General features: G+C 48.6%; 2 protein-coding genes and 2 long non-coding RNA genes across 10 annotated transcripts in view; 2 read left to right on the top strand and 2 right to left on the bottom strand.

The window, feature by feature from the left end:
* LOC309853466 (5-hydroxyisourate hydrolase-like) overlaps window positions 1–14,542 on the bottom strand; it is a 15,512-nt gene extending 970 nt beyond the window's left edge. Inside the window, exons 1-12 of one of the 5 annotated variants that reach the window (XM_082711483.1) lie at window positions 14,423–14,542; window positions 12,855–12,956; window positions 12,636–12,779; window positions 12,374–12,529; window positions 11,385–11,529; window positions 9,373–9,548; window positions 8,141–8,269; window positions 6,483–6,665; window positions 4,875–5,119; window positions 4,550–4,686; window positions 3,608–3,723; window positions 1,047–1,186 (exon numbers count right to left, since the gene is read on the bottom strand). In XM_082711483.1, coding sequence (XP_082567609.1) covers window positions 1,047–1,186; window positions 3,608–3,723; window positions 4,550–4,686; window positions 4,875–5,119; window positions 6,483–6,665; window positions 8,141–8,269; window positions 9,373–9,548; window positions 11,385–11,529; window positions 12,374–12,529; window positions 12,636–12,779; window positions 12,855–12,956; window positions 14,423–14,467 — 1,718 coding nt within the window. In that variant the 5' untranslated portion in view covers window positions 14,468–14,542. Of the gene's footprint in view, window positions 1–1,046; window positions 1,290–1,634; window positions 2,046–3,607; window positions 3,724–4,549; window positions 4,687–4,874; window positions 5,120–6,482; window positions 6,666–8,140; window positions 8,270–9,372; window positions 9,549–11,384; window positions 11,530–12,373; window positions 12,530–12,635; window positions 12,780–12,854; window positions 12,957–14,422 lie in introns of those variants that run through there. The other 4 variants (XM_082711486.1, XM_082711485.1, XM_082711484.1 and 1 more) reach the window with 4 other exon arrangements.
* Window positions 2,241–6,476, top strand: LOC309853501. Of its 2 annotated transcripts, XR_014305759.1 has the most exons (4): window positions 2,241–2,374; window positions 3,636–3,809; window positions 3,920–4,413; window positions 5,476–6,476. It is a non-coding gene; the product is annotated as an uncharacterized lncRNA (long non-coding RNA). The 2 variants fall into 2 exon arrangements; XR_014305760.1 differs by having other exon boundaries at window positions 3,636–4,413.
* LOC309853504 lies at window positions 6,672–11,490 on the top strand. Of its 2 annotated transcripts, XR_014305763.1 has the most exons (5): window positions 6,672–7,270; window positions 7,981–8,113; window positions 9,027–9,172; window positions 10,351–10,869; window positions 11,393–11,490. It is a non-coding gene; the product is annotated as an uncharacterized lncRNA (long non-coding RNA). The 2 variants fall into 2 exon arrangements; XR_014305762.1 differs by lacking the exon at window positions 9,027–9,172.
* Window positions 14,543–20,536: 5,994 nt separating the features above from the next.
* On the bottom strand, window positions 20,537–34,914 carry PRDM7 (PR/SET domain 7). Its single transcript, XM_082711367.1, has 10 exons — window positions 34,187–34,914; window positions 32,787–32,940; window positions 32,262–32,385; window positions 31,741–31,848; window positions 25,926–25,975; window positions 23,764–23,920; window positions 23,027–23,128; window positions 22,541–22,812; window positions 22,071–22,138; window positions 20,537–20,951 (listed from the first exon to the last, which is right to left on the bottom strand). The coding sequence occupies exons 2-10, from the start codon at window positions 32,910–32,912 to the stop codon at window positions 20,663–20,665; spliced, it is 1,296 nt and encodes a 431-aa protein (XP_082567493.1). The 5' UTR covers window positions 32,913–32,940; window positions 34,187–34,914; the 3' UTR covers window positions 20,537–20,662.
* Between the last annotated feature and the right edge of the window lie 33,836 nt (window positions 34,915–68,750).

Genomic DNA, 68,750 nt, shown 5'->3' with positions numbered 1-68,750 from the left:
TGTCTTTTTAGACAGAGCTCCAATACAGAGAAGCAGAAAAGTAAAAAACCAAACCAAACCTATTTTATAAGCAACAATCCCTTTATATTGGCATGTATTTTTTTTCTGGAATTTCTCTACACATAACTATGCTTATTTGTAAACTTGCAAAAATACCCTAAAATGGATTGTATTTTACATATTGTTTGATAACTTGTACTTTTCATTTAATACAGTGTGTATGGCTTTTCTGGACCAGTAACTACAGCCAGACCCCAGCCGCACGGTGGCCTGTTTGTACTGCACAGAGTGTCCAGTGGGGGGCTCTGAGGGCCCGTTGCTCTGCTTACTGATTTGTGCCCCCCCCATCACCTCTGGAGGGCTCTGGCACCGTTCCCACCAGCTGTGACTTCGAGTTTCCGTCCTGTGCCAGTTTGTTGGGGGTTGGGGATGGGTCTCTCGGACTCTCCAGGGGACTCCAAGGATTCTTTAAGGACCTGAGCGGGCCTCTCAGATGGGACCTGGACGCCCAGTGTTGGTGAAGGGCGGGGGATGGGCTGTATGCCCTCAGGCTCTGACCCTCTGGGGCCACCCACTCCCACCAGCAGTGGGAGCCTGCCTCCTACCAGAGGCTCACAGGGGCAGTCCCAGCGTGACCAGGCCGCCCCCGCAGAACCTGAGCCTGGGGCTGTCGCCCAGGGCTGCCAGGCGAGGCATGGGATGCCGGTGTTTACTTGCCTCTTGCTGCCTCAGTTTCCCCATCTATAAAAGGGGTAGTTATAGGGCCTGTCCTGGGGCAGGAGTGAGAATAAGAAGAGAAGTAAAGAGCCCAGCGTGTGGCCTGGCTCAAGGTTATCTGTTAACCACGGTGACAAGGAGGCCCTTGGGTTACACCTTGGGCCTGAGCCAGGCCTGCCCTCAGGGAGAGGCGCTGGGTGTGTGAGGCCGAGGGGACCATAGCCCAGTGGTCAGCAACACCATCTGACCTCAGTGCCCACACTCACTGGCTGGCTGCGTTCTTCTTGTCCCCTGGCTGGACTCAGGTCCTGCCCAGACCTCAAGCCTACCTTTTCCTCAGGTCGGTCCAGTGCTGGCCCTGGTCCTCAAGCCTGGACAGACAGAGGCAGAGGCCCTGGGCCGGAAGCCCTGAGGTGGTGTCCAGTACGTGTGTGGTCAGTGGGCTGCTGCTCGGCTCCATACCTCTGCCCTGTGCCACAAGAGAGGGACAGGAGTAGGCACGTAGGGTCCAGCCTTGTGTCCACAGTGGCCTGGAGACAGCAGGCCTAGAGTCAACAGCCGGCTGCTGGACCCTGGAGGTGGGGTGGGGGGCGGTGCCCAGGAGCCGCTGAGTCAGCGGCGGAAGGCTGTACGGCGGACACACTGGAAAACTGATAAACAAGGCCGGCCAGCCCCTCACCGCCCCACACTCCTACCGGGGCCCCTCCCCTCCACCCAGGCAATGAAGGGCGTCTCCGCACAGAGGGCCTCCTTCCAGCGGGTCCCAGCAGTGGGTGGCCGGCCCCGGGGTGCTCGTTCTCCCGGGGGCCAGCTCTCTGACCGCCCCCCAGCTCCAGGGCCACCCGGGACCTTAGCCCCCGGCCGCTGCTGACGAGCCAGGAGCCCCGCGTCCGGGCCTGCCCCCTACCTCCCCGTACCTCCGAGGAGCCCAGGTGTCGCAGGAGCGCCCGCAGTCTCGGAGCGGCCCGCATCTGTCCCCCCACCCCGAGCGGGAGCTGGTCCCGGGGCGCAGACACCTCCCCGCGCCCGCCCTTGGCCGGCGCCTGGCCCCTCCCAGGGCCGAAGAGCCACGTGTCCGACCAGAACCGGGTTGGGGGGCGCGTCCCTCTGGCGGGGAGGGCGGCTCCACCTCGGGGTCCTCCTGCGGTGTCTCAAGGGCTTCGCTGCAGGATGGGGTTGGGGGCGACAGGGGCGCGCACACCTGCGGGGGCCGCGGAGGCTCCTCCCAGGGCCGGAAGTGGAGTTGAGGGCACCTGTGGGGGGTGGGGCTTGGGGCGGGGCTGGGCGGTCCGTGGGGGGCGGGGTCGGTCGGGGCCGCGGGCGCAGGGCCCGGAGGTCGCCTGCGCGCGGGAGTCCGACTGCCCACCGCGACTCCCAGAGCTCCGTTTTGTGTTTTGTTTGCTCCTCCCCTTCCCCGGGGCAGTTAGGGTTTCCACGGAAGCCCCGCCTAGGGCCGGGTGGGCTTTGCCGGTCTGGCTGCCCCGAGAGACCAGGCCGTGGTGCCTCGGTGACCTCTCCTCCCCCGCTGAGATGCGGGTCCGCGCTCGCCCCCAGCCCAGGGAGGCTCTGCGCGCCGCCGGGTTCGGGCCTGGACGACGGCGTCGGGAGGACAGGGGCTGCCGAGCACCCAGAGTACAGGTGGGACCTTTTAGGTAAGGTAAGTGGTGAAGGGCAGCTGTTCCGCCTAAAATCTGGGAAGGTCTTGGTCGGCCGGTGATGCTGCTCCGGGGTTGGGAGCTGTTTTCTTCCTGTCCAAGTGCATTTTCTGACTCCTGGGTAGTGAGCAGGGACCACGTGGAGGTCACGCCACAGACCCCTCCGAGGCAGGGAAGGGGACCCTCGCAGCAAAGGTGGAAGTGTGCAGGCCTCGCCTACTCTGGAGGTGATTAAGAAACACCTATTTGAGATTTACAGGCATGTGATGTGTGGGTGGGATTACCTTTATAGGAGAGAACCGGGAACAGACGCTCACCCCTGTGTTTGCAAACACCCACGGGTACAGGAGACAAGAAAACCAGACTGTCTGCCCTGGGGACAATTAAGTCAATGAGCCCTTGTCAAGGACCAGCATGTCCTGCAGTCCATGAAAAAGACTGAGGCCCATCTGTGTGTAAAGCGAACAGTGTCCTGGGGTGGTGAGGAGGCGGAGACGAATGTGGCGGCCTGGGTGCCCGCAGTGTGTCCCTGTGTGTGCGCAGCTTCTACTACATTACAAAGATTTGCTCCCTTATTCCTCACGACGGCTTCATGACGTCACTGGTATTATCCCCATTTTATAGAGGGGGCACAGGGAAGCTCTGTGTTAGGGTATTTTCTAGAATGATGCACAGAAGACTACACTAGTGGCCACCTCTGGGATGAGCACTTGTGAACAGGCTTAGCTCTTGCCCCTGTAACTCCCTTTCTAGAGACATGACAGTCTCTTGCCCAGGAGAGAACTCAGCGGTTGGGAGAGAGGGTGGGAGAGGGAATTGTCACAGTTTCTTCCAGGGCCTCTCTCGGGCCTACCTCCCAATCCCGTACCCACGCAGACAGAACGGCAGTGTTTCGGGTCCCTGCCCCTTTCACAGGAGACTTGAGACCATCAGCCCTCTCTGAGGACCAGGAAGATCGCCAGGACCTTGCAGACTCTGGACACTTCTCTAATGAGATGACAAGGTTTCTTTTGGCAGCTATAGGCAAATTAGAATAAAGAGGAGCTTCTTCAAGACCCTTACCTACCAGAAGGTTATCACAAGAAGTATTTAAATAGCCCATCTTTGGGGTCAAAACGAAGTTACAGTAAAATATGAAAACACTTAAAAATAATAAGAACATTTGCAGTGTGAGTGTTAACACATCGAGTCAGTGCCCCATGTTTCAGTGGAAGGTCTTGGTGCCCTGTACTCACAGCTGGGAGCTCTGGTCCTCTCTGGCAGGTGGACAGGCAGTGCGAGTCTGCTGTTGGGCCGTCTGGGTCCGAGAAAGTGAGGAGAAGCGTCCCGGTGCCCGTGGCAGGAGGCTGCCCTATGGACGGAGCGAGATGGAAGAGGTCAGACACCACAGATGCGCGAGCTGCCGTGTTTCCTCCAGCTTAGATGCTGTCTCATGAGGTCAGTGTCCCTCTGGTGTCCCTCCCCATGGGCCTCTCACTGGCTCGCTGAGCCACCCGGGAGAGAGTCCGCTTATCTTACATTGACCTCTAATCTACCCACAAACACAGCTTCTCCACCGAACCCCAAGTCCTCCCCGGGTCCTCAGGTCCTCTGGGTCTGGCACCGTCTGCCAGGAGCTGGTGGTCCCAGGTAAGGTCATCTGAGCACGGTGTTCTGAGAGTGCGTATGTGAGTGTGACAATGCGTGTGAGTGTGTATGACTGAGTGTGTGTGTATGTGTGAGCCTGTGTGCTCTGTGTGAATGGGAGCGTCGCCTGTGGGCATGGAAATGGACATCTGTCCGAGGGGCGAGCATGTGAGACAGCACCACATGTGTGTACTTTGTCCTCTAGGGTGTCTGGGGGCAGACTTGCTCCTCTCCTTCCCGTGCTGATGGTGCTGTGGCCCCCGGTGCCCTTCACTGTGATGGAGCGACCAGGCTGGACCCCTGGAGTGATTCTGCTCTGAGGCGCAGACAGCCTTGCTCAAGTCCTTTCTCGCCCCCTGAGATGCTGGTTGGATCATTTCATGTCCTCAAGTCTGTGTTTTCATGGATGAAACAGGTGAGACAATATGGTGGCTCCTCCTGAGTTTCTGGTGGACATGAGTTGACACGATGTACACACAGCTTAGCCCCAACATGGAGCTTAGCACCGATCAGAGTGTTGTTGTGGTGGAGGGAAACCTTCAGGCCCTTACCATCGTCCACAGCTATGACAATGGCCAAAAATGTGTGGTTCTCCATGTCATCGTTGTGCAGACTGGCTTGAGTGGAAATGACACCTGTTTCTGAGTTGATGTCCAGCCAATGGCTTGGGCTGTCCCACATCTGGTACCTGAAATGCATAAACCGCCATTCCTAGAGGGCTGGGGCCATGTGTCCCTCAACCACCCTTCCGATCAGGTGCTGAGAAATTTAAGTCTTCCTCTGGCTCATTCTCCAGAGATGTGGCTGGATTTCAGCCCTGGTGCCTTGAGCAGCCCTGAGCGAGGGCAGCAGGCCATGTTGCACCCCTGGTCCTACCTGATTCTCTGACCCTGGAGGCTATCTGGGTCCCGGGCCCTGTATGATGTGATTTCCTGGCCCACAACCACATCCTTGGGCACTTCCACCATCTTTATCGGGGGCACAAAGACAGGGGCCTCGTTCATGTCCAGCACGTCCACAGTGACAGTTGCTGTGGCTGTAGGGAGAGATGGTGCCCAGGGTACGGTGTTTGCCGCTGTCACGTAGAGGATGTATCGCTGCGTGGCCTCAAAATCCAAGCCCTGAGGAACACAGCAGAGGGGGGTCAGGTTCTGGGGACTTGGCTGGCCTGCAGGAGAGCACAGGCCCTGGCCTGTGCCCCTGGCATGGTCAAGAGCCCTCCACGCTGAGCCGGCTCACAGGGACTTCACACTTAGCAGAGCCATGGCGAGGCAGACTCTGGTTGAGATCTCAGCTCTGCCATTGGCAGTGCAGCCCAAGCAGGTGACCTTGCTTCTCCATGCCTCAGTTTACCCACCATCAAATGTCTGTGATTGCAGCAACTTCCCTGCTGGAGCTGGTGTAAAAATTGAGCGTGAGGACATAAATGGCCTGCAGCACTTACTGAGACCTTGTGGTTGCTGTTTTTTATCCTCAGACTTGCGAGGGGCTAGTGGGCCCTGAGCAGAATTCTCCGAGAGCATCCCCAGATGGCTGGGCCAGGGGTCAGCTGGAACTGGGCCCATCTGATGGAGGCCCCGGCCCCAGCCAGGCATGTGGTGACTCCCAGGGGTCCTCTCACTCCCCGGCACCAGGTAAGTTGCAGATGGGTATGTAAATGTCCTGGGATGTGCCCATGGTGGAATTCTTGAATTTTAGTCTTTCTGTCCCCCAGGCCAGTCTAAATGCTGCCTTTGGCCTTCTCCATGTTTATTCTAAGTGTCCCAGGATTCTGGGGCCAAAAAAGCCCATTTGGAACAAATAGCAGCCAAGTGCCTATGCTCCCCACCCCCAGCCTCCTGAGAAAAACCCCTCAGCCCAGCAGAGGTTCCTAAGGTCCTCAAGGTTCCCCTTCCCCCATGACTCCCTCCCTGCCAGCCGCCTTCTCGTTTCTCTCTCTCTGATCGTTCATCTTAGGTCTGCAGATGGTTCCAGGCCCCCCGCCCACTCTGAAGGGACCTGGCTTCCTGCCTCCAGGAGTCAGCCAGCAGCTTCCAGGCCAAGCGAAGGCAGACGTGCGTCTCAGATGAGACGATGCCAGGGCATTGCTCAGAAGGAGCCGGGGGCCTGAGCCTTTTGCTTGTGAGACCCCTGTTCTCTCCCCATTTCCCATCTCATCCGTGCCTCCTCAGCACCCCCAGGGTCCCTCCCACTTTGGGGGGAACCCAAGTGAAGACACATGTCCCAGTTAAGCTCTGTGGAATCATCCCCGGTTGGTATTTTTCTGGGAGAAAATAATCACTTAGGCAGCACTTTCTGAGGTTGGTCCGGAGCGATGGTGCAGCCAGGGGGACACAAGGACCAACAAGACCACAGAGGACCCCTGGTGCAGCAGGAAGCCCTCCCTGGGCAGCTGCTCTCCGGGGTGAAGAGCGTAGTGTGTGCTCCAGGCCTGTCCCAGAACTACGGGGTCACGGCAACCCCCTCCTTGGAACTCACACCCACCTTGGCTGTTTTCAAAAGGCCATCATTGGTCTTGGGGTCCGTGGTGACAGTGAAGAGGCCGGCTCTGTCATTCAGGATGGAGAACACCACCTTCCATGCGGGGGAGCCTGGGGTGTCTGCGTCCTTCACTTTTAGCCTCACTATCCCGGCACCCACCTTGTTCTCAAACACCTCGCCCACGTACTGCAAGGGAAAGATAGAGGCCCTCGTCCCTGGTGTCCCGTGTGGGGACTCGGGAGACCCACAGCCTGGGCCGGCCTCGCCGAGTCCACGGTTCTCCAGCAGGAGGGGCCACAGTGGAGGATCCCCTGTTCAGGCGGCATCTGTTGGCTAGAGCCAAGTGCCAGCAAAGGCCCCGCTTCGGGCTCCAGACGTAGGCAACGGGGCTCTGACAGCTGGGTGTCTGTCTTCACCCTGGAGTCAAGGGGCCGGAAAGCTGACTCTACAATGCCCAGGCTCCGGCAGCTCGGGTCCCAGGTGGGCATCAGCTGAGGGGCATGGGTGCCCGGGGCCAACGGCAGCCACCCCGGACTCTGTTCCCAGGGGCAGCCACAGTCGTGGGGCCTAGCAGGAAGTGGAGCCTGGAGCGGCTCCTCCCGCCTGTCCCCTGCCTCTCCCTGTCAGGTTCCTTCCGACTCTGTCTCCAGAAGGAGCAAGTGTCTCTACAGTTACGTCTGGCCTGTGTGACTGCCAGGGGAGCTCCCACTGAGACAGCTGCCAGGCTCCAGCGAGCCTCTGACCCCAGTCCCTCAGGAGCAAGGCCGGCTTCACTGATCACGACTGTTCAGGTGATGGCAGAATTCCTACAGCCGCTTCTCGTTTCAGCTGCAGGGGAGGCAGCCACATGACTCCACCTGGCACAGGACAGGGCTACAGGTGGCTGATAAGGAAATGTCCCGTGGAGGAAGGTGAGTGTGCAGGTAAGCCCAGGGAGACTGAGTCTGGCTGCAGAGGGAGAACTGAGGACAGGCAGAAAGTGGGACAGAGAGACAAGGTGGCCTGACTCCTAACAGTTTCCAGACCCTGCTTCCCATCCCTCGTATGGCTCAGTTGCACCCCCAAACCCTCCTGTTTCTTTCTTTTTTTTTTTTTTTTAAGATTTTATTTATTTATTTGACAGAGATCACAAGTAGGCAGAGAGGCAGGCAGAGAGAGAGGAGGAAGCAGGCTCCCCGCTGAGCAGAGAGCCCCATGCGGGGCTCGATCTGAGGACCCTGAGATCATGACTTGAGCCTAAGGCAGAGGCCTTAATCCACTGAGCCACCCAGGCGTCCCACCCATCCTATTTCTTTAAGACAAATCCCCTCTATCCTTGACTCATCTAAACGTGCTGTACCCCCTTTTCCTGAAGAATCCTTGAGTCGGTTCCTGCCCTCTGGGCCTAGGGGCTCTGCATTCTTACCCCATGAGATCCAGGGGGCTCCCAGCCAGAGACAGGGCCCCTTCCCCGGCTGCAGGGCAGTCCCATGCCGCCTGCGTCATGGACTCCGCCTTCCAGGTCGCTGCCGGCCGAGCGGGCTGCCCTTGGCCCAGGAGAGTGTGACCCGAAGATGGGGAGGGTTCTAAGCTGCTGCCAGGCTACGGTCTGAATCCTGACACTGCTGCTCACACAGTGACACACAGGTCACGAGGTATCCGCTGGCTCTGCCAGGACTCACCTGAGTGGGGCTGAAGATGGGAGGGCTGGGGTTGCTCTGGGTGACTATGATCACGGCTGTTGTTGTGGAGTGTAGGCCCTCCCCTTGGAGGTCGGCAGCCTGGACCGTCAGGGTGTACGCAGGCACGCTCTGTGGACAGGGACACGGCAGTCAGTCCTAGGGTTCTCAAGTCAGGTTTGGATCCACCCGGTGGCGCCTTGGGAGTCAATACGGGACAGCAGAGGCAGCGAATCTGGAGGGCCCTCCCTTCTAGGAAGTGACCGGCTTCCAGGTCACTCGAGAGAGACCAAAGTCCCTGCCTTCTCCTTGGCTCCCCATGCACAGAAGCTCACTGTGCGCGAGTCAGACCATTCCCTTCCAAAGCCGACCCAGGAGGAAGGTTTCCAGGACTGGGATCTGTCAATATAATCCCCAGCACTAGGCATTTATGGGGCTAGTGCTTATGGGGGCATGATGCCAGTACATTTTTATTTTCACCAGAGAATGTGGTCTAGGTTTGTGGGAAACAGAGTCATTTCGTTTCACTGGTTCCAGCAGGTGTCTTGTCGATCACATCTGTAATTTGCCCCAGTGACTACGCCAGGGCCCAAAGCCAGCCTGCCTGCACCAGCCCATGGACGCCTCTTCTTCTTTCTTTTCTTTTCCTCTTTTTTTTTTTTTTAATATTTTATTTATTTATTTGACAGAGAGATCACAAGCAGGCAGAGAGGCAGGCAGAGAGAGAGGAGGAAGCAGGCTCCCTGCTGAGCAGAGAGCCCGATGCGGGGCTCGATCCCAGGACCCTGGGATCATGACCTGAGCCGAAGGCAGAGGCTTAACCCCTGAGCCACCCAGGCGCCCCGTCTTTTCCTCTTTTTAAAAAAGATTTTATTTATTTATTTGACAGAGAGTGAGCACAAGCAGGGGAAGTGGCAGAGAGAGAAGGAGAAGCAGGTTCCCTGCTGAGCAGGGAGCCCGATGCGGGACTCAATCCCAGGACCCCTGGATCATGACCTGAGCTGAAGGCAGACGCTTCACCACGGAGCCCCCCAGGTGCCCCTGATAAATGCCTCTTCTGATTGGTTGGCTCATGTTCTAATTGGCCAGCCCTCAGTTCCGACTGGCTGGGAACGTGTTCTGGCTGGTGCGCTGGTGTTGGTTCTGACGGGCTGCTGCCCATGGCTTAGTGACTGGGGCTCCTGTACATGTAACTGCTGCCCCAGAGGCCCCCAAGGCCCCCGAGGCCGCCTGACCTGTTGGTCCAGCCCAGTAGTGAGCAGAGAGATGACTCCCGTGTCCCGGTTGATGGCGAACATGTTGGAGTGAGGCAGGGAGGGGTCCTGGCTGAGGATGGTGTAGGCAATGTCTGCGTTGTGTGTGCTCTCATGGTCGTCCGCGTCCGTTGCTGTGATCTGCATCACGGATGTTCCTGTGAGGACAGAGAGGAGGCGAGTGGGTAACCTCAGCAGGTAACTGTGTTGTATTGGCCGTTGTATCGGCAATACAAGTTCATATAGAAACCCAAAATTAAATGTGTTCCTTTTTTAGTCTCTTCACTAAACAGGTGATAAAACTCCTTATCAAGGGATATAAGTTCTAGTTCAAATAATTCACCAAATTATTATAATAAATTCCAGGTGGTTTGTTTACTTTTTCCATAAGTCCTTAGGGCATCTTTAAAAATTGTTGTATTTATTATTTTTGTTTTTAAACATTTATTTATTTATTTTTTTTCATAATGTCTACACCCAATGTGGGGCTTGACCTCATAACCCCGAGGCCCGAGGGTGACAGCTGCTTTGCTCCATGGGCTGAGGCAGCCAGGCACTCCTGGGCGTCTTTTGAACAATTTTTAAATTTCATTTAAGCTTTTATTTAAATTCCAGTTGGTTAACATATGGCGTAATATTAGTTTCAAGTTTACGAGGTCGTGATTCCTCACTGCCACCCTCACCTGATGCTCATCAGGACACACGCCCGTCTCCCTCCCCATCACTGGGTTCCCCAGTGCCCAGCCTCCCTCCCCTCCGGTGACCCTCTGGCTGTTCTCTTGAGTGAAGAGTCTGTTTCCTGGTTTGCCTCTTTCGGGCGTCTTCTGACATGGATGTCATCGTGGGACCCTTGTCCCCCAGGTGCTGCCATTCTGTCCAGTGCTTGAGGGGAGGAGGAGGGGCTGTTTCGTCTCATCTTTGCAGCTCTTCTCTTGCCTCCCTGTCCTCCCTCCTCCCCAGTCATGGTCAGGGAGTCCCTCCTGTCTGGACACTGGCCTCACGGCCGGAGCTGGAGCCAAGCACACGAGCCAGATGGAGAGAAGCATCAGGGGTGGACAAAGGTGTGTCCCCGTTGCTCGAGTGTGGTCTACTGTGGTCCCCTGAAACACATGTGTACCTCACGTGGATGATTGGGGGCAACTGGTGCTGGCGGGGGAGCTGGGGTTTGTTGGAGGGCAAGGCAGCACCAAGATAGAAAAGAAAGGGGGAAAGAGGAAGACGCTTTAGTGGCAGCTCCTGGTGGGCTGGGGGGGAGAAGAAAGCATCGATCACAATGTCCTTTCACGTGAAATCCCTGTGACTCTTGGGTTCGTTTATCTATAGTCCCAGAGACTGAGGACGTCAACATTCCCACAATGTCAGGTTGAAAGCCGTGGGCACAGGGGCTGTCGGCATCGCCTACAGTCATGTCTGGAGGTCTGACTCTTCAGTGGGCAGTAAGAGCCAGCTGGAGCCAGAGTGTCCCCTGGATCAAGTCAGGTTCTTGTTTGCAAGACCACGGGTTGGGAAATATGTGGGACAGTCCTCAGGGGGAAGTGGAAACTGACCCAGAAAGGGATGTAGAGGGAACTGTGAGGTGAGAACGGCCACACGGTGAGGGGGGCTCTGTCTGGGAAGCAGCTAGAGAGATGCAGAACCAGCAAAGGCAGACAGGACATAGAGACGGAAGTGAGGTGGCCGCTGGAGTCTCTTGGACTTCTGGGCCCCTCCTCTGAGGATGCTCTCCGCCTGTAGCCCTCCCCAGGTCCAGCTCTCATGAGGAAGCCTGAGAGCATCTCTGTTGTGCGAACATTACCCCCCCCCCCAAAAAAGTCTGGGCAGTCCTTGATCCGCCCGTTCTAATCTCCAAGTGGGGTCCTTCCTGCACGGGACCCCGGGGTGCGGGTCGCTGGGAAGGTGCCCTGGTCTTTGGGTACTTCGATTTCCCAGGTTCTTTACATTTGTCCTGTTATTATTGCCGTGTGTCACCAAACCCCTGCATTGTTCCAATTAACCTGGGTAGGCTCCTTCCATCACGGACCCCTCAAAGACCGCCTGGGTGAATTCCGGCCTGTTGTCGTTCTGGTCTCTCACTGTGATCACAGTCTCCATCGGGTCCTCCACAGCATTCCCAGTTGAAGACACAGCGTGAAGGAACAGCTGGAAAGCAATAGAGGTGCAGCAGAGGCACGTGGGAGCCACCCTGGCCAGTGGGCACCTGTCCCGCAGAAGGCCCATTGCAGGGACAGCCCCCTTTCTACCTTCGTCTTGCATTTCAGTGCACGAGTCTGGGAAAGCAGCTCGCTCTGCAGCCCCGGGGATGCCCCAGAAGGCTGCGTCTGTGTCTCCTCGGGATTTCCTCCTGGCGATGCTCAGGACCCAGTGCCGTCATCCCGCCCGCCCTCGCCCTTTCCCACTGAAGGTGCCTCAGGGGGGCCTCCCCTGCAGCTAGGTGGGGCCACGAGGACTCGGCATTTGACTTCTGCGGCCTGTGCCCACCCTCCCTTCCCGGCGCAGAAGGGGGCCTGCCTGGGAACTCACTCAGACCCCCAAAGAGGGCAGTGTCCTTTAGAGGAGAGCACCCTGCGGCTTTGTTTGGGCCTTGGTTTCCCTCCGAGGGGTGTGGTGGAGAGTCTTCTGGACCGAACACCCCAGAGAGCTGTGCTTAAAGGGTGCTCAGCTAACAGGTGCTGAGAATTCACCCAGAACTAGATACCGTTCAGAGGGCTTCACGCATGCTAACCCAACAGCACAGGGAGGCTGAGGGGGTCACGACCACACCCAGGCTACAGCAGAGCTCATTCTTCACTTTAAGTCCCTGATTCCTTCCCCTGCTCTGCCTGCCTCCCCACTCTTCACACTCCTGCACCTGGAATGTAACAGGGGCTCAAATATGGTCTCAGGTGTAACTTCAGAAATCCACGGGCTGTCTGAAACACCAGAGAATGAGAGGGCTGCCTTGCCGCCAGCTCCCCACCCCTGAGGCCACGTAGAAGACACTCACAACATAGTGGGATTCCTGCTCTCTGTCCAGGGGCCCCGTGACCTTGAGCCACCCTGTTTCTCTGTCCATGATGAACATGCCACATGGAGGCTCGTCCGCGCCCCTGCCCGTGATGCTATAGAAAACCTGGATTTCCTTGTTCTTGTTCGACTTGACCTGAAGACAACACAGAAGCAGAAGGGCCAAGAAGGACCCCAGACCAGTGCCAACCCCTCTCCATAGGGAACCCCAGAACAAAACCAGAGCTTTCCCTTTGCAATACCTGAGCCACCGTTTTGGGGTACGGGCCTCTGTCATTCTCTGGGATGGAGATGGGAGGGACAACCCAGTCTCTCTTTTGCCTCCTGGGACCAAAGTGGGCATGAGGGAACGTCAGCACCTTCATGTGGTGTCCAGAGTGGGTACCCTAGAAGGACAGGAGGTGAGGGACCCTAAAATGCTTGGACACAATGAAGCTGGCTCTTGTAAGCACCACACTGACCTGCTGGAGGGTCTTGTTGGCGTGCAGACCTTCCACCACCAACCCCAGCTTCTGAGGTATCTTGGGAGTCCCCTTACTGGAAGGTATCCCATGGGCAAAGAGCTGTCAAACCAATGGAAAGTAGGTTAAGAGCACAGGGGACAGACAGGCTTTAGGACAATGCCTGTGGTCCGGCTCAGATGTCAGCACTGTCCTGTTCTTCTCTGCCCCCAGAAAACAAAGGCCTCCACCTCTAGCATGGCCTCCAGGGTTTCCCATCACCTTCCTCTCTGGGGGGAGGCCGAGAGGGAGTGCTCTGTCACATCATGGGAAGGGTGAGGTTCTCCCTAAATCCCAGAGGCCAGAGAACTTTCTTGAGCCCTGAATGAAGTGTGTGTTTTAATCTATACCAAAGCCAGGCCCCAAAACTGGTCTACAAACACTTTCTGGAAACACCTTTTGTGTCCAGCAGCAGGGGGTTGGTTCAACCACAGCCCAGTCCTGCTCATGATGTAACAGTGAAGACTGCAAGGAAGGTGCTCAAGACACTTCGTCAAAGGAAAGAGGCCCGTGAGAGAGGAAGGGGCTCGGCTGCTTTCCAGGGAAAATGTGCAGTGCCGAAGTGTGCATGGTTATGTGCAATGGATGAAGGCTTTAGTGGGCTGTATTAATGGATGTTCCCCCAGACTGATAGAGTTTTTATACTGGGTGCTTTTTATTTTCTGGATTTTTTTAAGTGTTAGAAACTTAACAACTGGATATTATCAGAAAAACACCCCAGGAGAGTTGCCGTTAAGTATGAGAGATTGCGAAGTAAAGTATTAAAGTGCGTGTACCAGAATCGTACAGGCTTTTTCTCTGGGTTTGGAGATTAACAGCCTCTTACATTAAAAAAAAATTGGGGTGCCTGGGTGGCTCAGTGGGTTAAGCCTCTGCCTTCGGTTCAGATTATGATCTCAGCATCCTGGGATTGAGCCCCCGCATCGCTCTCTGCTCAGCAGGGAGCCTGCTTCCCTCTCTCTCTCTGCCTGCTTGTCATCTCTCTGTCAAATAAATAAAATCTTTAAAAAAATATTTTAAAAAACCCTGCCTTTAGTACTTTTAGTACTTTTTACTTTTAGTACTTCCAAACTCTGAGCAGTTTGAACTACTTTTTTTGTAAGTGGGCTGCACACCCATTATAGAGTGCGGTGCCGGGCATGAACTGCCAACCCTGAGATCAAGACCTGAGCTGAGATCAAGAGTCGGATGCTTAACTGAGCTGCCAGGTGCTCCAGGCAGTCTGGTCTTTGAAGACAGCCCCTGAGGGGGACACTCCTTCCTCAGGGTAGTTCTCTACCTTGGTTCAGAGGCTGGTTCTGATTCTGGCAGGGCTCACAGGACCGGGGCCAGACCTGTGGCCGGACAAGGCAGAGTCCCGGGAGCAAAGACACATTTATTCCATTTCAAACCAGTTGGCCATCATGTGCTGCTCAGGCCCTGGTTCGGCTTGTCCCCACCCCTGTCGTTGAGGGTGTTCTCACCATCCTGGTGAGTGACGCCCTCACCTGCCCATCTCTGGTCCCTGAGTAAGCCGGCAGCATCCTTACCTGGGTGGCAGACAAGCAGAGCAGAAAGCAGGTGGTGCCGGCCATAGCTGTGGTGGAGCGGTGTGTGGTGGAGGCCACTGCCACACTGCCCTGTAGTCTCAGCTGCTGACGTCCTGTGGGCCAAGGACTATCGACCTGCCTGTCCTTGGCAGTCACAGTGTCAGGGGAGGGGCTGGGAAGCTGGCAGGTGCAGAGGCCAGCCCTTCTCACAGGAGGAGGACCTTGGCCTCAGCTAAGGGCTTCTTGGCTGTCCACCAGGGCACGGAGACTCGGACTCCCGCCAGTGGCAGCCCTTCCTCTGAGTCTTCTCTTCACAATGAGGATGATGGCTACTAAGCCGATGATGCTTGGGCGGGGGTCTCAAGGTCTAGCGTCCGCACACGAGGTGACCTGAGGTCGTGTGAGGTCATGAGGGCAAGGCTGAAGTCACTGTTGGCATCGTTCACTGCCATTTTCTCAGCACAGCTCGGCCCTGTTCTCTGAAGGGGGAACTGTTCCAGGTGTGGCTGACAGGACGTGGGTTTGGGAGCCCTTCTTGGAGGCTGGTGGCCACCCTGGAAGTGGGGTTTGTGGCTGAAGGGGAGGAAGAAGGAACAGACAGGCTTCTCCTCACCTTGAACTGCTCAGCCTCCCAGGGGGAATTCTACGTCAGTTCCGGGGGAAATGGAGGCAGGAATCGCCTGGCACTGGGTGGGTTCTCCTCTCACTAGGTTCCAGGGCAGTTTCTCCGTTGGCATTACTGCGAACTCTGCCCCCTTGGCAAGGGCTCATGCAAAAGTCCCAGAACATGGAGGGTTGGGGGGTTTCTGAGCATATGCTGTGTTGGGAAGGGAATCTTCCCCTTTCCACTTCCCCCGCAGGGAATGAAAGACCCCAATATGCACCTTCTATACAAAAGCATACAGGACTAGAGGAAATAGTAATGAATATTTATTGTCAAAATCCAAACAGTTTATGTAGAGATTCTTGCAAAGCCCAGCACGGGGAGAGGGACAGAAGGGTCCCTGTTCCAGGTCTGGGGTTTGGTGCCCCCCACGTGGCCCGCACTCCTTTTGGTATCTCCTGGGAGGGTTGAGGTTTGGAATTCAGCGTCCACGAAGCCATTCTAGCAGGAGCTGGAATGAGCTCTTCTTCCTCAGAAGCAGGGAGGTCACTCCGGCAGGAGCGATGTGACAGTGGCCCTCATCTGTGTGCTTCCTAGAACAGCATCGCCTCCTCTTTGTATTGGAAGTGAGTTCTGGTTCTAAGAAAAGCTGTCAGCACCCTCGAGTGCCCAGTAGTGGATGCAACATACTTTGTGTTCACTTCCTGTCCCGTTACCTCCCACCTGTTGTGCCTGTGGGAATTCTATGATCCCGGGGCGCTGTGGACCGTATGTGTGAGTGGGAACAGCCAGGAATGGCCAATGCTGTGCATATCTGTTGTCCTTTCAGACTTTGCTTCCCATTCGTAAGTTTAAAGATAAAGTAATTGAGAATTTCAAGATTCCCTTAAACCATAGAGTTTGTGTTTATGCGCAAATGCATTAAGACAGCAAGGGCCCAGGTGTGAGGGAGGTGTGCTGCAGAAACTGAGCACAGGCTTTGTGGGCGCTGCTTGTGGATAGGGCAGGGAGGGGCTCAGGGACTCACGGGGTGTCCATTTCCTACAGATGCGGAGCCCAGAGTCTGTTCTCAGTAAGGGGTCAGTGAGATGTGGTTTCACAGGTTACTGTCTGTACTGCCTGCCTGTGTTGCAGGGTTCTGAGCTGCTCAGGCTGGGTGGGGAGGGCAGTGGCCTGGAGGGAAATGCATCCCTGACCTCACCCCTCCTTCTCAGGGTAGCTGAGTCTGTGCAGAGAAAGCAGTGGTACCTGACCGGCCCCTGATTCTGCCTCCCTGGCCTCTGGGCTCTCTCTGTCCTCCCCTGTGCAGCACTAAGGCCGTTGAACACATGGCCATTGAACGTTGCGTGAGAGCAACAAAGCGGGAGGGACTTGCATTCTCAGCATCTCTGTGCTGGGCTGTGTCCGTGCTTACTCAGCTTGGACCATCCAGCCTGACGGCTGGAGTTACCATCCCCATTCTTTAGGTGATGAAATGGGCACACAGAAGTAGAGGATCTTGCCCTAAGTCACACGGCTGGTGAGGGCAGAGCTGAGACTCGAACCCACCCCAGTGTGGTATGGTTTCTGTATGCTGTACACAGGCGATGCCAATCGCAAAGAGAGCGTGAGAAAGAGGAGGGGTCCCAGACGGAGCCAGGCACACAGATGTGCACATGCCCAGGTACGCATATGTACACATATGCCCATGTCTCCCCTTCATGTTCACCTTTGAGGCTGCAAAGGTGGGAGGAAACCTGGAGAGGAGTCTGCTGCCACCCTCCTCACCTGGCTTCTGCTGAGGGCAGGGGTCTATGAGGAGAAATCCACACATCCCAAGGGACCAGAGAATTCCCTTCCCTGATGAGTCCGTGTCAAATCCTTGATTTCTCTCCCTGGCCCAGAAATTGGTTCTTCAGTGCTCTAACTAGATTCACTCCTGAGTTACTCCTTTCCAGGGGTTGAATCTTCCTGTGGAGACGTGGACCAAAAATAGGAGTCATCTCGCCCTCCTGGAGCCTTCTGCTTTCAGTGATAAGAGGGGAACGAGGTGTATGATGTGGACTTCAGATTCATATAAACATGAAATTTATTAGAACAGGAGGGCAAAAAACCATGGAGGGGATTGGTGTCGACATCTCCAGAGCACTTAAGGAACCTTCCCCTGTTTGTATACCTCATCTGTTGTCCCGAAAGTAGAGAATTTCTTTAATCAGTTATATGTGCTCTCATTATATTCTTAGGGTGTAAGGCCTCAGTAGGCTTCCTCTGAACCTCCCTCAGAGCTGGGGTATGGAGTGTGTGGGGGCTACATTTTTCCTCTGGTCATGGAGATGCAATTTATTGGTAAAGCCTCTGTGTGTGTCCTCTGGTGTGTGATGAGATGTGACCTCCGTGTAAAGCCTCGCCCACACTCCCTGCAAATGTAGGGCTTCTCCCCTGTGTGTGTCCTCTGGTGTGTGATGAGATGTGACCTCAGTGTAAAGCCTCGCCCACACTCCCTGCAAACGTATGGCTTCTCCCCTGTGTGTGTCCTCTGGTGTCTGATGAGATCTGACCTCTGTGTAAAGCCTCGCTCACACTCCCTGCAAACATAGGGCTTCTCCCCTGTGTGTGTCCTCTGGTGTCTGATGAGATGTGACCTCAGTGTAAAGCCTCGCCCACACTCCCTGCAAACATAGGGCTTCTCCCCTGTGTGTGTCCTCTGGTGTCTGATGAGATGTGACCTCTGTGTAAAGCCTCGCTCACACTCCCTGCAAACATAGGGCTTCTCCCCTGTGTGTGTCCTCTGGTGTGTGATGAGATGTGACCTCTGTGTAAAGCCTCGCCCACACTCCCTGCAAATGTAGGGCTTCTCCCCTGTGTGTGTCCTCTGGTGTGTGATGAGATGTGACCTCAGTGTAAAGCCTCGCCCACACTCCCTGCAAACGTATGGCTTCTCCCCTGTGTGTGTCCTCTGGTGTCTGATGAGATCTGACCTCTGTGTAAAGCCTCGCTCACACTCCCTGCAAACATAGGGCTTCTCCCCTGTGTGTGTCCTCTGGTGTGTGATGAGATGTGACCTCAGTGTAAAGCCTCGCCCACACTCCCTGCAAACGTATGGCTTCTCCCCTGTGTGTGTCCTCTGGTGTCTGATGAGATGTGACCTCCGTGTAAAGCCTCGCCCACACTCCCTGCAAACGTAGGGCTTCTCCCCTGTGTGGGTCCTCTGGTGTGTAACAAGGACTGACTTATGAATGAACTCCCTCCTCGGCTCCTTGCCAACAGACGGCTTCTCCTCTTTGTGTGTTCTCTGGTGTCTGCTGAGATGTGACCTATCATCGAAGCCTTGCCCACTGCCTCTATATTTGACTCTTATAATTCTTGACATTCCTACCCCCATGAATAATTTTCCTGTCTCCTCTGGATTCAGTTTCTGGCCTGTGCTGGGCTCTTCCTCCACCATTCCCTCATACCCTGTTTGTCCTTCGCATGGGGTGGGAAAGGCTCTTGAATTTCTCCTCTGCCTTATACTTTCAAGCAAAGGTTTGAAACTTTCTTTGACCTCTTGACCTTTAGCTTTGTCATTCCAGTTCTGCGGATCAGAATGTTGCTGCTGCTGGTGATTTTGTTCGCCTGGGCAGGGATCCTCTGGCTGGAAATGTTCCCCTGCAGATATTCGTGGGAGGATCTGAGAAGGGTGATTGCGTTCCAAATGTTGACTGAGGAATTTCTGACTGGAGAAAGCCAGAGTGCAAGAAGGACAGGGACGGATCTCTGGCTTTGGTTCTGCTGAAAAAGGAAATTTTGGGTCAGGTAGATGTTGATGCAACTGGCTGTGTTGTGTGCTTTGTCTCCTGGTAAGTCCACCCTGGTACTCATTTTTATTGTGTGGACAATGCAAGCTCTGTCTCCTGCCAAGGGTTCCTTCACTCTTCCATTCCGTTTTTACTCACTACATCTTCCTCAGAAATCCTAAAGCCCATACTGAGGGGCTTTTCTACGTATCACACAGACTAGGTACCTTCAAGTAGCGTCAGAGGCAGCTTCCCTCCTTATATAGATGGACAGACAGTGACCTTTCCCCACATACAAGCACCTTCTAAGTTGTATGATTCTGTGACAGCGTTTGCAGTGACTCTGGGTGACTTCAATGGAATGTGTGAGTAAACACAAACCCGAGTCTCCCCATTTAAAAGGACATTTTTAACTGAGGACCAGTGTGCGTCTGGATCTCTACTAGAAAGTGGGATGTAGATTGGACGAGACACTCGCGCAGGTTTCATTGCCTAAAGGGCTCTGGCTCCTGCTGCCCCAACTATGTTATAATTTGCTTCTTTTTTAGTTTTCTGCAAATCATAATATAAAAATATACCCTTCATACTGTATTTATTTCCTTCAGTCTTAGCCCATTTCAAATACAATAGGAAGTCCTGTTTCAAAATATTTTCCCAACCAGTTATGGGGATATATATCACCCCCGACGCCATCCATCTCCTGCCAATCCACCATCTTCTCTCACTTAGAGATGATGTAGTCTTGGAGGGGATTCCCCACTGCAGTCTTTCCCCAAAATTAACCATAGGATCATCTTAAAACAGAACACACCACTTGCCAGTTGGAAACTGCACCATTGTTTCATCTCAATCAGGAAATCCCCCAGTGTGTCAGCATGGACCATAGGCTCTAGGAAGTCTGTGGATCTCTCTGACTCTCTCTCCATTCCCGACCCCTATGCTTCCTCTATCCGGGGTGGGAGGGAGTTCTCAGCCACACACCACACACACCCACCTCTCTTGTGCCTCGGGGCAGCCGTCCAGATGGACCCTTTGCCTGGAATCCTTTGCTCACAGGCGCTTGCAGACCTCAAATATTACCTCCTGGGAGAGCCCTTCCCTATCCAAGCTCTGTTGCACTCACCCTTCCCTCACACTGGTCCCCAGACACTTTCTGAGGACTAGCTTGATTTTCAGAGCACTAATTGTTGTGTGCTGTTATGCACACGCATACCTATGTGCACGTGTTTCCTCGTTCATTCAGTCATCAGCTGCTGAATAGCAGTGACTCTGAAAACCTTGTTCAGTCCTGGAAGCCTGTCTGGCACAGAGTAGGGACTCCTATGACAGCTACCTGAATTGTGGGTGAGTACACACCAACAGACAGATATCATTTAGAAACATGGGGCCAAAAAAAAAAAAAAGAAATATGGAGCAAATTAAGAAGAAAGAGCTAAAAGGGCAGAAGAAACTGCCTTGGTAAGAGAGCCGGTAGGTGCTTGAAAACTTGTTTTTGCCTCCACAATTTTTTTTTTTTAAAGATTTTATTTATTTATTTGTCAGAGAGAGAGAGAGAGAGAGCAAGCACAGGCAGACAGAGTGCAAGGCAGAGTCAGAGGGAGAAGCAGGCTCCCTGTGGAGCAAGGAGCCCGATGTGGGACTCGATCCCAGGATTCTGGGATCATGACCTGAGCCGAAGGCAGCTGCTTAACCAACTGAGCCACCCAGGCGTCCCTTGCCTCTACAATTTTTTAATCAGTATATTCTATTATATATTTTGTGTATGAAGTATTTAAGAAATCAGAACAGAAATTAAAAATTTAAAAAAAAATGTCCCTAAGAGTCCCATGCCTGTGAATTCTGAATTATATCTGACGCATCGGAATTGCAACTGCATTGACTTTAGACAGGGTTTACTCTACTTAAGAGTTGGACTGTGGAAACTGCCCAGGAGATCTCTTCTTTCTCTTTCTGTTTTGAAGAGCAGTGGTGCCCACCTTTCTCTGCCGTGAGCTCGCTCTTCCACTTGCTTCCCCACTTGATGCCCAGCTCCTGGCCATACTCGTCCCCATACCAGACCAGCAGTTCGCAGCCTGGCCTGATGACCCGGCAGGTTCGGTAGAAGATCTGCCTGCGATACTGAAAGGCCACCAGGTTCTGCTCCTCATCATCCCTGGCACAGTTCACATACCTGGGAAAGAGGACCAGAGGAGGTCAGTTCCCACCACCTGAAGGCCTCCATGCTGTTACGCCACCCACTCCCCCACTGCTCCTCAGGGAATGCCCTGCTCATATTCAAGCCTCCATCAAAACAGCCTATGAATTTCCATCTCTAAGTTCTGCTCACTGCCCTCAGTCGGCCTAGAAGGCTCTCCCCCTTGCCTGCTTAACCATTTTTCAAATCCCAACTCCAGACTCACCATCACTTTGATTGGTCACAAAGACCAGTGACATCTAGTTTCTCTAAACTAAATTAAGTTCTGTTTTATAGCATGGTGTTTGGTCATGGACTCTGCTTCTAGACCACTTACGCATCATTCCATACTCAGCCCAAATTTATCTTCCTTTAGAGGCCTTTCTCCAATCTCCCCATACCCTGTCTGAAACATGCATCCCCCAAGTTCCCACAGAACCTTGGAGCTCTCTCTGTCTTGCACAACAACAAAGGAAAACAATATTTATTCACATAATGCATCCCCTGCTAACCTGTGAGCCCCTCAAGGAAAGGGGCTGGATCATGAAGTGCAGAGGCCTGTGGCCATTCTGCAACCCATTTTTACACAGGTTTCAGAACCAGTTCTACTAGAACTGAGGCTAGGAAGAGCTGCTGCCCTCACGCATTAAAGGTCCCTTGTTCTAGGTTATCCCTATACTGTGTGCCCTTGAAAAGTAGGGAGATTATAGTTAAATATTCCTAAAGTCAATTCTCTACTGTCTATATGCAATATGTCTTCCACAGGACATGGGTTGCATACTATGTGTAAGTAATGAACTCCACTGTGGAACACAGTAATTGCTCATGAATGTTGAGTTGATAAATTAAAGTGTGAATCCAGCGTTCCTCATGAATCTGGGCTCCTCAGGGGTTTTTCCAGGGTTCAAATTTTATCTAGCATATTTTGTGGACATATACTATGTTCTTAGCTCCTTTTTACCAAAACTGTCACTCGAAGTGAAAGAGCATTATAAGGAGAAAAATGTGGAACAGAGGATTGAGGGAGACCATTGAGGGGGCATGACAAGAAGGAAAGGAGCATGGGTTTGTGACGGTGAATGTTTTCTCTGGAAGCCAGAACCCTGTTGGCCTTACCTCATCCAGTTGGCCCAAGAGTTATCTTTTCCATCCACGTACTCATAGCAGTTTCTTCCTTTGGTGATCTGAGTTTGAGAAAGGGAAATTAAAGACTTTTTTTTTTTTTTTTGGTGGGGAGGTAATAGAGGGATTATTTTACTCTCCTGCGATCTGTGCTCTTCCAGCCTGCATGGGATCAGTCCCCAGTGTGACCACATGATGTGCTCCTTAGTCATCACCTACACATCTGGGTCACTTTGTCAATTCAGGGCAGGGGTCTCACAAGGAAGGAACCTGTTTGTGTCTATATGATTATGTCTACTCTTACCCTCTGATTTTTAAGTAGGAGCTCCAGGTTCATGCAAAGTCCACTCAGTACACAGAGCTAGCCATGTTATAACCCCCATCCACATAGAAGGTGATGTCCTCCCAATCCATAGGAGGGTTGTGGGAAGCCAGAGGGTAGGGGAAGAGATGATGGTTCTCACCAACCAGGAGTATCCACTGTTGGCTGCCTCTTCATCTTCTGTGATTTGGCCCTCATAGGGGCCAAAGTGTAGCCCCAATGGCAGATCAGATGCCTCATTCCATACTCCAAGCCCAGCCTGAGGGATGCCTGATGGTCTGATTCTCAGCCCAGGGGGCAGAGTGAGGGCTGAGCGGTTGGGTTGCCCCTTGTCCACTGCACTGTCCTTTACAAATGTAGGGGGCCCGTGAACAGCACAGCTGTCAATGAAGAAGTTCTGACACTTCTCACAATCTGGAGGCGAGAGCAACAGGGATTAGGAAAGGATTTTGCATGTTCCTGGACTTGAGCAGTTTCAGAAACAGCTCAACACTCACATCATTTGGCCTCTACCTTGTACTCCCAGTCACTAGAGGGAGGGGATAATTTGGGGACCCGAGGACAAGACCCAGTTACAGTATCAGGAGAGAACAAATTCCTTTGAGAGTCGGCCAAGATGGCCACTTACAGAGGTAATCATCATCCTGGGGCTCGCTGACCTCCTGGTATGCAAGGCTCTTCCTTTCTCGTAGACTATACATCTTTACTTCAACATCCTTCCTCCTGAGTTCTGAGTTGGAAAAGAATATGTGAGAGAGGTTGGTGGGGTCTGGAGTGTTAGTCCCTGTTTTGTCAGAAAACATACCATCTCCTTTGATAAATTATTACCTGTCCTTCTATATACTCTGTTCTCTGCTGTCCCCAAACTATTCAGAGTGTAAGATTCCATACTGACTAGAGATGGCTAATTCAATTTTACTTTTTTCGCCATTATCAGATTAATCTTTGTAATCTTTCCTCTTAGAAAATGGTTCATTCACATATTTCTTTATTCAGAAAATATTTGTTGAGGGCACATTATATGTCAGGCATTGAGCAAGGGCCTGGGCATTCAACACCAAGAAAGTATGGTTTTTATTATCACCAAGGGATTTATTGGACAACTTGCGTGGGTCAATTATTTTATGTTAAATTAATGCTTTCAAATTAATGCTATACATCTTTATCTTCATTCTACAGATTTGAATTCAGGAGCTCAGAGAATTTATAAGATTTGTCCAAGGCCTCAATGTTAACTACGGGTCTCAGGTAAGTCTAGCTTAAACCCAGGCCTAGGCAAAGTCTGTCCCACATACCTACATTGTATTCATCAACCTTTCTGGAGAACTTAGAGGGACTAAAAATCCCCATATTATTTTTTCTTACCCAGTTTTCGTAGGGAGTGATGTCCAGAGGTACTTGCTTCTCCAGGATGGGACACTGGTTTCTGGCCCTGCTCTGAGCCACTTGTGTTCAGCAACTTTGCTGTTTCTGATAATTCCTTCAAACTAGATTCATTACTTAATGGCGCTCTGGGTACTCCCTTCAATGTGAGAATCACATATTAAAAGACAACATGCATTTCTTTATTCCTTTAAGGCTTATGGTGTGTTTTCACATGCATTACTTTAGTTAGTACTTCAACAACCCTTGGGAATACTTAGAGAGTCTGAATACTAGAGGGAAAAGAAAGGGCATATGTGGGTATCAAATATGAGAATAGAACCCATGGCTTAAGGCTCTTTCCCCTTAAATTTCTCAAATTTTTCCATAAAAGTGAGAGTGAGGGAGGGAGATTACTTGGGAAGACAAGTTGGAGAATCACTATCCTCTGTGATAGTGAGATAGAAGGTGATGAGGGCTCGTAGAGGAAAAGAGGAGATCTTCTGTAAACTAGTGGATATTTGATGGAGGAGGAAATGGAGGCAAATGGAGGGGACGGCACACAACTGGAAAATAGGTGACATGAGTAGAGAGATGGGGAAGAAAACAAAGGGTTGGTAGAAATGGATCTAAACACTAAAAAAAAAAAAAAAAAAAGGAAGAAAGAAAGAAAAAAAAAAAAGGATGCTAAAGTTTCCATTTGCCAATAGACTTTTTTTATTATGGTGAAGTAATTTCCATTACAAATAGAAAGACTATTTGTAATTAGATTAGCTGGTTCCTGTCAATTTTGTTTGAATAAGGTTGTAGCACCAGCTAAGTCTCTTCAGTTTCCTGATCTATAAATTGGTATATATACTAATTATTAATGTTGTAGAAGACAGAAAATATTATAATGATCATCAAATCGTTTGGTGAGGTATTTAATATAGTCAGAATAAGAGGTTACAATTTACCCTCTCAATTGTGCCCATGTTCAAAATCTAAATCACAGATATTATTTTTAGTATTCCTTGAACTTTTTATTTTTTGTTTAATCTGTAAATGCAGAGTTTCTCATGCAGAAAACATTGAGGGGCCCTCTGGTGCCTTAAGCTGGGCCTGGGACTTCTGAGAAGAAAGAGCTTGCCGTGTGGAGGCAGTCTACACAAATAATTCTGAACAAAATGAGAGTTGTCTAATGAGAGCTCAGAGGAAGCAGTTGTTGTTTTCTCCTACAAGTATGAGCATTTTAGATCAGTTCCAGATACCTATCTGGAGTTTCTAATGAATATTATGCAACCTATATGAAATCTTGAAGTCATTTTATTGGTTGTTTCTCAATCAGCAAACCTGAAACTACTCAGGGCTGGGAGATACTTCCTCTTACTAGAATGGGAGGCTCTCAGAGCCTATCTTCTGCAGGAGGAGCCTAGCTTCTGCATCTGGGATCATCCAGTGCATGAATTGCTAGTATATTTGTAAGCTTCTCTTATTTAGAGGGTCTTAGCTCATCTCTCACTTTAGCATAATAGAAAAGAACTGAGGTTGAAATCACCAAATGAATGTTGCAAATTTTACAAAACTCTGAAAGTTTTTTTTTTTTTTTAAGATTTTATTTATTTATTTGACAGACAAGTAGACAGAGAGGCAGGCAGAGAGAGAGAGAGGAGGAGGAAGGCTCCCTGCTGAGCAGAGAGCCTGATGTGGGGTTTGATCCCAGGACCCTGGGATCATGACCTGAGCCGAAGGCAGAGGCTTTTAGCCCACTGAGCCACCCAGGTGCCCCAAAACTCTGAAAGTTTTAATGAGCTTATAAGTGGTTTAGAGAAGGAGCTTAGGATTAGACTGCACTATCACTGGTCCTGTGATCTCAGGTATATAATCAAACATGTCTTTGTCTTAATTTGTTCATCTATAAATGGTGATATTTATAGTACCCACCTCATAGGGTTGTTGTAAGGTTTAAGTAAGTTTATTCATGTGAATGTTTAAAGTCTGAAGTGCAGTGAAAATAAAACAAGTGGTTGCTAATATCATTGCTGTTTGTATTAGCTATTAAAATGATGAAGATATTGGATATTGTGCTAAAGAGATCAGGAAAGGAAGGCATCAGCTACTATTCTTACCTGTGCTTAAATCCACGAGAAAGATTTTCTTGTCCACAGGTTTTGGGAAATACTCACCTTCTGGTGTTTACTCTGCTCCATTTTGAATGCCACCCAAGAAGGTCTGACTATAAAATGATAAGAAATCAGTGTTTTTTTTTTTTTTTTTAAGACTTATTTACCTATTTGACAGATAGAGATCACAAGTAGGCAGAGAGACAGGCAGAGAGAGAGGAGGAAGCAGGCTCCCCGCTGAGCAGAGAGCCTGATGCGGGACTCGATCCCAGGACCCTGGGATCATGACCTGAGCCGAAGGCAGAGGCTTTAACCCACTGAGCCACCCAGGCGCCCCAGAAATCAGTGTTCTGGTTGGCAAATGTTTCCAAACTCTAGAGGCTCTCACTAGAGACACAGAATTCTTAACCATGGAGTGTCGAGTACGTGGATTATCAAGGGGTGATTAGAAAATGGTTTCTGAAGTATCATCACAGCCCATGCTGCTACTGGTGGCATGAACTAATTTACCTAAAATGTTAAAAAAATACACAAAACCTCATTTATGCTTCATACTATGTTCATAAGTTATCTATTACACATATGAAAACATATGCCATGAACTTCTATGGCAAAAATACTCAACAAACTGAGAATTGAATGAAATTACTTCACCATAATAAAAAAGTCTATCTCCCACATCACACTCAACAGTTAAAAACGGAACGTTTTTCCTCTAATATCAAGAACAAGGCAAGGATGTCCACTCTCACTACTTCTATTCAATATAGTACTGGAAGTCCTAGCCAGGGTATTAGGAAGAAAAAAAAGGACATGCATTTTGGAAAGAAAGAGGTAAAATTTTGTTTGTTCACAGATGACATGATCTTAAATGTGGAAAATCCTAAAGATTACACACACACACACACACACATACACACACAACAAACCTGTGAGAACTAACAAATGAATTCAGCAAAGCTTCAGGGTATAAAATTAACACTAAAAAATTGGTTGCATTTAGGTTGCCTGCGTGGCTCAGTCAGTTGAGTGTCTGACTCTTGGTTTTGGCTCTGGTTGTGATCTTGGAGTTGTGATCAAGCCCTATGTTGGGCTCTGTGCTTAGTACAGAGTCTCCTTAGGAGTCTCTCTCTCTCTCTCTCTTTCTTTTTTAAAAAGATTTTATTTATTTATTTATTTGACAGAGATCACAAGCAGGCAGAGAGACAGGCAGAGAGAGAGGAGGAAGCAGGCTCCCTGATGAGCAGAGAGCCTGATGCGGGGCTTGATCCCAGGACCCTGAGATCATGACCTGAGCCGAAGGCAGCAACTTAACCCACTGAGCCACCCAGGTGCCCCAGTCTCTGTCTTTCTTACGCTGAGTGAAATAAGTCAATCAGAGAAAGACAATTATCATATGATCTCCCTGATATGAGGAGATTGAGAGGCAAAGTGAGGAGTTTGGGGGGGCAGGGAAGGAAAAAATGAAACAAGATGGGATCGGGAGGGAGACAAACCATAAGAGACTCTTAATCTCACAAAACAAACTGAGGCTTGGCGGGGAGGGGGTAGGGATAGGGTGGCTGTGTTATGGACATTGGGGAAGGTATATGCTATGGTGAGTGCTGTGAAGTGTGTAAACCTGGCGATTCACAGACCTGTACCACTGGGGCTAATATATTATATGCTAATAAAAAATTAAAAATTAAAAAAAAGAGCCTCTGCCTTTCCATCTCCATCTGCCACTCCCCCCCATCGTGTATGCATGCTCTCTCTCTCTCAAATAAATAAACAAACAGAATTTTTTTTTAAAGATTTTATTTATTTATTTGACAGGCAGAGATCACAAGTAGGCAGAGAGGCAGGCAGAGTGAGAGGAAGAAGCAGGCTCCCCGCTGAGCAGAGAGCCCAATGTGGGGCTTGATCCCAGGACCCTGGGATCATGACCTGAGCTGAAGGCAGAGGCTTAAACCCACTGAGCCACCCAGGGGCCCCAACAAACAGAATGTTAAAGAAAATTAGTAGGGGGTGTGAGGAGATGGGGTAACTAGGTGATGCGTATTAAGGAGGGCAAGTGATGTGATGAGCATTGGGTGTTATACACAACTAATGAATCACTGAACACTACATAAAAAACTAATGATGTACTATATATTGGCTAATTGAACTTAATAAAAAAGTTATCTGCATTTGTATGTACTAACAATGAATAATCCAAAAAGGAAATTAAGAAAACAGTCTTATTTATAATAACACCAAAAGGAATGAAATAATTAGGAGCAAACTTAACCAAGGAGGTATAACATTTGTGCACTGAAAACTACAAAACATTACTGAAGGAATTTAAAGAAGACACAAGTAAATGGAAACACACCCCATGTTCATGGATTAGGGGTCTTAATATCATTAAGATGTCTACACTACAAAGCAATATACAGATTCAATGCAATTCTTATCAAAACCCAAATGGTATTTTTTTTTGCAAAAATAGAAAAAGTCATCTTAAAGTTAATATGAAATTTCAGAGGACCCCAAATGGCCAAAACAATCTTGAGAAAGAAGAACAAAGTTGGAGAACTCACACTTTCTGGATTCAAAACATATTACACGGCTACAGTAATCAAAATAGTATATTATTGGCATAACAACAGACATATAATCTATGGGACAGAATAGAAAGCCCATATAGTTGAATAAACTTTGTAAAGGATGCCAAGAATATAGAATGGGGAAAGGACAAATCTTTTCAACAAATGATGCTGAGAGAATAGAATAGTCACATGCAAAAGAATAAAGATGCCTTAAAAAAGAAGAGCAGGGGCGCCTGGGTGGCTCAGTGGGTAAAGCCGCTGCCTTCGGCTCAGTTCATGATCTCAGGGTCCTGGGATCGAGTCCTGCATCGGGCTCTCTGCTTGGCGGGGAGCCTGCTTCCTCCTCTCTCTCTCTGCCTGCCTCTCTGCCTACTTGTGATCTCTTGTCTGTCAAATAAATAAATTTTAAAAAAATCTTAAAAAAAAAAAAGAAGAAGAGCAAAGCTGGAGGCAACACAATTCTGGACTTCAAGTCCTATTACAAAACTCTAGTAATTAAAACAGTATGGTACTGGCATAAACATAGACACACAGATCAATGGAACAGAACAGAAAACCCAAAAGTGAACCCACAACTATAAGATCAATTGATCTTCAACAAAGCCAGAAAGAATATCCAATGAGAAAATGATAAATCTCTTCAACAAATGGTGTTGGGAAAACAGGACAGCAAGAGAATGAAACTGGGCAACTTCCTTACACCGAACACAAAAATAAATTCAGAATGGATTGAAGACCTAAATGCAAGACCCAATACCATAAGAATCCTGGAGGAGAGCACAGGCAGTGACCTCTTTGCCACTGGTCACAGATACGTCTTTCTAGATATGTCTCCTGAGTCAAGGGAAACAAGCAGAAATAAATTACTGGGACTACATTGAAATGAAAACCTTCTGCATGGTGAAGGAAGCAACCAACAAAATTAAAAGGCTGCCTACAGAATGGGAGAAGATATTTGAAAATGACATATCTTTTTTTTAAACATTTTATTTATTTATTTGACAGTCAGAGACCCCAAGTAGGCAGAGAGGCAGGCAGAGAGAGAGGGGGAAGCAGGCTCCCCGCTGAGCAGAGAGCCTGACGCGGGAGGACCTGGGATCATGACCTGAGCAAAAGGCAGAGGCCTTAGCCCACTGAGCCATCCAGGCACCCCACAAATGACATACCTGATAAAGGGCTACTATTCAAAATATATAAAGAATTTATAAAACTCAACACCTCCAAATGAATAATCCAATTAAAAAATGGGCAGAAGACACGAATAGACTTTTTTTTCAAAAAAAGACATACAGATGGCCAACAGATATGAAAAGATGCTCGCTGTCACTGATCATCAGGGAAATACAAATAAAAGCTACAGAAGATGTCATCTCACACCTGTCACAGTGACTACAATCAACAACACAGGGTGAGGATGTGGAGAAAGGGGAACCTTCTTGCACTGTTGGTGAGAATGCAAACTAGTGCAGCTATTCCAGAAAACAGAATGGAGTTTCCTAAAAAGTTAAAAACAGAACTACCCTATGATCCAGCAATTGCACTACTAGACATTACGCAAAGAATAAAAAGTACTGATTCAAAGGGATACATGCACCCCAGTGTTTATACCATCAATACCTACAATAGCCAAACTGCGGAAACAGTCCAAGTGTCCAACTGACAAATGGATAAAGAAGATGTTTATATATACATATACATATAAATATATCTATATCTCTATATAATATATATGAATATTAGCTATAAAAAAGAATGAAATCTTGCCATTTGCAACAACATGGATGGAGCAAGAGTATTATACTATGTGACGTTCAGAGAAGGATAATCACCACATGATTTCACTGATGTGTGGAATTTAAGAAACAAAACAAATGAGCAAAGGGGAAAAAAAGAGGCAAACCAAGAAACAAATTCCAAACTACAGAGGAGAACACTCTGATGGTTACCAGGGGGGACGTGGGTGAGGGGATGCGTTAAATAGGTTATGGGGATTAAGGAGTGCACTTATCATGATAAGCACAGGTTGCATGGAAGTGTTGATTGCTAGATTACATACCTGAAACTAATGTAACAACACTGTATGTTAACTAACTGGAATTAAAATGAAAACTTAAAAAAAGTGAAGATGGACCTTTCCATAATTACCTCAAACCCTCATCCAGAATTAAGACTCTGGATCATTGTGGGGTAACACGATTATGTGTGTGATTAAATAAACATAAGCAAGGATGTATCTTTACATATGTTCGTCATATTCTCTTCTAAGACATTTAATCCAATAACTGAGTAACAGGAATCACGGAGATTATCTCTTTGGTGGACTTGCAGTCTAATTAAGGTTTCTTTAACTTCCCTTTCATTAGGTAATAATGTTTAGGAAAAACAGCCTTTTTAAAAAGAATGATGAATTTTAAATATGTAAAAAGGTGTGGAGAATCATATGTAAAACCTATATATCCACCACCATTCAGCCTTATCTCAACATTCTGCCACAATTATATATCTTTATTTTTTATTTTTATCTTTATAGCTTTTAACTTCTTTTTTAAAATTCAAAAACAAAAATAAAAACAAATAGAAAAATAGGGCACCTGGGTGGCTCAATTGGTTAAGTGTTTGCCTTCAGCTCAGGTCATGACACAGGGCCCTGGCCTTGGCCTGCTTCAGGCTCCCGGCTTGCCGGGGAGTCTGTTTCTCCCTCTCTGTCTGCTCCTCCCCCAACCTGGTCTCTTGTGCACGTGCTCTCTCTCTCTCTCTCTCTCTCTCAATCAAATAAATGGAATCTTTAAAAAAAGAGAGATAACTAGCCGAGACACAGCAGAACCACTTGCCACCCTTTCCATTTTCTCTGATAACTATTCTGAATTTGGCATTTCTTTTGTTTTTATATGTTTACCAACTATTATACACTATTAGTGTATTTACAAATGATATAATTATTGTCCACATTTAAAAACTTTATATGGGGGCGCCTGGGGGGCTCCGTGGGTTAAAGCCTCTGCCTTCGGCTCAGGTCATGATCCCAGGGTCCTGGGATCGAGCCCCGCATCGGGCTCTCTGCTCCGCGGGGAGCCTGCTTCCCCCGCTCTCTCTGCCTCTCTGCCTACTTGTGATCTCTGTCTTTCAATAGATAAAAATCTTAAAAAAAAAAAACTTTATATGAATACCCTCTTACTATATGATATGCTGTTTTACATCTTGGGTCTATGTTTTTAAGGAAAGAGTTTCCTTTCTTGACCCCGGAGATACAGCTGAGCCCTGAACCTTGGGTTTCAGGAGGAAACCCCACATCTCCCTGGCCCCCTCACCTTGCTGCCTTGGCGTCCATTCTTCATCCGAATCCTCACTGTCATCTACTTGCGGTATGATGGCCTGCCTGCGGTGACACATGAAAGCCGGTCGAGGGGCTCTGAGACCTGGAAAGAAGCAGACTTCTGGTCCTCAGAGGGAAGAGCCAGAAGGAGGAACCAAGCGCAGTGGCAGTGGACAGTACCACCCAGTCAGGGCGACTCCACTGGTGGAGTTGGGAGCAGGGCAGGGGCTGGTGGAGTTGGGAGCAGGGCAGGGGCTGGCGGAGTTGGGAGCAGGGCAGGGGCTGGCGGAGTTGGGAGCAGGGCAGGGGCTGGTGGAGTTGGGAGCAGGGCAGGGGGTGAGTTCTGCATCGCCAGCGCGAGCCCTACACTGGTCGGGGAGAACACAATTTCGCTCCAGATTTGTCTTCTCACGGAAGGGAACTAGGAGCAGACGGAGCCACTGCGGAGGCCAACGACGAGCGGGCCGCAGGCCCGGCTGTTTCCCAGGCTCCTCAGCACCCAGCACTTCCGGTTACCTATAGTGATCAGGGCTTCGTAGTTCCTTTTCACATTCCTGTATCGGACTTTCTCCCAGTCTCCCATCTCTGTCCATTCTTCCTTGGAGAAGTACACGGAAATGTCTTTGAAAGCATCTTTGGCCTGGGAAAGGGTTCCGTCAGTGGCTTACTGACCCCAGTGGACTTCGAGCTGGCCCTCCCCCCACCTTAAATGTAGGGCATTCCCCGAGTCCTCGGAGCGCTCCTGTGAAGCGCGGTGAAGAGCTGCTCCCGCTCGGGAGGGTGTCCTGGTGAAGCGAACAAGCGCGGAGCGTTCCCTAGCTGTCTCCTGACAAAGAGCCATCGCTGATGGTTCTGTCCTGCGTCCCCTCGCCCATCCTGTAAAGGAGCAAGCGCCTCCACCCTGTGTCCACGCGTGGAGAGGCTCCCCCGCCGGTGGCGGCCAGGAGTCGGTGGTGCTCCAGGGAGCAGCTCCTTGTCACCGCCCCTCCTCGACCTTCCTACAGACCGTGCTCAGAGCCCAGCTCCTCCCACACCTCTCACCGGGGGCTTCCACCCTGTTCTCCCCGCGTCTCTCTCAGGGGTCTCCTCTGGGGGCCGGCTGAGGCTCCTGGTGCTGGGCCCTCCGGGCAGGCCCTGCTCGGACTCTGAGGCCGTCCGTGGTCGCATGAGTCTCTCTGCCCCAAGGCCAAAGCGCCTGTGGAAGAAGAAGGTGCTGAGAGTGGGTGACAGCCCAGACCACTGCCCAGAGACGTGTCTGTCTTCCCCATTTGGGCGGGGGGGGGGGGGGGGTCCAGAACGAGAACACGTGGCGGCCCCAGAGAGGATTAGAAGATGCAGGCGAGGTCTGGGGTCTTGGTGGCAGGGGGTCTCTCCTGGCCTTGACAGACACCCTAAGGAGAGCTAGGTTTTGTTTCTTTTATTCCTTGCAGCTCGGCCGTCTGAGGGAGGGAGGCTGGAGGGATGTGGCTGCCGGGCGTCCTGAGGCGTTGGCTGGGAGTCCTGAGGTGCCCGAGGAGCACGGAGGAGGCCTGGGGGGCCCTGACGGCTGGGGCTGCTGACAGACGCCCACAGCTCTGCTCCAGGGAGAGGAGGTGAGTGCTTCCCAAAGGAGGGTTTCTCGGGATGCCCCACGGGGGATTCTGGAAAAATGTGGTGTGAGCAGTCTGGCTCTCCAAGGGACAGAGAGATCCCGGGCCGAGGGGATGTGGTCTCACTCGTGGGAGGGGTTGGGGGCTCTCATGTCAAGGGTATCTGGGGCGTCCGGCAGAGGACATCTGGGGTTCCTCAGGCTGACGGTGTTGGCAGTCTCTCAGGACAAGATCTGGGGTCTTTCAGGCTGGAGAGATTGAGAATGCTCAGGCTGAGAGAATTTGGGATCTAGGAGACTGAAGAGATTAGAGGTCTCGCGTTCTAAGATCCGAAGTCTCTCGTGAACCGGCTTTAGGTTTTCTGACGTGGAGGTTCCTTGGGGTCTGCGGAGCCGGAGGGATTTCCGAGCTCGCAGGCTGGTGGTCCTCAGGGTCTCTGAGGCTGGGGGGATGTGCTCTCTGTGGGCGTACATTTCGGGTGTCTCGGGTGAGGGTTTTGGGGGTGCCTCCGCCGAGGGTGATTGGTGTTACTCAGGGGGATTTGGGCCTCTAAGTATTAGGGATTTAGTGTTTCTCTGGGTGAGGGATTTGAGGTTTCTGCAGCTGAGGTGCTTAGGGGTTGGAGGGGTCTCCCACCGAGCTGTGAGGACCCCCCAAGGCAGAGGAATTGCGTTCCCTTGAGGCGGCGAGATTTGGTGTCCCTGCGGCTGAGGGGAATTGGAGCCAGACAGGGTGAGGGGTCCCAGGGTCTCCCGGGTGGGGTTTGAAGGTTTCAGAGTCAGGGTTTACAACAGTTTCACAGGGCACTGCAGGGGCGTCCGTGTTCCCGTCAGTCTCCCTGGAGGCCCTCACCGCCCACCCGGGTCTGGCGCCCTCGCAGAGCCCACGCGCGCTTCCAGCCTGGCGAGAAGTGAGACGCGGCGGTCGGCGCGACACCGGCTTGTACTGCCGTGTCAGGCAGAAGCCACCAATCAGCGTTGCAAGCAAAGTAGCCTTTCCAATCGGCGTGCAGGAGGGGCCTGAGGGGGCGGAGCGTAGGGCCAGCCGTGTGTGTCAGTCACCGGCAGAACCCCACCGCCGTGGACGGTCCCGCCCCACCGCGCGGGGATTGGCTACTCGGAGTCCAGTACGTGCCTGTCAAGAAACAGCAGCGCGCAGGCGCAGTATGGCAGTTTTCCTTGACTCTTCGGTACGCAGACGCTGGTGAAGGCGGGGCAGGGCAGGAGACCGAGCCGAGTCCACTGCAGCCCAGGCTGAGCCTAGCGCGTTGAGCTGACCGCAGGTCTTTAGGGTGGACCTGGCACAAAGATTCTTTGCTCGACCAGACTTTCAGGCCCTGGAAGGGTCTCCTGGGCCATCTGTGCCCTTCCTTATAGAATCCATCTTTAGGGGCGCCTGGGTAGCTCAGTGGGTTAAAGCCTCTGCCTTCCGCTCAGGTCATGATCTCAGGGTCCTGGAATCGAGCCCCGCATCGGGCTCTCTGCTCAGCGGGGAGCCTGCTTCCTCCTCTCTCTGACTGCCTCTCTGCCTACTTGTGATCTCTGTCTGTCAAATAAATAAATAAATAAAAATTATAAAAAAAAAAAGAATCCATCTTTAGCAATAGCTGGATGTGACCATTTAGTGTACAATGAATATCGCATTACATTCAGGGGACAACTGTGTAATTCAGTAATGTGTGATGAAACAAAGTATGGACATCAAATAAAGTCTACACGGCTCAAAGCTTTAAACCCGACAAACGGAAGAGCAGGTATATTAGAAAACCACTGAGAATTCTTTATGTTTTCTCTTTTTCTCTTTCTTTCTTTCTTTCTTTCTTTCTTTCTTTCTTTCTTTCTTTCTTTCTTTCTTTTCTTCTTTTTTTTTGAGAGAGAGCATGAGGTGGGGGGCGGTGGTGAGGGGCAGAGGGAGGGAGAGAGAGTAGAGAGATGAAAGAGAGAATCTCAGGCAGGTTCCATGCCCAGTGAGGAGTCTGGATTGGGGCTCGAGGTGGGACTCCATCCAGGGCTCGATCTCAGGACCCTTAGTTCATGACCTGAGCTGAAATCCAAAGACGGATGCTTAACTAACTGAGCACTCAGGTGCTGCCACTCAGAATTCTTAAGCTAAAAGTGGAAGTGGCATTTGTGAGTAAAAACCGTGTTTAAATAATGTAGGTCTCAAAGTCATCAGAAGTAGTGTTGGCTTAGTAGAATGATACAGCAAAGATTAGCATGCTTCCTGTTCAAGGATGACATGCACATCTGTGAAGTGCTCCATACTAAAAAAAGAAGAAAAGTCATCAGAAGGAAGGAGACATAAATAAAATCAAAGGAAAAAAAAAAAAACCCTGAAATTGAAGGAGCAGGAGGCTGAGGACAAAGCAAAAGCTGGCGCCTTGCACCCCCCCCTTCACCCGCTCCCCTCCATATGTGTAGCATTCCTCAGGTACCCCTGACTGCCATAAAACGATAAATAGTTAACTTGAAGAGATCACAGTCCTGCAAGGTAGGAGTTTCCCTTGGTTTGCAAATGTCCTTGAGATTTACAACAAAGAAGTTACCTTATCAATAGCCCTAATGTCACCCTCCCCTCCATGAAAAACCGAAGGAGGCGGAGGTAGAAGGAAAAGTAAATAAAGTTGAGTCTAAACCTAAATCTCATTAACAAGGATGCTTGATAGCAGGAATGTAACATTCCACCAGGAGACTCCCAATTGTCTTTACTTGATAGTAACCAGGCCTTCAATATCCTGATAGTGCATTTTTCGCATGCGTGGGCTAACCTGCCAGTTCTGCTTCTGTAAGATTGCTTTGTCTGCTTTCGCGTGGGGTCCCCTGACCCAATTCACTGACGCCAAGTATGCCTGTTCAAACTGTCAATCAATCAGCTCAGCCCCACCCGAAACTTGTTTGTACCTGTCTATAAAAACCCTGCACCAACCCAGCTCTGGACCTCTCGGCGTTATCGGCAACGAGCGGCGCAGAGGTCCAGGTTCGAACCTGCAATAAACGACCCTTGCTGATTGGCTTTGACTCACGTCTCTGGTGGTCTTTTAAGGTGGGGGTAATACTCTATTGGCATTTCAAAATAATATGCAAGTATTTTGCATAAAAATGAAGCGTCAGCTCTAAGGACACTCAGTCCACTGAGGTAGGTCAGTTTAAGACCTACTGGTTTTCAGAAGATAAAATGGGAATAGTGTTTCTGGTTTTACTAAATTTTGAAAAAATATGTTATGTTTAAAAACATAACACAATTTCCCTGAAGTAGGGCTCCAAACCCCAGAATTCTTACCAAGGAAGGACCGCCAGATTCCAGGCAAAGTTTGCCCAGCTCAGCCGTCATGAAGGGAGTGGTCAATCAGACCTCTAAGGGCCCACAGACCTCTCAGGTTCCCCTGAGACGAGTGCTGGGTGGGGGCTGGGAGTGGAGGGAGCAGTGAGAGAGCGGGGAGCTTCCGGAAATTGTGAGACCATCTGTGTATGGTTGATATTTGGGTGGGTGCAGAGTTGATGGTCGGTCTTGTGCATGAGCATCTATGTGGTCCCTGCTGTCAGCTTTATGGTTCAAAGAAATGTGAGATTAAAAAAAAAATCTTGCTTTTCAAGTGCTCACTGTTAACCTTAAAAATAAAGCTGCCAGTTATTTTAGCAGCAGAAAGGGCTTTATCCTGGAATAGCAGAGAATTGCAATCCAGGACTAGCAAATGAGGGCAAAACCATAGGATGGCCCTCAGAACAAAGGAGAGGAGAAGGGGGTTTGGGAAGGCCATTATAGGCAAAAAGTTCACGGGAGTAAAGGGAGTTGAAGCACCGAGACTTCTCCTTGGCTGAGTTAGGACTGTCTCTCGTTGGCCAGGCTATTGCTAGGAAAACATCCTTCCTCCTGCAGGGTTCGGAGAGAAGTTCACCTACTATAGGTGAAGTAGGGGTATGTTTGCAAGGTGGTCTCTTCCTGTTGGATAAGATCCAGTGCAGTTTAAGAACCCTTTAAATAGGGGCACCTGGGTGGCTCAGTGGGTTAAAGCCTCTGCCTTCGGCTCAGGTCATGATCCCAGAGTCCTGGGATCGAGCCCCACATCGGGCTCTCTGCTCGGCAGAGAGCCTGCTTCCTCCTCTCTCTCTGCCTGCCTCTCTGCCTACTTGTGGTCTCTGTCTGTCAAATAAATAAATAAACAAAATCTTAAAAAAAAAAAAAAACCCTTTAAATAGCAAAACTGAAACAAAACTTAGACCCCTTCAAAAAAACTCTCCAAACCAAGACTTGGCCACAAATAAGAAAAATTCAAAAGGATAATGACAGAAAGAAAAGAAACAAATGGAAAGGCATAATGTGCTCTCCAGCAGAAATACTCAGTGTTATAAACACATCAGGTCTCCATATGTTAATGTATTCCTATAAAAATAACAATTTACTTTGTGGAATTTCCCAAACAGGTTAAAAAGATAATGTGTAAAAATAAAAGCGAATAACAAGGAAATGAAAATAATTAAGACTAATGGGTAGGCTAGCCTGTCAGATATGAACATTTCTTATAAACTTAAGTATTAAAAGTGTTCATTTTGGCAATGAGTATATAGTCTTATCAATATAATTCAATATGGAATCAAGAAGTAGGCCCTGGGTTGGTTAATTTTATGTGTCTTACTGGGGGAACTGTGTGGATGGCGCAGACTCCCAGTCCCAGGTCTGGGTCTGGGGGAGTGCAGAGCTCACTGAGTTCCATCACCAAAGGCTTCTGGGATTTCAGGGTCAGTGCAGGGGCCCAGGGCCCATGACCTGTGGTCATGGGCAGAAACTCCTCTGGGAGCCCCTCCTCAGCCATAGACAGCCTGAGTCTTCCAGAGCTCTGACAGCCTCTGCTGGTGGTTGTGGGCTGGGTGCCCGCCTCCAGAAGCCTGGTGAACCCGAGCTGGGGCCTCCCTTTTGAGAGATAGCCTTTGCACAGTCCCTCAGGGGTTGTCAGTCCCTATCAACATGTCTTCCCTCTGTGAGCCCTAGCTTGGAGGTTTCAGGGGTTTCCTGACCTTAATTAAGGGTACGTCATCCAGTGACAGCGGCTCAGACTGGGATGGGGACGGCCTTCTCTCCTCTCTCCTGCTATTACAGCGGTGTGGGGGTCTTGTCCCATGGAGTCCAAGAATGAATCTCACTGAAAGAAAAGGGTGAAGTAAAGTGAAACTTGTTAAATGGAGATGAGAATGGAAAGGGGGAGAAAGCTCTCCCGAATGAGAGGGGTCCTGAGTGGGTTGCCTGTGAGGGATTCTGGTGGGAGTCTTTTACGGAGAACTGACCAGGAAGCTTGTGACCTTGAGACTGTTGTGACAACTTGTTTTGTTCCCCTACCTCTTGTTCCGCTCTGTCTCAGTGTCTCTCCCTTCCCGGAATAGTCTCAGAGCCTAGACGGGAGACTTAGGGGCCTCCTGCGTCTCCCTGCCTTTGCCTTCACCCCTTCCTTGCTCCCGGAACAGGACCTGTGGGCAGAATGAGCCAGACTGGGATTATGAGGAATGACTGGTTAAACTTTTTAATTAGTAGGGGTGAGGGATAGTGCAAGTCTCCAAGGAATCTAGAAGCAAGGCTCTCAGGACCTTGAGGGGCTAGCCGGGGCTGAAAAAACATAACTCCTAGTCTTCAGTCAATCATAACCCTGCAGGCACCAAGGCAGCCCTGAGTTCCTTGAGGAAGGTCACACTTTGCATTTTTCAAGTATCCCTCTGTGGACTGCAAGCTGTAGGGAGATTTCATTTAACCTGCATTTCTTTTGCTTTTGTTTCCCACATTAGTACCTCCATAATCACCAGACAACCTCAGCTTGGCTGTCATCTCCATGCTGTGGTGTTTCTGGCCTGTGGTTCACTGTTGCCTTCTGCCTGGCCTGGAAGGTCAGTCTTCCAGGGATCCAAGGATGGGGCTGGGAGGCAGCTGGAAATAAGAGAAAAGTGCGTTCAATACAAAAGAACACAGGGGTGCCTTGGCTCAGCTGGTTAAGAGTCTGCCTTTTGTGAAGGTCATGACCCCAGGGTTCTGGGATCAAGCCCTACATCAGGCTCCCTACTGAGCGCTCCATCTGCCAAGAGTTCTCTCTCTTAAATACATAAAATCTTTAAAACAAAAGAAAACAAAACACAGGTGCTATGCCTGGGGCGAACCAAGGTGGAGATAAGGTGAAACAGCGAAGGGTGACAGTGGAGGATGAAACGGGTGTGATTTAGAATGAAAGCCCAGAGTGGTGGTTAAGAATCTGAGCTCAAATTTTAGGTCGGACACACTCTGTAAGGTGTTTGGGCTGCTTAATCCTTATGCCTCATTTTCCTCACCTGTAAAGTGGGAATAATTCCCACCTCTGGGTCATTGTGAGGTTCCAATGAGTTAGGACAGTGGTATATAGTAAAAAAAAAAAAAAAAAAAAAAAAAAAAAAAATATATATATATATATATATATATATATATATATATATATATTTAAAAGATTTTATTTATTTATTTGACAGAGAGAGATCACAAGTAGGCAGAGAGGCAGGCAGAGAGAGAGAGGAGGAGGAAGCAGGCTCCCCGCTGAACAGAGAGCCCGATGCGGGGCTCGATCCCAGGCCCCTGAGATTGAAGGAGCAGGAGGCTGGCTGAGGACAAAGCAAAAGCTGGCGCCTTGCACCCCCCCTTCACCCGCTCCCCTCCATATGTGTAGCATTCCTCAGGCACCCCTGACTGCCATAAAATGATAAATAGTTAACTTGCAGAAATCACAGTCCTGCAGGGTAGGAGTCTCCCTTGGTTTGCAAATGTCCTTGAGATTTACAACAAAGAAGTTACTTTACGTTTGATAGCAGGAATGTAACATTTCACCAGGAGACTCCCAATTGTCTTTATGTTAGTGCCTCATTAGAGGGAAAGTGGCCTCGGCTTGATAGTAACCAGGCCTTCAATATCCTGATAGTGCTTTTTTTCCGCATGCGTGGGCTAACTGGCCAGTTCTGCTTCTGTAAGATTGCTTTGTCTGCTTTCGCGCGCGGGTCCCCTGATCCACTCCACTGACGCCAAGTATGCCTGTTCAAACTATCGATCAATCACTGCCTTAGAAAAATCCCTAACCTCCCTCTCCGAGGTGGTCCTACAAAACAGGAGAGGGCTGGACCTATTGTTCTTGAGAGAGGGGGGATTATGCGCATCCCTCAAGGAAGAATGTTGTTTTTATGCTGACCATACAGGGGTTGTTAGGGAAACCATGGATAAACTCAGGGAAAGACTAGCCCAAAGAAAAAAGGATTTTGAATCCCACCAGGGCTGGTTTGAAAATTGGTTTAATCGATCTCCTTGGCTCACCACCTTACTATCCACCATCTTAGGGCCCCTTATTATACTTCTACTAATCCTCTCCATCGGCCCCTGTATCCTGAATAAACTCGTACAGTTTATGAAGGATCGCTTGTCAGTAATCCAGACAATGGTACTGACACAGCAATATCAACTAATTAAATAGACCGGATCTCAAACTGACTTGTTTCATGAACAACACGAATGGATATAAGATTCTATCCATGATAAAGAAAAAGGGGGGAATGAAAGACCCCCTTTCTCTTTCTCCTTGCTGAAGGCGAAATTAAGTAACTTGTTACCTCCATAACTAGATAATGGCAAGCACGTATCCTGTGCAAACAGGATGCCTGTGATCACCCGGTCTGTCAAGAAGGAAGACAAAGGAGGAACAGGGACCTTCAGGAGTGATAATAAGTCAAGGCTGTCAAGGCTATGTTGAGAGAGCTGCCAGAGCAACCAGCTGTGTCCGTGCCTTGAACCCAACAATGCATGATTTCAAATTTACCAATCAGACCCCTGTAACCATGCATCTGTTTCTGTAAGCTCACTTCCTGCCACCCAAACCCCGCCCTATATAATCTGCTCCCCAACCTAGCCCGGCGCGCTCAGTCTCCGGAAGGCTGATGCGTCTGCAGGCGCCTGTGTAACCAATAAACCTCTTGCAACTTGCATCCAGTGGAGGCTTGGTGTCTGCTTCTTGGGTGCGGATCGAGGGTCTTTCAAGATCATGACCTGAGCCAAAGGCAGAGGCTTAACCCACTGAGCCACCCACATTTCTCTTTTTTAAATAAAATTTTAAATTAAATTTTATTTCCCATCACAACACACATTTCTTAAAATACCACAGTTTCAAAATCTGTAAGTAAGTAGCACTCACAAGAACAACTATTACCCCTGTCTATTCAATTTCTGTTTTACATGTCTTGCATGGTGGTCACAGCACAGTGAAGCACATAAAACTCCCGCAGTATATTTACGACGAAGAGATGAAGGTAAGGATCAGCAGGTCCAGGTTGTGGTCTAGGGCTAGCGGTAAGGGAGCTAGGGCAGAAAATGAGGGTTAGGTTTAAGCCAAACTGGTCCTCTTCCCTCTCCCTCCTCTTCATCTCTGCAGGATGCACAGGACTTACCCAGAGTCACACACGAAGCAGGGGTTGAGCTGGACCACGGGTTTTCTACTCCCTGTCTCCCCATCCTAGGCACTAATGGAAAAAGAATGAAATCAACGTCTGCTCTGGTCACTGCCTGTTTCAGACCTAACTCAACCTCGGCCAAGGGTGTGGAGGGCCTCAGAGTTCATGCAGATACTCCCTGGGAACAGCACTGCTGGCCCCCCTTTGCCTGGGCAGCTCCAGGTTCCAGCCCAGACCTGACCCACCTTAGTAGATATGTGTGTGTTTATGCAGGACTGAGTGCAGTGGCTTACCTGCCCCCATGTGGAGCCTTCTTTTGGGCTGGTGGGGCCCTCCTGGCACTGGCTGGATCCTTGGTCCTATCTGAGTGATCAGCAGTAGACAGTTGGGTCTCAGACAGGACAATTCTTAGCTTCCAACCTTCCAGACAAGCATCTGTGGTCCTCAAGCTCAGGCCAGCCTGGGTCTTGACAATGTCCAGCCCATTACTGAGCTGACTGTGCTCCTGGTAACTTAACAGGTCCATGGGCAGTGTAGGAAGCCCCTGGGGATGTTTCCATTCCCAATGTCTGTGTGGTTGAGACAAGCAACTCCTCCTTCGTGGCCTCCCAGCATTCCAAGAGAGTAATAACCCTCCAGACTTTGAATGTGGCTGGTGGCCACAACAGCCACACTGCACACTGGCCCTGCAGTCCTTTGGCCTCTGGTTATAATGTAAATATTTGACATGCGTGATTGTTAGGAATTAAGGATATAGGAGAATCTGTGTCTCCAAGTGGGCAGTTTCTGGCTGAGGCTGCATGGTCTCGGACAGCTACATGCATGACCCTAGAAGGCCTGCCAAGAATGGATTTTGAGCTGTGGAATAATCTTGAGTCTCCCATGGTTTCACTGAGCAATAATTTCCTTACCATCCTCACATCTGGTCTCTACTCTATAAAGGAGAGAGAAGAGACTGGAAAATGAGCTAGTGTGTTCTCTGGGGTGGGTGATTAATGTGGGGTGGGGGCAGCTGTGACTCCTGTGCTCCCTCCTCCCAGGGACATGAGTCAGGCCTGTGTGCCTTCTAGTCTCTGAGATGCGAGGACCCTATGCCCTGGGCAGGAGCCTTGAGTTTTCCACCAACAGCAAAGCTGCTTTTTCAGCAGTTGGAAGAGTGTCTTGCCATTGTGGGAGGACAGGAAGAATACTGGATGGGCAGCTGCAGCCCCTGACCCTAAGTGCACCCCTTCCTTCCTTGGGCTTCCGATGCCACAGCCGTGTAGTCTGTGATGCTGCTTTTCCAGCCCAGCATCTGTTCTCACGTCCAAGTTCAGCATCTCAGCTTTCTTTGGGAACCACATCTCACCTGCCTCCCATCCAAACAGTTCCAGAGGGCAGACCCCCCATTCCACCCACCTTGAAGATGGACGTATGATCCAAGTCTACCCAACTCCACGCTCTGTCCTCTGGGTGCTCTGATGGCTTCAAGGATGAGAGAGTGACCCAAGCCAGGCCAAAGACACTTAAAAGCCAAGACTTTTCATGGAACCCAAGGGAAAGAGAAACACTTCCCAGTAGAATGGATGGTAAGTGGTTGTCAGCCTGGAGTTGCTGGAGGCCGCAGATACAGTGAGAGAGACTCTGCCTGTGAATGGGAATTCCCCAGAACACTTAGCAGGATGGAGGGTCAGAGAGGGTCCAAGTCACACTGTGAAAGCGTGAGCCCCTGGGCCTGCCAAGGCCAAACCAACTCTTGCTTCTTGCAAGTATTAATTTATTTCAACCGTTAAAAATATTAGTTTATTTTACTTCAGTAAGTATGTCCAGTCCCTTGCCATCCCAAGTGCTAGCGGACACATCAGGGTTGATAGTCCCTGAAACTTCCCATGCATGGTGTCCTCACTGGGTGGGCCATGGCTCAGGGGGAGATAAGACAGTGGGGTCAGGTCTCAGGAGAGCTCCATAACAGCTCTGTCCCTGTTCCTTCTCTGTCCCCAGAGAGGAAAACTGGAGAACAGTGAGGGGAGAACCAGCAGGAGGGAGAGGTCCCTGGACAGTTCATTGGTCTGCTTGTTTTCTCCTTATTTTAAGGTCTATTTTTCTTAATGTGCACTTTTATTAGGAAATTTACACATTTCTTCTAGGCTTCCTGTTCATTGAAATAGGTTTCTCTTATTTGACCTTTAACTTCTACTCTCTTTCTATTTTTCCTCAGAATTGTCACAATTAATGAACACATGTTGATATATTATTCACTCAAGTCCATACGTTATTTAGGTTCCCACTGTTCTACCTTTCCTGGCTCCAGGATCCCACATAGGACACCACACAACATGTGGTCAACACGTCTCTTTAGGCTTTCCTTGGCTGGGACAGTCCCTCAGACTTGTCTTGTTTCAGTGACCATGACTGTGTTGAGGCATTTTGTTCATAGACCTGCATTGAGATTTACTTGTTTTTCTTACGGTTAGACTGGGGTTGTGGTTTTCAGGGAAGCAGTCACAGAGGTAAAGTGCTCTGTCATCACTGTACAACAAAGGAACACTTGTCACTGTCTATGTTAATGCTGGTCACCCGGCTGAAGCAGTGTTGGTCAGGCTTCCCCACTGTGAGGTTACCCATCGCCCTGTTACCCCATCACCCCACCCCCTCCCTTATGTAATCCTCGGTTTATTTCCCGGAGTCCAGAGTCTCTCATTGTTTGTCTCCCTTTCTGATTTCCTCCCATTCAGTTTTCCCTTCCTTCCCCTATGATCGTCCGTGCCATTCCTGAGTTCCACATATGAGTGAAACCATATGATAATTGTCTTTCTCTGCTCAACTTATTTCACTTAGCATAATACCCTCCAGACCCAACCATGTTGATGCAAATGGTAGGTATTCTTCTTTTCTGATGGCTGTGTAATATTCCTTTTTATATATGAACCACATCTTCTTTATCCAATCATCTGCTGAAGGACATCTCAACTCCTTCCACAGTTTGCCTTTTGTGGACATTGCTCCTGTGAACATTGGGATGCATGTGTCATTTCTTTTCACTACATCTGTATCTTTGAGGTAAATACTCATTGGTGCAATTGTTGGGTTGTAGGGTGACTCTATTTTTAACTTTTTGAGGAATCTCCATACTGTTTTCCAAAGTGGCTGCACCAGCTTGCATTCCCACCAACCGTGTAAGAAGGTTCCCCTTTCTTCACATCCTTGCGCACACTTGTTGTTCCCTGTCTTGTTAATTTTGACCATTCTAACTGGTGTGAGGTGGTATCTCATTGTGGCTTTGATTTGTATATTCCTGATGGCAAGTGATGTGGAGGATTTGTTCATGTGTGTTGGTCATTTGTGTGTCTTCTTTGGAGAAGTGTCTGTTCATGTCTTCTGGCCATATCAGGATTATTTGTTCTTTTGGTGTTGAGTTTGAGAAGTTCGTTATAGATTTTGGATACAAGCCCTTTATCTCTAGTGTCATTTGCAAACGTCTTCTCCCATTCCATAGATTACCTTTTAGTTTTGTTGACTGTTTCCTTTGCTCTGCAGAAGTTTTGTCTTGATGAAGGCCCAATAGTTCATTTTTATTTTTGTTTCCCTTGCCTTTAGAGATGTGTCTTGGAAGAAGTTTCTGTGGCCAATGTGGAAGACGTTGCTGCATGTGTTTTCCTCTAGGATTTTGATGGATTCCTGTCTCACATTTAGATCTTTCATCCATTTTGAGTCCATTTTTGTGTGTGGTGTAAAGAAATGGTTCATTCAGTTTCATCCTTCTGCATATGGCTGTCCAATTTTCCCAACACCATTTTTTGAAGAGACTGTCTGTTTTGCATTGGACATTCTTTCCTGCTTTGTCGAAGATTAGTTGACCATAGAGTTGAGGGTCCATTTCTGGGCTCTCTATTCTGTTCCATTGATCTATATGTCTGTTTTTTGTGCCAATACCATGCTGTCTTGATGATCACAGCTTTCTAATATAGCTTGAAGTCAGTCATTGTGATGCCCTATCTTTGGTTTTCTTTTCCAACATTCCCCTGGTGTTTTGAGGCCTTTTCTGGTTCCATAAAAATTTTAGGATTGTTTGTTCCAGCTCTGTGAAAAATGTTGATGGGATTTTGATAGGGATTGTCTTGAATGTGTAGATGGTTCTGGGCAGCATGGACACTCCTTTATTTATACACAAGAGTGACATCCTATGGTATTGTCTTTCTCTGACTGACTGATTTCACTTAGGATAATCCTCTCTACATCCATCCACGTGGCTGCAAATGGCAAGATTTCACTCTTTTTATGGCTGAATAATATTCCACTGTGTGTGTTTGTGTGTGTGTGCATGTACACATCTGTCATCTCATTTAGCACTTTATCCTCAGACACTTGGGTTGCTTCCATATTGTGATCTTGTAAATAATGCTGCAAGCAACATAGGGGTGTGTGTATGTTTTGAGTTACTGTTTTCATATGCTTTGGACTAACACCCAGTAGTGTGGTTGCTGGATCCCAAGACAGCTCTACGTTTAACACCTTGAGACCTTCCATACTGTTTCCCAGAGTGGCTGCAGCAGGTTGCTTGTCTTTTTTGTTTTAAGTTTTTTTTTCCTTTTTTAATAAACATATAATGTATTTTTATCCCCAGAGGTACAGGTCTGTGAATCGCCAGTTTTACACACTTCACAGCACTCACCATAGCACATACCCTCCCCAATGTCCATAACCCCACCCCCCTCTCCTGACCCCCCTACCCCCAGAAACCCTCAGTTTGTTTTGTGAGATTAAGAGTCACTTATGGTTTGTCTCCCTCTCAATCCCATCTTGTTTCATTTATTCTTTTCCTACCCCTGAAACCCCCCATGTTGCATCTCCACTTCCTCATATCAGGGAGATCAGATGATAGTTGTCTTTCTCCAATTGACTTATTTCGCTAAGCATAATACCCTCTAGTTCCATCTACGTCATTGCAAATGGCAAGATTTCATTTCTTTTGATGGCTGCATAGTATTCCATTGTATATATACCACATCTTCTTTATCCATTCATCTGTTGATGGACATCTATGTTCTTTCCATTGTTTGGCTATTGTGGATGTTGCTGCTATAACTATCGGGTGCACGTGCCCTTCTGGATCACTATGTTTGTATCTTTAGGGTAAATACCCAGTAGTGCAATTGCTGGGTCATAGGGTAGCTCTATTTTCAACTTTTTGAGGAGCCTCCATGCTGTTTTCTACAGTGATTGCACCAGCTTGCATTCCCACCAACAGTGTAGGAGGGTTCCTCTTTCTCCGCATCCTCGCCAGCATCTGTCATTTCCTGACGTTAATTTTAGCCATTCTGACTGGCGTGAGGTGGTATCTCATTGTGGTTTTGATTTGTATTTCCCTGATGCCGAGTGCTGTGGAGCATATCTTCATGTGTCTGTTGGCCATTTGGATGTCTTCTTTGCAGAAATGTCTGTTTATGTCCTCTGCCCATTTCTTTTCTTTTTTTTTTCTCTGCCCATTTCTTTATTGGATTATTTGTTCTTTGGGTGTTGAGTTTGCTAAGTTCTTTATAGATTTTGGACACTAGCCCTTTATCTGATATGTCATTTGCAAATATCTTCTCCCATTCTGTCAGTTGTCTTTTGGTTTTGTTAACTGTTTCCTTTGCTGTGCAAAAGCTTTTGATCTTGGGGTGCCTGGGTGGCTCAGTGGGTTAAAGCCTCTGCCTTCAGCTCAGGTCGTGATCTCGGGGTCCTGGGACTGAGCCCCGCATCAGGCTTTCTGCTCAGCAGGAAGCCTGCTTCCCCTCTCTATCTGCCTGCCTCTCTGTCTACTTGTGATCTTTCTCTTTGTCAAAATAAATGAATAAAATATTTAAAAAAAAACAAAAAAACCCCAAAAGCTTTTGATCTTGATGAAATCCCAATAGTTCATTTTTGCCCTTGCTTCCATTGCCTTTGGCGATGTTCCTAGGAAGATGTTGCTGTGGCTGAGGTCAAAGAGGTTGCTGCCTGTGTTCTCCTCAAGGATTTTGATGGGTTCCTTTGTCACATTGAGGTCCTTCATCCATTTTGAGTTTATTTTCATGTGTGGTGTAAGAAAATGGTCCAATTTCATTTTTCTGCACGTGGCTGCCCAATTTTCCCAACACCATTTATTGAAGAGGCTGTCTTTTTTCCATTGGACATTCTTTTCTGCTTTGTCAAAGATTAGTTGACCATAGAGTTGAGGGTCTATTTCTGGGCTCTCTATTCTGTTCCATTGATCTATGTGTCTGTTTTTGTGCCAGTACCATGCTGTCTTGATGATGATAGCTTTGTAATAGAGCTTGAAGTCCGGAATTGTGATGCCACCAACTTTGGCTTTCTTTTTCAATATCCCTTTGGCTATTCGAAGTCTTTTCTAGTTCCATATAAATTTTAAAATTATTTGTTCCATTTCTTTGAAAAAGATGGGTGGTACTTTGATAGGAGTTGCATTAAATATGTAGATTGCTTTAGGTAGCATAGACATTTTCACAATATTTATTCTTCAAATCCAGGAGCATGGAACATTTTTCCATTTCTTTGTGTCTTCCTCAATTTCTTTCATGAGTACTTCATAGTTTTCTGAGTATAGATTCTTTGCCCCTTTGGTTAGATTTATTCCTAGGTATCTTATGATTTTGGGTGTAATCGTAAATGGGATTGACTCCTTAATTTTTCTTTCTTCTGCCTTGTTGTTGCAGTAGAGAAATGCAACTGATTTCTGTGCATTGATTTTATACCCTGACACTTTACTGAATTCCTGTACAAGTTCTAGCAGTTTTGGAGTGGAGTATTTTGGGTTTTCCACATATAGTATCATATCATCTGCAAAGAGTGGTAGTTTGACTTCTTCTTTGCTGATTTGGATGCCTTTAATTTCTTTCTGTTGTCTGATGGCTGAGGCTAGGACTTCTAGTACTATGTTGAATAGTAGTGGTGATAATAGACATCCCTGCCATGTTCCTGATCTTAGCAGAAAGCTTTCAGTTTTTCTCCATTGAGACTGATATTTGTTGTAGGTTTTTCATAGATGGCTTTGAAAATATTGAGGTATGTGCCCTCTATCCCTACACTTTGAAGAATTTTGATCAGGAAGGGATGCTGTACTTTGTCAAATGCTTTTTCAGCATCTATTGAGAGTATCATATGGTTCTTATTCTTTCTTTTATTAATGTATTGTAACACATTGATTGATTTGTGGATGTTGAACCAAACTTGCAGCCCTGGAAGAAATCCCACTTGGTGATGGTGAATAATCCTTTTGATGTACTGTTGGATCCTATTGGCTAGTACTTTGGTGAGAATTTTAGCATCTGTGTTCATCAAGGATATTGGTCTGCAATTCTCTTTTTTGATGGGATCCTTGTCTGGTTTTGGGATCAAGGTGATGCTGGCCTCATAAAATGAGTTTGGAAGTTTCCCTTCTATTTCTATTTTTTGGAACAGTTTCAGGAGAATAGGAATTAATTCTTCTTTAAATGTTTGGTAGAATTCCCCCGGGAAGCCACCTGGCCCTGGGCTTTTGTTTGTTTGGAGATTTTTTTCTTTTAAGATTTTATTTATTTATTTGACAGAGAGAGAGAGAGAGAGAGAGAGAGATATCACAAGTAGGCAGAGAGGCAGGCAGAGAGGAAGGGAAGCAATCTCCCTGCTGAGCAGGGAGCACCATGCGGGGCTCGATCCCAGGACCCTGAGATCATGACCTGAGCCGAAGGCAGAGGCTTTAACCCACTGAGCCACCCAGGCGCCCCTGTTTGGAGATTTTTGATGACTGTTTCAATCTCCTTACTGGTTATGGGTCTGTACAGGTTTTATATCTCTTCCTGGTTCAGTTGTGGTAGTTTATATGGCTCTAGAAATGCATCCATTTCTTCCAGATTTTCAAATTTGTTGGCGTAGAGTTGCTCATAGTATGTTCTTATAATTGTTTGTATTTCTTTGGTGTTGGTTGTGATCTCTCCTCTTTCATTCATGATTTTATTTATTTGGGTCCTTTCTCTTTTATTTTTGATACGTCTGGCCAGGGGTTTATCAATCTTACTAATTCTTATAACGAACCAGGTCCTTATAACAAACCAGTTTCATTGATTTGTTCTATTGTTTTATTTTATTTTTTTGGGTTTGTATTTCATTGATTTCTGCTCTGATCTTTATGATTTCTCTTCTCCTGCTGGGTTTAGGCTTTCTTTTTTTTTTTTCTTTCTCCAACTCCTTTAGATGTAGGGTTAGGTTGTGTATTTGAGACCTTTATTGTTTCTTGAGAAAGGCTTGTACTGTTATATATTTTCCTCTCAGGACTGCCTTTGCTCTGTCCCACAGAATTTGAACCATTCCATTTTCATTATCATTTGTTTACTTGATTTTTTTCAATTTTTCTTTATTTTCCTGGTTGGCCCATTCATTCTTTAGGAGGGTGCTGTTTAGTCTCCATGTATTGGGTGCTTTCCAAATTGTGATTGAGTTCTAGCTTCAGAGCATTGTGGTCTGAAAATATGCAGGGAATGATCCCAATCTTTTGATACCAGTTGAGACCTGATTTATGACCCAGGATGTGATCCATTCTGGAGAATATTCCATGTGCGCTAGAGAAGAATGGGTATTCTGTTGCTTTGGGATGGAATGTTCTGAATAGATTTGTGATATCCATCTGGTCCAGTGTGTCATTTAAGGCCTTTATTTCCTTTTTGATCTTTTGCTTGGATTGGTCTGTCCAATTCAGTGAGGGGAGTGTTAAAGTCCCCTACTATTATTGTATTGTTGTCAATGTGTTTCTTTGATTTTGTTATTAATTGGTTTATATAGTTGGCTGCTCCCATGTTAGGGGCATAGATCTTGAAAATTGTTAGATCTTCTTGTTGGACAGACCCTTTGAGTATGATATAGTGTCCTCCCTCATCTCTTATTATGGTCTTTAGCTTAAAATCTAATTGATCTGATATAAGGATTGCCACCCCAGCTTTCTTCTGATGTTCATTAGCATGGTAATTTGTTTTCCACCCCCTCACTTTAAATATGGAGATGTCTTTGGGGCTAAAATGAGTTTCTTGTAGGCAGCATATTGATTTTTTTTTTTTTATAAATCCATTCTGATATCCTGTGTCTTTTGATTAGGGCATTTAGCCCATTTAGATTCAGGGTATCTATTGAGAGATACAAATTTTGTGCCATTGTATTGCCTGTAAGGTGACTGTTACTGTGTATTGTCTATGTTCCTTTCTGATCTAGTACTTTTAGGGTCTCTCTTTGCTTAGAGGACCCCTTTCAATATTTCCTGTAGAGCTGGTTAGGTGTTTGCAAATTCTTTTAGTTTTTGTTTGTCCTGGAAGATTTTTATCTCTCCTTGTCTTTTCAATGATAGCCTAGCTGGATATAGAATTCTTGGCTGCATGTTTTTCTTGTTTAGTGCTCTGAAGTTCTTTCTGGCCTGCCAGGTCTCTGTGGATAAGTCCACTGCCAATCTAATATTTTTACCATTGTATGTTACAGACTTCTTTTTCTGGGTTGCTTTCAGGATTTTCTCTTTGTTGCTAAGACTTGTAAATTTTACTATTAGGTGACGGGGTGTGGACCTATTCTTACTGATTTTGAGGGGGGATCTCTTGATGCTTGTTCTCTTTGCCATATTAGGGAAATCCTCTACAATAATTCTCTCCAATATACTTTCTGCTCCCCTCTCTCTTTCTTCTTCTTCTGGAATCACAAATATTTTAATGTTTTTTTATCTTATGGTGTCACTTATCTCTCACATTCTCCCCTCGTGGTCCAGTAGCTGTTTTTCTTTCTTTTGCTCATCTTCTTTATTCTCTGTCATTTGGTCTTCTAAATCAGTAATTTTTTCTTCTGCCTCATTTATCCTAGCAGCAAGGGCCTCCATTTTTGATTACACCTCATTAATAGCTTTTTAAATTTTAACTTGGTTAGATTTTAGTTCCTTTATTTCTCTAGAATGGGCTTTTTTTTTTTTTTTTTTAAATCTCCAGAGAGGGTTTCTCTAAGTTCTTCCATGCCTTTTTCGAGCCTGGCTAGTACTTTGAGAATCGTCATTCTGAACTCTAGATCTGACATATTACCAATGTCCGTATTGATTAGGTCCCTAGCCTTTGGTACTGCCTCGTGTTCTTTTTCTTGTGGTGAGTTTTTCTGCTTTGTCATTTTGTCCAGATAAGAATATATGAAGGAGCAAATAAAATACTAAAAGGGTGGCAAAGACCCCAGGAAAATGCGCTTTAACCAAATCAGAAGAGACCCCAAATCACTGGGGGGAGAAAGGGGACAAAAAGAAGTTCAGAAAAAAAAATAAAAAAAAGAAAACAAAGAAAAAATATAAAAAAGAAAAAAATATGTATATTAGACTGGTGACTAGAACAGGGTCACCCACTTAATTTTGGGAGTATTTTGGTCTCTTAGAAGAAACGAACTCTCCAAATTTTAAAGAATGAAAAACATATATAAGGGTAAACACAGTGAAGGGATGGAATATGTCTATAAAGATGAAAAAAAATTTTTTTCTAATTTCTTTTTTTTTAAAGATTTTATTTATTTATTTGACAGAGCGAGATCACAGTAGGCAGAGAGGCAGGCAGAGAGAGAGAGGGAAGCAGGCTCCCTGCTGAGCAGAGAGCCCGATACGGGACTCAATCCCAGGATCTTGAGATCATGACCTGAGCAGCGGCTTAACCCACTGAGCCACCCAGGTGCCCCTTTTTTCTAATTTCTAAAAAAGGAATTGATAAAGTAACTTGGGAGAATAAAGAAAAAGAAAGTGGAGAGAATTTGCTTGGGCTGGAGACTAGGACAAGCCCGAAGCTAGATTTAGGGTATATTTTCATCTATTAGAAGAAGTTGTATCCCAAATTTTTTTAGAAGAAAAAAACCTTATGTGTATACAAAAAATAAAGTCAGATACAATGAAGGATATAATATGACTATAATAATGAAGGTTCAAAAAAGATTATCATTATTATTTTTTAAATTAAAGGTATTGTTAAGATAAACTAGTTAAAAAACGTTAAAAAAAGGAAAGGGTAAAAGTTAAAAAAATTTAGCAGAAGAAAAAAAGATTAAAATAAATTAAATTAACTGCAAGACTAAAGAATCATGGGGAGAAAGCCATGAATTCCTTGCTCTGCTTTCTCCTCCTCTGAAATTCCGCTGTTCTCCTTGGTAAGTGAACTTGGTCTCAGCTGGATTTCTTGTTCATCTTCTGGGGTGGGGGCCTGGTGTAGTGATTCTCAAGAGTCTTTGCCCGAGGCGGAATTGCACCGCCCTTAGCCGGGGCCAGGCTAGTCATTCGCTCGGATTCGCTTTCGGCAGCTTTTGTTCCCTGACCGCTTCCCGTAGAGTTCCGGAGGACGGGGACAGAGATGGCGGCCTCCCGGTCTCCAGCTTGGAGGAGCCGAGAGCCCGGGGCCCCATTCCTCAGTGCGCCCTCAGAGAAAAGCGCGCAATCACTCCCGTCTCCCTGGCCTCCGGCCGCGCTCCGAGCTCACCCAGCCTGTGCCCGGTTCAAGGTAACCCCGAGTTGAGAGCTCACTCCTCAGCTCTGTCTCTGTAGCCGGCTTCCCCGCTCTAATACCTGCGAGCTCTGTGACACTCAGACACCCCCGATCCTTCTGTGACCCTGCGGGACCTGGGGCCATGCTGACCCCGCATAGACTTCACCCCGGTTTAGCCTCTGGAGAGATGTCCCTCTGTGGAGCAGACTTTTAAAAGTCCTGATTTAGAGCTTCGTTGTTTTGCTGCTTGCCGGGAGCCGGGCCCTCCCCCCGTGGTCTGTCTTCCTGTTGCTTTCGATTCTCTTCTCCACCAGTCCTACCTTTCAGAAATTGGTTGATTTTCTGTTTCTAGAATTGCTGTTCTTCTTCTCTTCGATCTCCTGTTGGATTTGTAGGTGTTTGCAATGGTTTGATAAGCTATCTAGCTGATCTCCTGATACCGATGTAGTCTCAGCCTGCTACTTCTCTGCCATCTTGACTCCCAGGAGTTTGCTTTTCCACCAACAGTGCTTGAGGGTCCCCTTTCCCCACATCCTCCCAGCACCTGTTGTTCTTTGTGCTGCTTATGGGAGCCATTCTGACAGTATGTGGTAATATCTCATTATATTTCTGATTTTCATTTTCCTGAGTTTGGGTGATGGTGAAATTCTTTTCATGGGACCGTTGGCCATCTGTATTTCTTCTTTGGAGAAATGTCTGTTGATGTCTTTGGACTATTTTTTTTTAAAGATTTTATTTATTTATTTGACAGACAGAGATCACAAGTAGGCAGAGAGGCAGGCAGAGAGAGAGAGAGAGGAGGAAGCAGGCTCATGTGGGGCTCGATCCCAGGACCGGGATCATGACCTGAGCCGAAGGCAGAGGCTTTAACCCACTGAGCCACCTAGGCGCCCCTTTTGGACTATTTTTTAACTGGATTATTATTATTATTATTATTGGTGTTAAGTTGTATCCACTCCACATATTTTGGACACTATTCCTTTGCTGCATAGGACATTTGCAAATATTTTCTCCCTTTCAGTAGGTTGTCTTATTATTATTAGTTCTCCCTAGTTCTTCTGTTGTGTGGAAATTTATTGTGATACAGTCCCAATTGTTTATTTTTGCTTGTATTTCCTTTGCCTCGGGAGACAGTCTCGAAAAATGTTGCTTTGGTCCATGTCAAGAAGTTATGGTCTGTGCCCTCTTGTAGGATTTTTATGGTTTTGGGTCTCCCATTGAGGTCTTGAAACTGTTTTGAGCTTCTGTGTCTGTATGGCATAAGGAAGCAGAGTAATTGCATTCTTCTGTGATAGCTGTCCTGTTTTCCCAACACTAGATACTTTTCTTTTCCATTCAATATTTTTGCCTGCTTTGTGGAAGACTAATAGGCTACACAATTGCGGGTTTATATCTGGGCTTCTATCCTGTTCCCTAGGTCGCTGTGTGTATTTTTGTGCCAGTGCCATACTGTTAGAATAACTTGAAAGTATAACTTTCAAGTATAACTTGAAATCTGGAATTGTGACTCCTCCAGCCTTGTTTGTCTTCTCAACATTGCATTGGCTGTTCAGTATCTTTGGTGGTTCCATACAAATTTTTAGGAGTCTTTGCTTGAGTTCTTTTTGTTTAACTTAATTCAATGAGCCAACTTACAGTACATCATTAGTTTCAGATGTAGTGTTCAATAATAGATCAGATGTGTATATCGCCCAGTACTCATTGCATCATGTGCCCTCTTTAATGCCCACCACCCAGTTACCCCATCCCCCATCCACCTCCCCTCCAGCAACCCTCAGTTCGTTTCTGTAATGAAGAGTCTCTCATGGTTTTTCTCCCTCTTGGATGACTTCTCATTCAGTTTTCCCTCCCTTCCCCTCTGATCCTCTGAGGCATTTCTTCTATTTCACACATGGGTGAACCCATGTGCCGATTGTCTTTCTCTGATAGCCTTATTTCGCTCAGCGTAATACCCACCAGTTCCATCTATGGATGTGATGGTTAGTCTTCATCCTCTCTGATGGCTGAATAATATTCCATTGTTAGATATGAACCACATCTTCTTTATCCATTCATCTGTCCATGGACATCTGGGCTCTTTCCATAGTTTGGCCAGAGTGGATAATGCTGTAATGAACACTTGGGGGGTGGGGGGTGGTGGATGCCACTATTTTTCACTCAATTTGTATTTTCTTTAAGATTTTATTTATTTATTTGACAGAGAGAGAGAGAGATCATAAGCAGGCGGAGAGGCAGGTGGGTGGTGGGGGAAGCAGGCTCCCTGCTGAGCAGACAGCCTGATGCAGGGCTTGATCCCAGGACCCTGAGATCATGACCTGAGCCAAAGGCAGAGGCTTGACCCACTGAGCCACCTAGATGCTCCAAAATCTGTATCTTTGGGTTAAATACCTAGTAGTCAATTACTGGGTTGTAGGGTAGCTATATTTTTAAGTTCTGGAAGAAACTGGGTAACATGTGGCAGAGTGGTTGTACAAGCGTGCACTCCCACTGGTAGTGTAAGAGTGTTCCCCTTTCACCATGTCCTCGCTAGCATTTGTTTTCCCTGTGTTGACAATTTTAGCCATGCCAGGTGTTGCAAGGTGGTATCTCACTGTGGTTTTGATTTGTATTTTCCTGATGGCTCTTGCTGTGGAGCACTTTTTCATGAGTCTCTTGGTTACTTTTATGTCCTCTTGGTAGAAAGGTATGTACATGTTTTCACCTATGTTTTCAGCTAGATTAGGGGTAGTCCCAGGATCAAGGAAGGTGTGATCTGCTTAGGTGTGGAGACCTTCAGAGATATCTGAATTGAGGGCTAGAGTTAAGGAGAGTATCAGGCTCAGGCTCTGTGTTCAGTCTGGTATGAAACTATAAATAAGCAGGGATTGGTTCAATATGTCATTCAGATTTCTCCTGCTCTAAATCTTTTCTGCAGTTCTAAAGGGCATGATTTCTGCCTTTGTTGTAGGATGAGAATGTGCTTCACTCAGGTGTCCCCATTCCCTGGGAATTTGGAGCCAGGCCTCTGGGTGTGGTCCTTTAAGAAGTCAACCTAGGGTTAGGATTGGGGCCTAGGATCATGGCAGGTTCAACCTTCCAACTGTGTGGCAAGACTACCTGAGGGCTGAGTTGAGGGTGTGGATTGTGTCCCATGGGCCAGGGAATGGGGGGGGTGGCCTCAGGTGGTCATGCAGACTTCTCCTGCTCTGAGTCATTTCCAGAGTTCCTAATGCCACGGTTTCCTTCTGGGTGGCAGGTGGAGTCCTCTGAAATTGTTCAGGTGTCCCCAGTCCCTGGGACTGAGGCGCCAGCCAGGTCTCTGGGAAAATACCCCTTGGAGGCCAGCTGAGGGTCAGGGTTGCGGTCAGGATTTAGGGTCATGGGTTAGGGTTAGGGTTTAGGGGTTTTCTAGAGTTAATTTATTTGCCTTTAACACAAGATGTCCACGCTTAAATAAGATATTTTCTGAGAATATTTTACAGTGCATAAAGTTTAGCATGGAACCCAAATAGTTATGGAGAAGAACAAAATGTTTCAAAGCAACACTAAAGACAATATTTCTTGACATTTATGTTTTATCTTCAAAATCATTAAAAATTGAATTGTTCTGGGACTCTTCTCACAGATGAATTTACTGGCCCTGTCTTTCCGGTCTTGGCTAAAAGCATCTTCTCAGTGGGCTTCCTTAATGGGCATCTCTGAATGGAATGGTTCTCTTAGCCCTTAGCCTGCATTCCTTCCTATTGTTGACTTATTGATTATATCCTACACTCGTTGCAAGCTCCCAGGTGGGACTAGAGCTATACATTTGCACTAAGTAGATACTCCATAAATACTTATTATTCAACAAGTATGGTTTTCTTTTAAATCAAAAATATCCATGTTTAATCAATGAATTTTTTTTTTTTTTTTTTACCATATCAGAATGTATTTGGCGAAAGCTACTGCTCCATGACTGTACATCTGTGCAGGCGGTGGCTTCATTATGTCCTGTGTCATGCTTCCCCGAGCTGGCCGGGATGCTCATGACCCATGTATGAAGCTCAGCTTCAAAACGTAGGGGTGAGTTCTGTGAAGCCGCTGGGGGGCATCTGGGGGGCTTAGACTGCTGAACACCACATATCATGTGGGGCCAGATGCGATGTGAGCAGCCCTTCTTTCCCTAGCTTTTCCATTTTCCTCCACCCTCTGTCAGCATGTGGATTTCCCACCAACCGTATCTTTGCAGACAAACTCAGAGATGGCCTATGGCTTGGGACTCCATTGACATCAGTGTCAGAGATTTCTGTGGCCCTGACATGACCCTTGTTCCCAGAATAGGCCTTGTGAAGAGTCCCATGAGAGTCAGGGAGTCCAGAAAAGATCAATGGCTGATTGCAGCTCTAGCTGAAGCCGCTCTGGGGCTCTGCTGGAGGCCATCTCTAGGCTCAGTCAGGCTCTTACGCTGATTTCCAATACGACCTAGGAGAGTCATTTTATTGGAGTTTGAGGATCATCATTTTTTTTTTTTTTAAGATTTAATTTACAGAGAACAAGACAGAGAAAGCGCAGGCCGACAGAAAGGCAGGCAGAGGCAGAGGGAGGAGCAGACTCCCTGCCGGACAAGGAGCCCAATGTGGGACTTGATGCCTGGTGCTGGGATCATGACCTAAGCCGAAGGCAGCCATTTAACCAACTGAGCCACCTAGGCATCTGAGGATTATCATTTCTAAAATGAGGAAATGTTTTTAGATGAATTGATTCATGCAAAATGATGGAATGAATTCCTAGGAAGTTATGGGCAGTCTCCAAGGTGGATTCTATCTCAAGAGTTCCGACTCCCATCATCTCTGCTTCTATTGAGTTCCCCCTTTTTATTTATTTATTTGACAGACAGAAATCACAAGTAGGCAGAAAGGCAGGCAGAGAGAGAGGGGAAAGCAGGCTCCCCGCTGAGCAAAGAGCCTGATGCGGGGCTTGATCCCAGGACCCTGGGATCATGACCTGAGCTGAAGGCAGAGGCTTAACCCACTGAGCCACCCAGGTGCCCATGTTCCCCCTTTTGACACAATGGCTACTCCATGGAAATTCCTCAGGGTGACACTGGACTAACAAATGTCTTCAGGGCATGCCCCCATGCCATCCAAAGTGGCTGATAGGCCATGAGACATTCTGATCCCAAACCCAGGTTTTGGCTGTGCTGCCTTACTTGCCCCAAAACAGCAGTGCCTGTGTCGGCTTAGTGAGGACCTCGCCCTGGACACTAGCCCCATGACACTGTGAGGGCGCTGGGAGTCCACATTTCAGTCATGCAAAGTAACAAGTGATTCTGCATCAGAGTAGATGATGCTAGGGTTAGTTTTAGAGCAACCGTGACAAAGAAAGATTTAAATGACAGAATAGAAAGTAATTCAACATACTCTGTATTATGGCCATGATGGGAAAAATGAACGATGGGGTCAGAAAGGGGAATGGGAGTTCCAAGAAGCAGACTGGGGTCGTCCTGGGGTAGGGGGTGTCTTGTGGAGGAAGGTATCAGGAGGCTTGTCACAGGTTCCAACAGCGCAGCATCAGGGTGTGCACTGGGCCTGCCCCACAACCCCCAGGGGCACTGGGGGCGGTCTAGCTCCAGAGGATCTACAGAAATGCAAATTGGCCTGCGTAGAGCCTTCCTGGTCTGTCTTCTTGGTTCCTGGATGTGGCTCTTTCACCGCTTTTGGAGGCTGTTGATTGTCCCTTATTTTTCTCTGAACTGCACTCTTTTGTGTGGATTCAGTGCTGTGAGCGGACGCCCATTTTTCCTTCAACCAAGTGGAATAGAAGTCATGCTTGTTTTCTAGGTAGACCTGAAGAGATTCAACAGTAATAGCCTTTTCCCAGGTCCCTGGGCCGTCCTCTGCTCACCAACTCTTGAGATGTTAGAAAACATCTTCTATTCTGAACAGGTTGAAAGAATTCGTTTGGTTTTAAAAACTTCAGCCTAGTCACACTTTTCTTAATCTCTGCCATGATCTGTAAACATTGAATGAACAAGGTTTGACAGGATGAAGGCAGCATGGGCTTTGCAGTGGGGTTTGGGGCACTGTTGACTCCCTGTTGCCCCCGTGTGGCCACTCTCCAGATAGCACGCGGCCGAATGTACCAGCTTCCAGGGAGAAGACAGAAGAGGGTTGGTCCCTGAATTCCTTCGCTCCTAAGAACCATCCTCTAATTTGGGAGCAATATTTGAAAGTGAGTATATCTTCACTAGAGATGAGGGTTAGGATCAGGGTCAAGTTGCATACATTAAGTGTGGACAGATTTCTGTGGGTCAATCTTAGCTGCCTAAGAGGTTTTTAAAAAATACAGTGGGAGAGGATAGAGTCACCAAAGTACTGAGCACATTCCTTGTCCCCGGAAATAGGTCACTAAACATAAATATTGTTTCATCTTAGCTGAGGACCAGGAGCTGGTGCTATACAGGTCCTCAGCAGGTAGCATCTTGACCAGCTGATCATCTACCCACAACACCCACACCCAGCTCAGCCCATCCTCTGCTCTGCACAAGGGCAGCAAACAGATGGACCGGGTGCAGGTGGGACTCCCTCTGGGCAGGCACGGCTTGCTTCCGACAGGTAGGGAAGTGGGCCAGTTCACATGCACAAGATGTGTATTCTTTTGGCTCCTTGCTCTCTGCCTCCCCTGTCCATCATGCTGGTCCTGAAGCTTTAGCTCCTGGGAGAACTTGGGTTTTCAGATTTCTGTTAACATTTTGAAGTATAGATCTGTGTTGCCTTTGTTCCCTGTGCTCGTGTCAGAGATGAAGGTGGGAAAAGTCATCCTATTCTGAAAGCAGAGTATGAAATAGCCAGTGTGCTCTGCCCCCCACACGTCAGGCTTGAAAGCCACAGCCAAGTACATACTTCACGTTCTACGCAACCAGCTTTAGGGTCTCCCAGATGCATGTGACATGAAGTTGTACTGAAAGAAATCTAATTCCCGAAATTTTGCCTTGCAGAAGACAGTTTAGGGATACTGCCCCTCACCTGTGCTCTCATTTCCGGTCTGGCCAATGCCTAGTCACACTGACACGTGTAGCCACACAAGGGCACAGCTACCACATCCTCCCGGAGCACTCCCGGTCCCCCTGCCCCCCGTTCTGGCCAACCCTGCACACCCCCAGTCCTGAGTGTCCTCTGTCATGGCACGTGTCACACAAGGTTGTCAGTTTTTGTCTCTCGATCTGTCCTTCCTGCTTGGAATAGATCTGTCTCCCAGATGCCTGGCTGGATGGCAGGCCCATGAATGGCTTCAGGATCTTTTGTCCTGGAACAGCAGGTGTCCTTCAAAATCTGGATGGGCAGGGGGAGTCACTGTTCCTCTGTGTGCCCCCAGCCTCGGAGGGATCTAGTGTCCAGGACAAGGGATTTGGGAATCCTCTGAGATGAAGTTTGTTCTGTGAAGGTGGCTTCCTTCCAAGATCAATATGGAACCACATGGAAGGCCATTCCGGGGGACAGAAAGCATGCTGCTGTATTGTATTCTTCTTGCACATTGTGGCTACCAGAGAGGAAACACATGCTCATCCACACAAGTTCACACTTATACTTGCGTTTCTGAACATCACTGCCATGGAAACAACAGTGAATTCCTGTTGGGCTGGAGACCTGTAGACATGACATTCCAGGTGTAAAAAGAGGAGGATGGAGGTGCTGTTCTGGCTAAAGGGATGGTAGTCCTTACCTTTGGGGGTAAAGCAATTAGATTTGACCCAGAAGGCGCTACGTTCTACTCAAAGAAGGACACGATCCTAGGATATTTAGGGACCAGGGATAGGCACAAACTTTTGTATAAAGTCTTCTGTAAAAATGTTCTGTTAGGTGTTGCAGTCCATGTGGTGTCTCTCACAATGACTCCACTCTTGCACTGTGGCTTGAAAGCAACCACAGACCATTGATAACTCATGTTCCAGCCACACTTGATTGAGAGAATACAGGGGGAGGTTCCTTTGGCCCATGGGTGGTCATTTCTCATACCCCAGATTTGCACTATGATGGATGATGGGGGAGAGGACTCTTCTTTTCCCGTGGCAGAGTGGGAGTACACTTTTCCAGTGCCTGGGTGGGAGTGCACTTTTCCAGTGGTTGGGTGGGAGTGCACTGGGATCTATCCTGCCTGACCCCGGCCCCTCCACTTGAAAGGAAAAACAAAAGATGATAGTGCGATTGGCCAACAATTAAGCTTTTACGAATCTCCACTCCCCACTTTTTTGGGCTTTGGGCTTCCCTCAACACGTTTGTCTGTGGTTGAATTCCACGTAGGTATTCTTTGAGTAAGTTCCCATTGCTGGGTGGATATATCTTGCAGGTTATATACCACACATATGGTCATCTTATTCAGGCCAAGACCATGAGCACATTTAGGGTTCTCCTGACTTAGTAGAGGATCCAGCATATGTTGGCCTCAGAATGAGTCTGATCCAGCCCTCAGCAATGTTATGGAACACATGCCTTTCTGGGCCTCTCTGGCACTGGCACGGGCCTGGCTTAGACCACTTCTGCAGTCACAATGGAAAAGCCCCTGGCCTGGTTTGTCCAGACCATGCTTGGCCCTTTGGATGGAACCAGGTCCCATGCCCATGGATGAGCCAATCCCCAGGACCGGGGGTGGAGCCATGGAGATTGACACACGTTGGTAAGACCTCTGTTGTAATGACTTTTGTACTGGCCATGATGGCAAGAACTTCTGGGATGCAACTGTTAATAAAACAAATATTAATTTCTGATAGTAACTGGGTCCAAGGTGGTGGCTTAGCACCCAGAACCTCAGTCCCAGCACCTCGGTGCTACTGTACTTCTCTGCAGAGACTATGGCCAAGAATGAGCAAAGCAGTTGGAAATGGGTCTGGAGTGCACAAGGGAAGGGTATGTGTGTGTAGGGGGTTGGGGATAATAGCTCTGGCCAGACTGTATCTTCGACTTACCGAGGTTCAAGAAGGTGTGGGGAATCCGTGGTGTTTCACCCTCTGTCATTTTGTAGATGAAGAACATGCATTTGCATGGAGTATGGCAAGACTTGTTCCAAGTCTTCTCTAGCTGGTGCAGCGGTCAGGGAGAGTGCGGCCTCCATCTGCTAGGAGACGGTTGGGAGGCTGAGTTTTCTCAAGAAGGTGTGCAGCTTTCGCAGGACTCACTGTGAGCTGCACACAGGACTGACAAGGACAGTCCCCGGTTTTGTTCTGAGGATGGAGTATTGGAAGAATGCGGTGCCCCGTGTAAACTGTGTGGCCCTGGGGTCCCCAATATGGAGAACTTTGGATCCAAAACTCTGGGAACAGAGGTCTGTGGTTTGGGCCTACAGCATGGCAGGCCAGATCTGCAGATGCTGATTCGAGCTCCCTGGGGTCTGAGTTTATGGCGGCTGTTAGGCTGTGTCTCAGGCTCGAGTTTGTATCCATGGAGGACCTCCGAAAGTGGGGAAGCCACTCTGGGACCCTGCAGGTTTCTCCTACTCTGAGGGTTTTACAGAGCTCTAAATAACAAGGTTACCTTCTGGGGGTCGGCATGATTTCTGTTTTGTGGCTCAGAGGTCCCCCATATGGAGGAATTTGAGACCAGGTCTCTGGGGACAGATGCCGGAAAACCTAAGGTAGAATTAGGAATACGTCCTAGGGGCATGGCAGGCCTGAGTTGGTGGCTCTTGGGCGAGCTACCCAAGGGGATGATTTGATGGGCGGGGCTCAGGATGAGCGTCAGACTGTGCATCAGTGTCCAGGGTAGCCTATAACAATGAGGTGGCTTTGGGGGCCTTGCAGGTTTCTCCTAAGATGGGGGGTGTGCAGTTTCATAGGATACGTTTTCCTTCTGGAGGGCAGGCAGAGTCCTGTGGTGTAGCTCTGAAGTCCCCCATCAGGAGAGCTTGTGGGTTGGGAATCCTGGGATGGAAGTGTGAAAAGTCAAGCTAGGGACAGGGATAGGACTAGGGTATGGTAGGCCTGATTTGCAGACACTGAGATGAGCTCCCTTGGATCTGAAGTTAGGTCAGGTGTCAGGCTGTACCTCAGGCTGGAGTTTGTGTCCATGAGGGTCGCCGAATGTGGGGTGGCCTCAGGGGGCCATGGAAGTTTCTCCGGTCTAGAGGTTTTGTGTAAGCCAAAATAGCAAGATTTCATTCTGGGAGACAGGAAAAATCTTGTTTTGTAGCTCAGGGGTTCCCATATGGAGGGATTTGAGACCAGGCCTCTGATCACGGATGCCTGAGAACCCAAGCTAGAGTTAGAATTAGGGCCTAGGGGCATGGCAGGCCGGCTCTGCCGGTTGTGGGACAAGGTACCACAGTGGCTGAGTGGAGGGTGGTGCTCAGGCTGAGTGTCAGAATATGCAGGTCCAGGGCGGGCCTCTGAAAGTGGGAATGGCTTTGGGGGCCATGCAGGTGTCACCTACTCTGGGGTTTTATGCAACTCCATAGGACACGGTTGCCTTCTGGAGGGCAGGCAGAGTTCTGTGGTGTGGTTCTGGAGTCCCCAATACGGAGGGCTTGTGGGCCAGGAATCATGGGACAGAAGTCTGAAAACCCAAGCTAGGGTTAGGATTAGAGCCTTGGTGTATGGCTGGCGAAATCTGCTGGCCCCCTGATGAGCTACCTGGGGAGGCTGAGTTGAGGGCTGGGTTCATGCTGAGGGTCAGAATGCTCATTAGTGTCCAGGGCGGGCCTCTGAAAGTGGTGGTGGTCTCGGGGGCCATGCAGGTTTCTCCTAATTTGGGGTTTTTGTGCAGCTCCTTATAGCGCTGCCTTCTGGAAGGCAGGCAGAGTCCTGTGGTGTTGCTCCACAGTTCCCAATCTCCAGGGCTTGTGGGCCAGGACTCTGGGGACAGAAGCCTAGGGCATAGCAGGCCCAACTTGCAGACGATGATGCGAGTTCCCTGGGATCTGAAGTTAGGATAGGTGTCAGGCTATGGTTCAGGCTGGAGATTGTGTCCATGGGAATCACCAAATGTGGCAGTGGCCTCCAGGTTCTGTGAAGGTTTCTCTCACTCTGGTGGTTATGCACAGCTCCACATGGCAAGGTTTCATTCTGGGGGACAGGAGTTCTGTTTGTGCCTCAGGAGTCCCCCATAGGAGTGATTCAAGAGGGATTTAAGACCAGGCCTCTGGGTATGAATGCCTTAAAACCCAGTTTAGGGCTAGGATTAGGGCCTAGGGGTATGGCAGGCCTGACCTGATGGCTCTGGGGCAAGGTACCCTTGGGGCTGCATTGAGAACAGGGTCAGCTGAGGGTCACAACGCGGGTTTGTGTGCAGGATGGCCTCACACAGCATGGACCATTCAGGTTTCTCCTACACTGAAGGTTTTACACAGCCCCAAATGGCACGGTTTCCTTCTTGGGGAGTTGGAGCAGTTCTGTTTTGTGGCTCAGGGGTCCTTCTTTTGGAGGGAGATGAGCCCAGGTCTCTGGGGATAGATGTCTGAAAACCCAAGCTAGGTTCAGAATTGGGGCCTAGTTTGCAGGCCGTATCTGGTGGCTGTGGGGAATGGTACCAGGGTTTGCTGAGTGGAGGGCGGGTCTCAGGCCAAGTGTCTGATGGGCATTAGTGTCCAGGGTGGAACTCTGAAACGGGTGGCATTGGGGGCCATGCAGATTTCTTCTATTCCAGGGCTTTTGTGTGCTTCATAGGGCACGGTTTCCTTCTGAAGGGGTGGCAGAGTCCTGTGGTGTGGCTCGAGTCCCCAGTCTGGAGGGCTTTTGGGCCAGGATTCTGTGCATTGAAGTCTGAAAACCCAAGTTAGGCCTATAATTAGGGTGTAGGGCATGACAGTCCCACTTTGGTGGCTCTGGGACGAGGTACCCAGTGGGCTGAGTTTAGAGCTGAGCTCAATCCGAGGGTCAGAATGCATATTAGTGTCCCGGACAAGCCTCTGAAATTGGGTTGGCCTTGGGAGACCGCAGGTTTCTCCTAGTCTGCGGGTTTTGTGCAGGTTCTGTGCAGGTTTCTCCTAATCAGAGGGTTTTGTGCAGCTCTATAGGGCACGGTTTCCTTGTGGAGGGCAGGAAGTGTGACTCCAGAGTCCCCAGTCTGGAGGGCTTGTGGGCCAGGACACCAGGGATAGAATTCAGAAAACCCGAGGTTGGGTTAGGGTTAGGGTCTAGAGAAAGGCAGGCCTGATCCGCAGATGCTGAGATGAGCTCCCTGCGATCAGAAGTTGGGGCGAGTGTCAAGCGGTCACTCAGACAGGAGCTTGTGTCTATTAGGGCCACTGAATATGCGAGTGGTCTCCTGGGGCCATGAAGGTTTCTCTAGCTCTGGTGGCTTTGTGCAGCTCCAAATAACAAGGTTTCATTCTGGGGACAGGAAGAGTCCCATTTTATGGCTCAGGGATCTCCTATATGAAAGGATTCAAGACCAGGCCTCTGGGTATGGATGCCTGAAAACCTCTCCTAGGTTTAGGATTAGGGCCTAGGGGCATGGCAGGCCCAATCTATAGTCCCTGGGGCAAGCTACCCAGTGGGCTGAGTTGAAAATAGGGCTCACGCTGAGAGTCACAATGTGGGTTTGTGTCCACGGTAGACTCTGAATGTGGGGGTGGCCTCAGGGTCCATACATGTTTCTCTTACTCTGATGGTTTTATTTAGCTCCACATAGCAAGGTTTCTTACTGGGGGGCAAGAAGAGTTTTCTGTTTTCTGGCTCAGGGCTCCCATCTATGAAGGAATTCGAGACTAGTCCTCTGGGGACAGATGCCTGAAAACCCAAGGTAGGGTTAGGGTTAGGGCCTAGGGGCATGGCAGGCCCAATCTTCCAGTTCTGGGGCTGCTACATGGGTGGCTGATTGAGGTCACAGCTCAGGCTGAGTTTCAGTATATTTATTAGTTTCCAGAGTGGGTCCATAGAAGTGAGGGTGCTCTCAGAGGCTGTGCAGTTTTCTCCTAATCTGGGGGTCCTGTAAAGATCCTTAGGGCATGGTTTCCTTCCGGAGGGCAGGCAGAGTCTTGTGGTGTGGCACGGGAGTCCCCAATCTGGAGGGCTTGTGGGACAGGACACTGGGGATGAAAGTCTGAAAACCCAAGCTAGGGTTAGGGTTAGGACCTAGGGCATGGCAGGCCCAACCTATAGATTTTGAGGCGATCTCCCGAGTACCTCAAGTTAGGAGGGAGTGTCACGCGGTCACTCAGGCTGTAGTTTATGTCCATGGGGGTCGCTGAATGTTGGGGTAGCCTCATGGGGATGCAGAGTTGTTTTTCCCCCCACTGTAGGGCTTTTGCACAGGTCGAAATAGCAAGGTTTCATTCTGGGGGTCAGGAGGACTCCTATTTTATGGCTCACGGGTCCTCCATATGGAGGGATTCAAGAGTAGGGCTCTGGGTATGGATGCCTGAAAACCAAAACTTGGGTTAAGATTAGGGCCTAGGGGCATGCAAACCTGATCTGCAAGCTCTGGGGGAACTCCCCAGGGGACTGAGTTGAAAAGGGGGCTCAGGCAGAGGGTAACAATACAGGTTTGTGTCCAGGTCAGACTCTGAAGTGGGTGTGCCCTCAGGGGTCATACAGATTTTTCCTACTCTGGGTGTTTTATACAGCTCCAAATAGCAAGGTTTCATTCTGGGGGGCAGGACGAGTTGTGTTTTGTGGCTCAGAGGTCCCCCACATGGAGGGATTCTAGACCAGGCCTCTGGGGACAGACATCTGAACACCCAAACTAGGATTAGGATTAGGGCCAAGGGACATGCCAGGTCCAATCTGCTGGCTCTGGGGCCAGCTACCTGGGTGGATGACTGTCGGTTGGGGCTGTGCCAGAATGAGTATTAGGTCCAATGCTGGGTTCCATAAATTGGGGTGGCCTCGGAAGCCATGCAGGTTTCTCCTAATCTGTGCACCTGTGCAGCTCCATAGGGCACAGTTTCCTCGGGAGGGCAGGCAGAGTTCTGTGTTGTGGCTCTGGAGTCTCCAATCTGGAGGATCTGTGGTCCAGGACTCTGGGGACGGAAGTTGGAAAATGCAAGGTAGGGTTAGGGTTAGGGCCTAGGACATGGCAGGTCTGATCTGCAGACTCGGAGGCGAGCTCCCTGGGATCTGAAGACAGAGCGCATGTCAGGTGGTCGATCAGGCTGGAGTTAGTATCCATGAGGGTCGTTGAATGTGGGGCTGGGCTCATGGGGCCATAGATGTTTCTCCCACTCTAGGGATTTTGTGCAGGGACAAATAACAAGGTATCCTTCTGTGGGGCAGGAGAAGTCTCATTTTATGGCTCAGGGGTTCCCCATATGGAAAGACTGGAGACCAGGCCTATGGGTATGGATGCCTGAAAGCCAATTTAGGGTGAGGATTAGGGCCTGGAGGTATGGCAGGCCCGATCTGATGGCTCTGCGGCAAGCTACCCAGGGAGCTGAGTTGAAAATGGGGCTCAGGCTCAGGGTCACAATACGGGTTTGTGTCCATGTGACCTCCGAACTTGGGGGCTACCTCAGGGGCCATGCAGGTTTCTCCTAATCTGGGTTTTTTTTTTTTTTTTTTTTTTTTTTTTTTGCAGCTCCATAGCACACAGTTTCCTTCTGGAGGGAAGGCAGAGTCTTGTGGTGTGGCTCCAGAATCTCCATTCTTAAGGGCTTGTGGGCCAGGACTTTGGAAGTCTGAAAACCCAAGCTAGGGTTTGACTTAGGGCCTAGGGCATGGCTGGCCTGATATGCAGATGCCGAGGCGAGCTCCCCGGAATCTGATGTAGGGCAAGTGTCAGGTGGTCGCTCAGGCTGGAGTTTGTGTCTATGAGGTCTGCCGAATGTGGGGGTGACCTCATGGGGCCATGGAGGTTTTTTCTGCTCTCATGTTTATGCTCAGCTGCAAAAAGGAAGGATTCCTTGTGGTGTACAGGAGGAGTCCTGTTTTACGCTTCAGGTGTCCCCCATATGGAGGGATTCAAGAGGAGGGCTCTGGGTATGGATGCCTGAATACCCAACCTAGGTTCAGGATTAAGGCCTAGGGGCATTGCAGGTCCTATCTGCTGGCTCTGGGGCTAGCTACGTGGATGGCTGGCTGGAGGTCAGAGCTCAGGCTGTGTGACAGACTTCAGTAAGTTAAGGGTGGCCTACAAAAGCATGGTGGCATCAAGGACAGTGCAGTTTCTCCTAAATTAAGGGTTTATTCAGCTCTGTAGGGCACACTTTCCTTCTGGAGGGCAGGAAGAGTCCTGTGGTGTGGCAACGGAGTCCCAACCTGGAGATCTTGTAGTCTAGGACTCTGGGGATGGAAGTCTGAAAACCCAAGCTAGGGTTAGGGTTATGGCCTAGGAGATGGCAAGCCTGATCTGCAGATGCTGAACAAGCTCCATGAGACTTCTACTTATGGCAAGGGTCAGTTGGTCACTCAGACCAGAGTTTGTGTCCATGAGGGCCGCTGAATATGTTGCTGGCCTTATGGGGCCATGGGTATTTCTCCCGCTCTGGGGGTTTTGCTCAGCTCCAAATAGCAAGCTTTCCTTCTGGGAGACACGAGGAGTCCTGTTTTATGGCTCTGGGGTCACCCATACGGAGGGATTTGAGAGGAGGTGTCTAGGTATGGATGCTGGAAAATACAACCTAGGGTAA

Source organism: Mustela nivalis (genome assembly GCF_964662115.1).
Source record: "Mustela nivalis genome assembly, chromosome: 18".
Lineage (NCBI taxonomy): Eukaryota > Metazoa > Chordata > Mammalia > Carnivora > Mustelidae > Mustela > Mustela nivalis.
Note: the sequence above shows the minus strand (reverse complement) of the source record. Positions and strands in the feature narration are given on the sequence as shown.

What these genes read in the sequence shown, in the direction of transcription:
- PRDM7 (XM_082711367.1), bottom strand. Translation starts at nt 32,912, where the DNA reads ATGCGACCACGGACGGCCTCAGAGTCCGAGCAGGGCCTGCCCGGAGGG. An exon ending in GAACAGGGTGGAAGCCCCCG is followed by an intron (nt 32,386 to 32,786) that starts GTGAGAGGTGTG and finishes ACCCTTTCCCAG; the next exon opens with GCCAAAGATGCTTTCAAAGA. An exon ending in CCAGGATGATGATTACCTCT is followed by an intron (nt 22,813 to 23,026) that starts GTAAGTGGCCAT and finishes TCTCGCCTCCAG; the next exon opens with ATTGTGAGAAGTGTCAGAAC.